At 55.0% G+C, this 70,650-nt stretch overlaps 6 protein-coding genes; 5 read left to right on the forward strand and 1 right to left on the reverse strand.

Moving 5' to 3' along the window:
* Positions 1-15,720: 15,720 nt before the first annotated feature.
* On the forward strand, positions 15,721-15,921 carry CHC_T00002951001 (hypothetical protein). XM_005714015.1 is given in 2 exon segments: positions 15,721-15,873; positions 15,874-15,921. 1 exon segment carries the CDS (start codon positions 15,721-15,723, stop codon positions 15,871-15,873), a length of 153 nt encoding a protein of 50 aa, XP_005714072.1. The 3' UTR covers positions 15,874-15,921.
* Positions 15,922-17,723: 1,802 nt separating this feature from the next.
* On the forward strand, positions 17,724-17,918 carry CHC_T00002952001 (hypothetical protein). The gene has a single exon (XM_005714016.1). It carries the CDS (start codon positions 17,724-17,726, stop codon positions 17,916-17,918), a length of 195 nt encoding a protein of 64 aa, XP_005714073.1.
* A 1,704-nt stretch (positions 17,919-19,622) lies between these two features.
* CHC_T00002953001 (hypothetical protein) lies at positions 19,623-20,371 on the forward strand. XM_005714017.1 is given in 2 exon segments: positions 19,623-20,108; positions 20,109-20,371. The coding sequence occupies 1 exon segment, from the start codon at positions 19,623-19,625 to the stop codon at positions 20,106-20,108; it is 486 nt and encodes a 161-aa protein (XP_005714074.1). The 3' UTR covers positions 20,109-20,371.
* Positions 20,372-26,740: 6,369 nt separating this feature from the next.
* Positions 26,741-26,896, forward strand: CHC_T00002954001 (hypothetical protein). The gene has a single exon (XM_005714018.1). It carries the CDS (start codon positions 26,741-26,743, stop codon positions 26,894-26,896), a length of 156 nt encoding a protein of 51 aa, XP_005714075.1.
* Positions 26,897-27,130, reverse strand: CHC_T00002955001 (hypothetical protein). The gene has a single exon (XM_005714019.1). The coding sequence runs from the start codon at positions 27,128-27,130 to the stop codon at positions 26,897-26,899; it is 234 nt and encodes a 77-aa protein (XP_005714076.1).
* Positions 27,131-35,753: 8,623 nt separating this feature from the next.
* On the forward strand, positions 35,754-36,074 carry CHC_T00002956001 (hypothetical protein). Its single transcript, XM_005714020.1, has one exon. The coding sequence runs from the start codon at positions 35,754-35,756 to the stop codon at positions 36,072-36,074; it is 321 nt and encodes a 106-aa protein (XP_005714077.1).
* The last annotated feature ends 34,576 nt before the right edge of the window (positions 36,075-70,650 follow it).

The following is a 70,650-nucleotide window of genomic DNA, read 5'->3' on the forward strand; positions in this document are numbered from 1 at the left end:
GACAGGGCTATATTTTTGTAGTGCAGTGACCCTGTACTGTACGCCTGGTCACCGCCGTCGTGGGGCCGCGCTCCACGCCTTTGACACGTGTGTCACACGTGTGCTCATCCAAAGTGTACGCGTACACTTTGGATGATACCACACGTGTGTTGTGCGCGCACACTTGGGAAGGTACCCCACGTGTACCACACGTGGCCACACGTGTATGAAAATCGTATGAGACGTGTAGGATACGTGTAGGACACGTGTACGACACGTATACATACGTGGTGCCCACAAGTTTCTACGCTAGTTAGCGTCTAATGCCAAGTGGCAATTCTAATGACAATAATTAATTCTTAATGACCCATTTAGTAACCGACGACGGCGCTCGGCCTATATAGGTCGGGTGTGGGAAGGCGCTTCAGTAAAGAAGCATGAGGTGATCGGACCCCATCTCTGGTAGGATCCTCTACGGCTCCTATCTAGTTGGCTAAGTCTGGTACCTGCACCCTTCGTTGTCATCCTTTTCTTGTTTTTCATTTACTTTTTGCGGTATATCGCCAAGTGTCCACTAGTGTACATACTGTATTCGAACACCCGATCGTGTATGACAAGGAACGCATTGGTTACTCCCCAATTCGAAAGGTAATTTTCCTTATTGCCCGGTAAGTTGGGCAGCGCAATTCGCGTTCGTGTACGTACTGTACTCGAATCATACCGTCTAATGTATGATGCCGGCATACCTCGCTGGCGCCCAAGTGCAGGACCGTTACTGCCCGATGGGTAGTCGTACCGTTACAGTCTGGCACTGTAAGGACAGGGACTACAGTAGTAGATATAATAAAGTAGGGAAGGAGAAGGACTCGAGGGGATCATCGATCAACGTGGGGGCATCATCTCGAGGGCCGACCCCTTTATCCCTTGGTTTTGTGCCTAAGTCTTTCGCCTGACTACGATTTGCCTTCCCTTCAATACATCGAGTACAACGAGAAGTACCCACCGCAGGGGTAACGCACGACGAGCGATCCGCATAGCGCCCGGATTCGTCTTCCGTGACGACGTCGCCTCCGCACGGCGTCGAGTTACCACGTCGAGGACGTCGATCTGCCTTTCGTGGCATCGTTGTGTCGAACCCACACCGCCCTACCAAAACCTGTACCAACCAGCTACCGACCTTCCCTCTGTCTTGTTTTGTGGTTCTTACTACACGTGTGCACGGCACTCGTGGCGTCTCCCACGCTTCGAACTACAGTACGACGTGTCGCAGCTCCCGCTACCCGAAGCCGGTCGAGCGCGACACGTTCTATTACACTTTTCCCCTATTTTCTACATTTCTACACTATCTTTCTTCTTCGTTCTTCTTCTAGTCGTTTACTCCTTCTAGCGCACTCTCGCTGGAGTGCACCCCTACGCGCACACCGCGATCTACCCGCGGTACCGCGTCGACTCCCCTGAGTTACCCGGACAGAGGGACTCGAACACCCTGGTGGTGACTGTGCCTTGCGCCGCGCTTTCTACAGCGATATTTACGTCCTCGTTGGCGATGTGGAGGTGCACTGCAATACATTTTGGTCTCCCGATCTACAAGGAGTGGACACACGATGATCAATTCACGAAAAACCCGCCTTCCTGGGGCCAAGACTCGAGCCGCGAGCAGTACGCAGAGCGATCGAGCGCCGCGTCAAGATGGGCGAGATACCTCAAGAACTACCGATCCGCTCCCAGCGGTGGCTCTAGATGCACAGCCAGATCAGGACCAGCCAACTCCGATAATGGAGAAGCCCAGCGCGAGCAGCGAGGCGCGTACCCCAGACGTTCGGAAGATAGCCATCGTCGAGACTACAGTGGTGGCCCTCGTTCGCGAACGTATACTTTATATTGAAAATACTCTCCCGGTTCTGCGTGCTAAAAGCTCCACGATGGAGGCGCGTCATGGCCGCGCAAGCGCTGAGTTACGCCTTCTACGTGGCGACGTTAACTCCGTTCTGGAAAATCTCCAGATTCCGGACGCTATCGACGGGTCAGTCACAATAACTACCCGCGATGTACTGGCTCGGATGGTCAGAAGACTCGAATCAGTCGAGGAGCACTCTCCGGGGGAGGTGACGAGGCCGACCTCGAGAAACAAGATGAACCCCGAGTTGCCAGGAAAAATACTCCGGGAAGAGGAGCTCAAGATTTCGAACGCCACATTGGCGAGCAATCGAGGAGATCTCGAGAGTCGCGAAAATCGCGCAAGAGCAAGAAGGATCGCTATGATCCTGATTCGAATCCATACCCTCCGTTCTCTGACGATTTTGACGACTGTGAGTCGGACCCGTCGGATGACGAGGAAGCCTCAAGTGAGGATGCTGGTGAGCGCCGCAGACGAACGCCGCAAGGCGGGAGACACGGTCGCCAGCTTGGGCAGAAGCACCCCGGACTGAAGGTGCTTCGACCCACAAATCGCCTCTTCGATGGCGCTCTGGACTATCGCCGTTACAGGCTGACAAGGCGTCACAAACGCCGAAGTGGGCGAGAAACCCGTGAAGTCAAGGATCACATTAGATCAATCCAAACGGGCGCTCCCGAACTCCGTTTCGACGGGAGTTATCCCATTAAGGTTTTGGGTTTTCTATCTCGTTTCGTCGAGGAATGTGAGACCAACTCCATGAAGGAGTCCCAAGCACTGGTAGCAGTGAAGTACTTCTTGCTGGGCCAGGCAAGAACGCAGTTTGATGCGACAAAGCAGATAGACTCCATCGATGGAGGCATTTCGTACTGGCCTGAAGCGGTACAGTACCTGCTACGCACTTACGCGACAAACGACGCCATCAGCGTCGCAGTACTCGAATTTCGAGACGTGCGCCAAAAGGCGGAAGAATCAGAAACACGTTACAGCGCTCGTCTGCTGGACGCGGAGTTTCGTTGCGGTAACGTACACGACGCAAATGCACGAATTACAATGTTCATTGACGGGCTCAATCCGGGAATCCGGTCTCTCGTATCGCGCTATCGCGAGACAGAACGTCGAATGGGACGAAGTCGTCGTGACGGAATCACGTTCCTGGATATCGTCCAGTACGCCCAGAATGAAGGCGATGCTCTCCGAGCCCGCTTCAGTAGCGGAAGAAACGCCGAACATGGCGGAAAAAGGCAGGTCGGCATTTTGAAGCCGCCGACTCCGGGTCGGCGTCGGGCCGACCGGCGCTATCGCGCGCCGGACAACATCGAATGATTATGACAGAGTCTTCTGCAGACTCTCGGCCGGCGATGGCCGAAAACTACGCCGTAGGTGGCGAGTAAATGCACCTTACGCAATAAGATTGGTCGTTTGTACCGACGGCGGAGCTACCCTCGACCACCGAGACGCAAACGGACGACCCGGAGTCGATGATGCTCATCAGGGGCCCATTCGGTCGCGTTCCTGCCACGGGCATCCGAGGACAGGAGCAATCACGCCATGTCCGCGCCGGCCGTCCTGGCTGGCAAGTTAACGTGCGAGAAACTCCGAACTTGGAGAGGCCACGTGGTAACTTAATTTGCCACAAGTGCTACGGGCGGAACCACATCGCACCAGACTGCGTAGTTCAACTCTCGATTGCCGAGTCAACTCGTATCATACGAAACTACGACAACCTTTCTGCAGAAGAAAAGCAACGCGTACCAGCGGACAGTTATTGGATGTTACGAGCACTTGACGAGATCGTCAACACCCGGGGCTCGCGACCTCCAGAACGCGAAAGCCGTGAAAACTGACGCCAACCAAGGCGGTACAGTGTCCAAAGACAACCAGGGAAACTAACTTCAGGAATCCGCGTCGAAGCGGAGGCGAGAGAGCCTCCCCTGGCTACCTGGAGCGTGACGCCGGGCAGCAAAGGTCGCCCCTCCCCAGTGAAGATCCTGTCAAGGAAGGATCTGTTGAACCCCAAACATAGGAGCAAGCTCAGCGAGCTACGCGAACCATGGCGAAAATACGTGCCCCCACGTTTACAAGGCACCATTATGGTGATGGCGAAGCGCAATTACAAGTGCTATGCCGACTACGGGCTAGTCCCGGAAATTTTGGCAAGGAAGCTCACAGTGCTAGACACTGGGGCCGGGCCAAACTTTATTCGAAAAGATGACCACCTCCGCAGTATATGGAGAAAATGAAAACCAGGATCAACCCTGTAAATTCGGGATGCAAACCGTAACCCAATTTTAATAACTGGGACAATTGATCTGGTTGTCAGAATTGGTTCGCGAATTACTCGCGTAACATTCCTCGTATGCGAGCGCCTGGCGGCTGGAGTGGTCTTGGGATGTGACTTCATGGACCGTTTCGCGGAAGCCGTCTACCCACGTCCCGAGACGATCGAGCTAGACGACGGGTCCTCGGTCCCTATTACGAGAAGGGCACTCAGGCGACCGCCGAACGCACCGCTATTGCCGGCGTCCCAAGAATTCGCCAAGGCAGGCGGTCGGACATCACCTCGAGTCAGCGTTACCAAGCCAGTCGGGCTTGAGCCTGGAACGCAAACATTCGCCTCCGTGACGTCAAAACGTCACGTCCTCATGGTCCTACAGCCGCATGAGAAACTCTACGCAAAGAGTCAAGTCGTCGCCTCCAATGGCGTTGTGCAAGTCGAGCCAAATCGCGAGTTCCGCGTGCTCGTTGCTAAATTTGGCATCGCGCCTTATCGGCCCATCAAGGGCCAAACGATCGGCACTTTGCTGCCACATCCGACCGCTGTTATAGCGAACAAAGTCAGCGTGGCTGCAATGCTAGGCCTCACCGATGAGGATGCGAACGAAGTCCAACAAGACTTCGACAAGGACGCCAGCCGGGCGGTAGAAAACGCCTCTATGGAGAGCAATCCGGATGACGTGGATCTCTCACACGTCCCGGCCCGCCATCTTGATCAGATCAAGGCTATGCTACTCAAGTACAGCTTCATGTGGAGTGGGGAGCTGGGCGAGATCAAAGTCACGAAGCATCACAACGACACGATGACTGGAACGCGACCGATCGCGTAAAACCCCTACCGAGCAGGACCACACGCCCGGGAGGTGGAGATGAAATAAGTAGACTGTATGCTCCGAGCCAGAGTAATGGAGCCGTAGAAATCAGCATGGCCTCGCCAGTTGTACTGGTGCCTAAGAAGGACGAGCAATTGCGCTTTTGCGTGGACTACAGGGGGCAAAATGCCGTGACGATACAGGATTCATACCCGTTGCTTCGAACGGACGAGTATATGGACTCCCTAGAAGAAGCAACCGTCTTTTCCATGCTCGTTTGCAATAACAGGTATTGGCAAGTACCCGTGGCAGAAGAATATCGCGTGAAAACCGCGTTTGTGTGTCACGCTGGACTGTAGCAGTATCTGCGTATACCCTTTGGGCTAACAAACGCTCCCGCTACTTTCCAGCGAACTTTGGATATTATCCTATCCTCCATCAAATGGAGATGCTGTCTCGTCTACCTTGATGACGTAATTCTGTTCTCGAAGGATACCGAGAGTCATATACGTCACGTTGACGAAGTTCTCGACGCCTTGCAGTCGGCAGGAGTGTCCCTGAAGTTGGAAAAGTGCTCTTTCTTTACAAAAGAAGTACATTAGCTTGGCCATGTTATACGGCCAGGGACGCTCTCGATTGACGAGGTGTCGACTAGGGCTTTACGCGGAATCACGATATCAGCCACCCAGACTGAGCTCCGCACGTTTTTGGATTTGTGCAACGTTTATCGACGATTTGTACTGAACTACGCCCATAAGGCGGTGCCGTTGAACCAGCTTCTCAAGAAGGGGCAACTTGTTAAGCTGGAACCCTTCGGCGAGACCGACGTCAAGGCCTGTGATACGCTGAGAGAAGCGGTGGTATCCCCGCCAATTCTGGCGTTGTCCAAGGCTGAGTTGCCATATTCAATGGACACGGACGCCGGCGACTACCAAGTCGATGCAGCGCTCTTCCAATCATACGAAGATGGACAAAAGAAGCCTATCGAGGTTTGGTCTAGATCACTACACGCTGCAGAGCGAAATTACTCCACTTCGGAGAAAGAATGTCTCGCTGTTGTGTGGGGTGTAGTGACGCTGCGCCCCTATCTCCAAGTAACCCTGTTCACGGTACATACCGACCATTCTTCCCTCCGCTGGTCAATGGAGATCACGGACCCATCAGGCCGACTGAAGAGGTGGCAACTCGGTCTTGGACAGTTTAACTTCGACGTGAAGTACAAGAAGGGCAAGCTCAATACCCAAGCCGACGCGTTATTGCGACTGTTCACATCCGGGGAGACGACAGTCCCCGTAGATGAAGAAATCCCATGTTTTCTGGGAAGATTCTCCGAACTGGAGCCCTCCGATACGTTTTCTGACGACTTCGAAGATCTCGAGTCAGCAACGTTTGACGCGATATTGAACACGGAACGCTACTCGACTGACGAGAATTTATTAGATCCTATCACAAGGGAAGAGATGCTACGTCATCAGCTGGCAGATGCATGTTGCGGCGGAATTAGAAGGCGAATCAATCGTGGGGATGACATCCCGTTCGCCACTGAAGAGGACGGGGTTCTCGTCAGGAACGTAAATGTGACACCACAAGTGGTGGTACCACAAGGCCTCCAAGCGAGGATTCTTTACATGGGACATCATGCACTGCTTGCCGGTCACTCCGGTGGCAGGAAGATGTTCTACAATCTAACTAGAGATTGCTACTGGCCATCGCTGGCCGTAGATTGCTACGCAACTGCAAGAAATTGCATACATTGCGCTAAATAGCGAGTGAAAATTCGGAGGAAGACTAAATGCCTCAAGCTGTTCCCAGCTACGGCGCCTCTCGAGTCGCTCTCGATCGATTTCCTTGGGGAGTTAATCCGTACCCCTCGCGGAAATCGGTGGCTCCTGGTGATCTCGGATCGCTTCTCTAAGCTGGTCCGCACCGTGCCTCTCAAGAGAATTACTGCCGCGGAATGTCCAAAGGCTTTCGTCCACCATTGGGTGTTTGTCTATGGACCACTAGGCACGGTGCTGGCGGATAACGGAAAGCAATTCGTGTCCCAACTCTTCCAAGAGACTTGCCGCATCCTGGGCATCAAGAACGTCTTTACGACGACCTACCACCCCCAAACAAATGGGGAGGTGGAGCGCTTCAACAAGACAATACTGTCAGCGCTTCGAAATTATGTCGCTGAACACCCAAAGGACTGGGACCTCTTCACTGATACGCTTACGTATGCGTACAATACGCAAACGCATACTACAACCAAGCTCGCCCCCTTCGAGCTCGACTTATCGCGACCACCGCGTGCCCTATCGTTACAGGCAAAACCTCAGCTGGAGGAAGTTGGCCATGCCAGATGCCACGCCAAGTGGCGAGCCTGGCTTCGTGGACTTATTAGCACGGCTGAAGCCGAAATAAAGAAGTCTCAAGAACGCTATCGAGCGAACTACGATAAGCACATACGCCATCCAAAGGCGGCGTATCGTCCCGGGACACACGTGTTCGTCCGACGGGACTACGCAAATCCCCGTACAGAAGCTCGCCACAAGCTGGCGCCAGTGGCAAATGGACCATACCGCGTCGTTTCTGCGGATCAGGACACCGTGGTTATCCAGGATGGAGAAGAACAAGAACGCGTTACACGCGATCGGGTAGTACCTGCACCAGTGCAGCCCATTCAACCGTAACGTCATCCACGACGAATATCCACGATCAAAATCGTGTTCACCGTCCCGATAGACCGGGTATCCCGAGCTGTACAGTATCCACCTCTCCTATAGAGCAGTCTCAGGTTCCCCCAACAGGGTTGGCGGACTTGCCAGACACATCGCCTATGAATGGCGCAGCCCAAACCGGAATTTGGAACAGAGCTCGGATTGGGCCGCCGCCGCCTTCGAAACGCTCTGATGGGACGAACAAAAGCCGTCCCCAACAATCGAGGCATGGGGCTCGTCGCTACGCGCGGTTGGCGAATGATACTCCGGTCGGACAGGAGAAAAACTCTACACCACCCGCTGAGAGTCTCCGTGACGAGCCGACTCCCGTCTCCAACAAAGGAGAAGGAGACGCACGCCGCCAATTGGCGCCCGACGCAGCCGCCCAGAACGTCCCTGCAGTGACGGAACAACGCGAAAGTAACCCGCGAAGAGCCGCGTCTAACACTACAACAAGAAAATTGGACAGGAATCAGTCGCTGTCTCCACACGCCATCGATGGCGAAGAATACGTGGTCGACCAAGTCGTCGCACATCGCTATGATGACGACTGTAAACTCGTCTTCCGATTAAGACGGTAAGACTACACGCCGGAGGAGGACACTGAAGAAACAATTAGTCACCTCCGACGGAGCCATGTAATTTTATATTGCAAAAGAAAGGGATTGAATGTCCTGGACTCGATCATCCGAGCAAGACAAGGATAGATTCAAGACAAAGGTGGTTCCTCTGTACCTGAAAAGAATGACTACACGCCCTATGGCGCTACTGTACGCAAGCTACCGTTTCGAACTTACCGCCAGATGGCGTTGCGAACTCCTCATGGAGAAAAAATATATATAGCAAGGTGATCCCGGTCCGCCATCACGCAAAAACTTGCGTACGACGGCCATTTCGTCGTCCACAATCTCACGAGCCGGAGGAGCCCGGGCAAGAAGTATACCGGACCGTACGGTGTCGCTCGCCACGCTGGCGTTACTCATCTTGAATACAGGACCTCCTGCCGAAAAGGGAGTCTCCACGGAGGCCATTTGGCGAAGTTCAAAATCCTTTTCGTCATCTTCGACGTCCTCTTTTCGAGAGTCCTCCGGTTGGAGTCCACTGACGTCCAGAGAGAGTCATTACATCCATTCCCCGGCGAGGACCGTCAGAAATAACACGCTTCTCATCAGCGAACTTCTTCGCCCTTTCTGGCGTCCATTCTTCCTGCTCCCCCGGACAGCCTCCGCTGTGCGCCCCTTGGATGGAGAACCCGCTCGCAAATATTGCGTAATTAACGCGTCATCGCGATAGATCACGGGGTCGTGACACGGCGCCTCTGTGAGGAGCCAGGCCTGCTCCAGCGACCCTTTCCCGAAGAAATCGCCAACCAGGCGGAATACGCAATGACGCGCGGAAGCCCGGATGAACCCGGTTTGGAAGCCCTGCAGCTGTAACATAGTGCGAAGGACTGCGGTGCGAAGCTGTGAGAGTGAGACGAACACGGAAGAAAAGAAATGAACGCAGAAGAAGAAACGCACGCGGAGAAAAATCGCAAACAGAAACGACTGCGAAAAAAACGCGAAGATCTCAATCAGAAACGCCACCGTCGGCGCAAATACGCGCGTGGCCGCGAGAGTCGTTGGACTGAAGCGCCAAGACAGGCAGAGGAATGGAAGCACGGGCAGGGTTGCGAGTGCAGGGAAAGGTGCAAGGGTAATGGACCGCGTTTTAAAGGCGGATCGGCACGACCCTTGAAGGGGGGGTGATGTAGTGCCGTGACCCTATACTATACGCCTGGTCACCGTCGTCGTGGGGCCGCGCTCCACGCCTTTGACACGTGTGTCACACGTGTGCTCATCCAAAGTGTACGCGTACACTTTGGATGATACCACACGTGTGTTGTGCGCGCACACTTGGGAAGGTACCCCACGTGTACCACACGTGGCCACACGTGTATGAAAATCGTATGAGACGTGTAGGATACGTGTAGGACACGTGTACGACACGTATACATACGTGGTGCCCACAAGTTTCTACGCTAGTTAGCGTCTAATGCCAAGTGGCAATTCTAATGACGATAATTAATTATTAATGACCCATTTAGTAACCGACTGTAGTGCAATACGCCTGTCAGGCAGAGACGGCGGTCCGATGGTCCAGTAAAAGCAACAACAGCAACAAAAAGAACAACTGCCAACGGCACAGCGCTACGGAGTGTCCGACTCTCCCTTCTCCGTTTAAACGAGCTTGCGACTCGTAGTAGCTCAGATCCCTGATAGGGGGGGCACAGAGAAATAGCGCGGCCCGGGATCGATGTGATAGAGACTTGCGAAGAGAACTGCTCGACGAGTGTGGGGTGGGGCGTGTACTTAGGTACCCCGGTTCTACTGGGTTGTAAGGCCAATGCTCGTTGAACTTCTTCGACATCTTGTGACCCGACAAGGCCTTCCACGGGGGCGTCGCAACGCATCCCGACGGGATGAAATGAAAGTAGCAGGGCTACAACAACTGTGCCGCCCGATGGCTCGAAACACCTTCGCCAGTTCGGTCGCAACCGAGGCCGATGGCACCAACACTGGCTTGTACACACGACAAATCCCTTCGAGGGAAACTTCGTTGAAACAGTCTCCTTCGGAGAATAGGTCACAGAAGCAGCGCTACGTCAACTGTGTCGCCCGATGGCCAAGACACCTACACCGGTTCGGTCGCAACCGAGGCCGATGGCACCAACACAAGATAAGGGAAAATAGGTAGAATTAGAGATAGAAAAGGATAGGGAAATAAAGGAAAAGGAAAGGGAACCTCCGAGCGCAAAGGATAAAGTAATCTGTAGTAAAAGAGAATGTCTTGTGAAAGACAGACTTCGACCAAGGCGATATCAGACTCTGGCAACTCGGGTTACCTTTACTAACTTGGTGGTCAGCGGGCTAAGGTATATATCACCCAGCCGGAGCTACTACAGTAGCTCGCGGGGCTAGATCCTAGATCTAATCTAATGTCAGCAAAAATAATACTGACTAATTAACTAAATAAAATTAATACTGAAAATAAAAACTGCGCAAATATTCACACGTGTGTCCCCCAATCCCGGACTACAGTATTCACATTCCAACTTAGTTTCTTTTCCCTTCACCCCCTTGTGCAACCCCTTATTGCACTACACCGACGCCGACGACGGCGCTCGGCCTATATAGGTCGGGTGTCGGAAGGCGCTACAGTAAAGTGGCATCAGGTGTTCGGAGCCCATCTCTGGTAGGATCCTCTACGGCTCCAATCTGGTTGCATAAGTATGGTACCTGCACCCTTCGTTGTCATCTTTTGTCCTGTTTTTTCTTTACTCTTTCCCCTATTTTGTACAATTATACTCTATATTTCTTCTTCGTTCTTTTCTCTTCTTCTTCTTGTTTACTCTTTCTATCGCATTCCCGCTGGATTGCACCCCTCCGCGGACACCGCGATCTACCCGCGGTACTGCGTCGACTCCCCTGAGTTACCGCGACAATGGGACTCGAACACCCTGGTGGTGATTGTGCCTCTCGTTGCGCTTTCTTCAGCGAGATTTACGCCGTCTTTGGCGGTGTGGAGGTGCACTGCACTACAATTTTCGAAGCGTCAACCAGGTGTTCAGTCTGTCATGTTTCGGGGGGCGTTTGCAGGCACGAAAAGGTGTGAACTGGTAGCTCTGGAGAAAAACCAGAACTAGAACCAAGACTAGTACATAAACTCATTGGAGAGCTACTTAATTTCTTTGTGGAGCAATAATTAGGGCCGTCCTGTGTTTTTATGCGAGACGGTACAGAGGTGCACAGGGCTCAGAGCGTATACCAATTGTTTGACGAAGAGGAGATTGTGGTCATGGACTAGCCAGCGAAGTCCCCCGATCTCAATCCTATTGAAAACCTTTGGGGGATCCTCGTTCGCCAGGTTTGCGCTAACCAACGTCAATTTTCAAATGTCCACAACCTCGTGTCTTGTGTGCTGAAAGCATTGGATGCAATTCCAGAACAGACGCTGCAAAACCTTCTATCGTCAATGCAGAACCGCTGTTTTCAGTGCGCAATGGCCAAAGGCGGCCCTACAAAGCACTGAGCGATAGTTATTAGCATAAACATGTGTTGTTGTTTATACTTAATGGCACCCATATTTAGTGATACTAATGATTGCCGCGCAGCCAATCGAGTTCGTTTAAAACGGTCTTTTGCATTGTTTTCGGCGAGCCAAATACAGTAAAGCAACGTGTCCTGTTTTATGTAAGCTTTCACAATGGCCCAGCAATGAAGTTTTCTGGGGTGTCTTTATACTTAATGGCAGCACTGTATATCGAATAGCAACCTCTGAACAAGAATTAGAAAGATCATGTACGGTACAGTAATCTCTCTTTGTAAGAATGAGGACGGGAAAGGACATTATTATTCGTGTAAAGAGAATATTCCTATGGCGGCAGTTATGATGCTTGTCCAGCAAGGTTACTGACCCCTGAAAGGAAGGAATCAATTCTCGTTTGCTTCTGCGTTTGCACTTTGGGAGCTGAGAGATCTCTTTTGATGCACCGAAGGTAGCGTAGGACAGCCAAATTCGGAACATCCGTCTGACCATTATACCAAGCAGATCTCGGAAATCTGTTTGGCCGTTTTAGAGGACCAAAATACGTTCCCTTCTACATACTGTGCTCCATGGGATAAAGCAACATTCGAAATACTATATTCTTATGTCGCATATGAATAAATGTCATGAAAATAGGGTTGTTTTGGCCATTCCCAGGACGGGAAACAGTGTATGTATTCTACTAAAAAGTATACTCCTTTGCGGGTCATTCTTTTAAAGAGAGACTACTGTACTACTCACAAAGAGCGTTCCATGACAGGGCAGGAAGGCAAGAGGGGACGGCGGCAGACGTTGGGAACGGGGTTGTGTACAGTTCAGTAGTAAGGCTCATTTAAGTTAGGCTGCCCGCAGTACAAGCAGCCCCATTTATGGTGTGCTATCGACATCTCTCCCGGACACGTGTCCCTAAAGTGTATTTTCCTTGACGCCATATGCCAAAGCTGCTACGGAAAGTGGCTAAAGATCACATAGAGGTAATTGCAGAACATTGCATGTTATAGAAGCGTTTCAAGTCTATGGAGTATCCGAAGGTATTTGTCGAGCCATTACCCTTCGAAGGGTACTCGGCAGCTTTTTAAGATATTAATTAAAATATCTGAAATGCACAAAGGAACGTGGGAGCAGGGTAAAACGGAGCAAGGCCTCTCTCGATACAGGGCACCGTTATCGCATTTGGTAAGGATGCGCCTTACTCAGTACCCTGCCTCCTCTTTCTACACGGCAACTTCTTATCGGAATGAGGAAGGTACACTATGGCCCGCGATGGTCGCACGACAACCGTCAGGGCACCAGTGAAAGCATTCAAAAACAGCACTGCTGTGGCATGAGAGGAATTGCTTGTGCAACTGAGCTCAGTTACTACCCTTCGAAGGATACTGTACCGTTGGTACTGTATTCTGTTTCAGAATATCTGCTCCAATTATCATACGCCCTTCATTCGAATGAGGTGCCTGCTGGTCAGAGCACGTCTATCGGTGGCTGTTAAATATGAGAGTGCGGTCCCTGTAATTGAAACTGGCAACCGCGGCAGCAATGACACCTCCCTTCATTTCCCACTTTTTCGAATAAAATAATGGTGGTTTCTTGCTGTGCCCAACTTGAAACATGCTACCGTGGCAAAGCCCTGCCGTACAGGATCGTAGTGGTCCTCTTTGGTTGGAGTGCCCTATACGTACTGGGAGACGTTATCTCCTACAGTAAACCGTTTCGCGATGACAGCCTCCGATCGGCAACGGCGATGGGCATGCTGTACAGTCTCACGGTTGATTACCCCCGCTTTTACAACAATCCACCCAAGAAAACGTTTATGGCAGCGTGCTTGCGTGCTGTGTAGTACGCCTCGCTGCCGTTGCCGAGGGCGCGGAACCCCCTTGCACAAACCCCCCTTCCTTTTTATGTATGAAACACTTCTTCAAAGTAATGAAAACTGTCTTCCCCTTCTTCTGCCCTACAGTATAAGAAACATTCCACGCGCCCGTTTCATTCTTCCTTGTGCAACCTTCCGCATCCTGTCCCCTATCCTGTACAGTAACCCACAAGTCTAAGCAGTTGAGATCTAGTGAGCTCACCGTGCGTGTGCTCCCGACTTCAGCTCACGGCCGAAAGGGACACAACTTTTTCAACTGCATGCACTTCTCGTCCGGCCTTGCCAAACCCAGCTTTTCCTTTCACTCCGCATGATTACCAACGGCCTTGTCCTTGGCGCCCTTGCCACCTTTGCCTTACTTGGCTCCATTTCCGTTCTTGAATTGGTAGTATGGCTCTGCTACCGCCTTTTGGCTATCAGGAAACCGATGCTTGCTTCGAGACTCGCCATCGGCGCTGATGCGGGCTTCAACTTTCAGCTTGCCACTTCCGTTTGGTTTTCCTGGTTCAGGATCACCAGATCTGCAAGGCGCAATTACCTTCCCGGTACGAAACCCAACGGCCATTATGGCAGCCTCATTGGCATGACTCTCGTATCGGCCTCATTTGTAGTCCTCGTTCTTCTGCTGGAAGTCGCCATCATCGAAGCAGGCCAACCTACCGTCCGACGTGACTTCCTTTCGTCTTCCAAACTCAACACTTTTGCGGTGGGGGGCTCCGAGGAAAGCAGAGGAAATTTTTCCATTCGTGATGATGCGCTCATGATCAATCAATCCGAGTTCAGCGGTACCGTCAGCATCAGATATGTTTCTACAGCTCGTATTCAAATGGTTACCCTGTCCCCTGAGTTGGCAACCATGTTCGAGAAAGCAACGAAGCGAAATTATCCAGTCTCGATCTGGGCTTGTTGGACAATAGACGGAAAAAACGAGGACGGAACCGACTTTGACAGGGTCAGTGGTCATCGGAAAACAGCCAATCTTTTCACGGTCCATATCGGCCAATACGACGCTGAATTCTTTAGCGTTTACGCTGAACGATCCATAGAGACCCTAAACCGGCCCAGGATGAGTCTTTTCACAGACTTCAGTGAAATTCAGTCGAAAGTTTTTCAGCAAGAGATGTTTAAGGCACTGGGCCTGAAGTGCAAGAAAAAGAACATGAAACTTAGGGCGAACGGCTCTTATCGGGCAATAGAATATGACTGCAAGCTCACAAAGCGCCTAGGTATTCCAGGGAGAGGAGGGTTGGCCACTAAAAATGCGATAGATAAGGCCAGACTTAAGATAGCGAAGCGAATATTCACGGTGCGTCAGTATAGTCAGGAATGGCTATCCCATTTCGACGAGAATGAAGGCCGTGCGACGCGAGGAGAAGATGCTGAGGGTTTGATAGGAATGGAGGTAGGCGTCCGTCCCTCATGCGTCAAGTTCATATTGCTGTGTGTTGCGGCAGCTCTCGGCGTGGCTCGAATAGTATCTGGCACGCTTGTTGACTACAGACGAATATCAGAAGACTTCCTGCTGAGGGCATCGCCTAGCGGAGGCTGCTTGGACGGCCCTGGCAACTGGAACGGAGATCATCGACGTGGATGGCGAGTGTACAAATTGAGAGACAGAGGTGGTTTCGGTTACTCAAATCAAGAAGTGTCAGATGACGTCGAAATTCCTCACTACGCCCGCCCTCCAGCGGCAACAGACGGGACATAACGGATAGAAAGGGGGGCAAGGACATCTCATTGAGACGTGGATATTGCCAACTGTGTCAAGCATCAAATCTGGTGTCTCGATAACGTCTTGCATGTCCGGTACAAGTTGCAAAAAGAGGTTTTCGAGTAAATTCTTCTTGCTCTACCTGCATAGAATGCTTAATATGGCTTCATGCTTGTATCGGGAAGCAACCCACGAGAGAAAGTACCCGTTTTCCTCTCGGAGCCGTGTGAGAATCACCACAAGAGGAAGTACTAAGGGTATGTCTTCGAAAATCATGCAGTCATCAATCAGAATATCAGACCATCTGAAGTACAGGGGGGGGTCGCGATATAGTGCTACCCTATGTCAGTGGGCCGAAAACGGCACTATATCGAACCAGGCACTGTTAGATAATGAGATTTACGGCTTTTTTGCAGCCACTTCCTTGCATCACTGCTCAGAAAGTCCGCTCGCAGGACGCCATCACTCATGCTTTGTATCTTCACTACAGACTCAAGTCTAATCAAGCATTTCTGTTATTAGTAGCTGCCGAGCCGTTGCATTGACTTCCTCCTTTTTCGCAGCCATAAATGCCAGCCTACACTTTTGCAGATGTCCAATTGCATCATCGACCCTGCCTTTTTCCGCCATAGTCTCTATTCGAGTTGGCAACTGCATAATATCTTTCCGCGGCGGCAGCGGCTCTCGGGCAGTACACACATGTCCATCCAATTGCCTCCCTGGAGACCCTTCGTTTTTGGCTCAAAATTCGTGCCACCCGCAGAAGGATAGCACTATATCGGAGCTGGCACTAACAAATATGGCACTATATCGCGACCCCCCCTGTATTCTGATTTCAGAAATCATGAAACCTCGTAATCCAGTATGAGAATATCTGTTTCTATCATAGGAAATCTCTATGCCTGACATTGGTGTCGGGACAGATGCAGTGTGGGATCACAATTTGATTTTCTGTGAAAACCAAACTGTGATCCCATACTATAGGTGTTGTAGCATCAATATTGGGAGAAGAGAATGATCTCTTCAGTGTGTGTAACAATGAATAGTTAAGATTCTGCAGAGGTTTAGTGGGCGTGCGGGCAGTTTTGAGGGCGTTACGACGCCGGGAGTTGAGGGCAGGCTCCTGCCGGACGAGAGTCTTCTCGCGTAAGTTGGTCGAGTTTATTCGCTGAGGGCCAGTCCTAACAAAGGACTTTTTTCTCGTTTTTCCTTTCCCTCGCCCCGTTTTTATTGAGTTCTTCACTAAAATCGGAAGCACATTGCTGTAGTTTTTACTGTAATGCCATCCCAAAGTTCCACTCCTCAGAAATGGAACAGATTCTGGACGGTCTGCAGATCCATGCAGCATGGAAGGTACAGCAACGCCTCCTCGCGCATGCACATGGCCCAGTCTGACTCCCTGTAGCTCGACAAAAGCAAAGCTGGACGACGTGTTGCTATAATGAGGTCCCTCGATGTGCATGACCAAAACTGGGCTGGATTGAGATATGAAACGAAAGATATGGAAGGGATGGAGGGTGCGGGGAGAGACTGTGTCGGTGTCGATGTGAGGAGGATGACGCGGTAGCGGGGACAATAGCATGTCGGAGGATGTGTGTTGGTCACGGTACTGAGGAGGTGAGGAAGATGGTGATGGGGCGTGGTGGTCGGGCGCGAGGTAGGGGTGGCGGGGAGGAGGGGACGTGGGGATTTTGGGGGGGAAGGGGGGGTGGCGGGGAGGGGACGTGGGGATATTGAGGGGAAGGGGGGTGGCGGGGAGGAGGGGACGTGGTCATATTTGGGGGGGAAGGGGGGTTGGTGGCGGGGGGGAGGGAGCGAGGGCGGGGTGGTTCACAGGAAAGGGATTTCGGCGAAGCCACTTCATCATCGATCATGAACTAGAGAGCAGCCTCCCCGGCTTCTTTCCATTTCATGATCGATGCCAAGGAGGCATTTGATTTCAAAAAGCTGAACTCTGGGTACCCTTCTGCCGTCCGGTGGTGCTCCGTTTCCTAAACAGAGTGTAACGTTGAGAGAACCAATGTTTTGATCTGCATGTGCTCGTATTTGGATTTAATTCCACCCTTTCATTGTACTGCAAGTGCCACTGCACCGCATCGAGTCCATGGAATTTTAGTAGTGTGCATATGGACTGAGTGTGGACTGGTACTTCCTTTAGCCAATGGATTTCGACCAGTTTGCAGAATTACCAAGCATTACAGTGGTTCTGTGTAGCATTCGTTGTGGCGTGCGATTAATTTAATGAAATGACCCGGCCAATAGCGTGACCGCAACTGGTTGAAGAAAAAAAAAAAAAAAAGAAAAGCGCCTGTTAGGACTGGCCCTGAGTCGTTCGTGTCTGTGTGTTCTCTCCTCTTCGATGCTAGTGTCTAGACGACAAGCAATTTGACCTCATATGAGGTCAGTCATGGCCTCATATGAGGCCAGCTTTTTTTTTGCAAAAATATATAAATTAAATCGAAACTTTAAAACATTCAGTTTGGACACCATTTCTTTAACGTATACGCGCTCGGCAATAACATCTTGCAAAACATTGGGATGGCGGTTGTCAATGCACAGAGAGACTGCGAATCTAATGAAGTATCAATGATGAGTTGGCTTTTTAAACAGGCGTTTTGGTTTCGAAGATATCAACATAAAACGTTTTGAGGTTGGTCAAAAAAGGCTCCTTTTTGGGCATTTTAAAAATGGCTGGAGAAGACGTGCAGATCTCACCAAACTCCACCCTTCCACAACGCAGAAGTCAACTGCCGTGTCGAGAGTATCTTTTTTCCATCTTGTTCAGCTAGCACAAGTCGAGAAAAATAAGTTGAAAAGTGGCCTCATATGAGGTCATTTGTCACCTAGACACTAGAGGAGGTTGTGATACTAAAAAGCTAAATCGAAAGGCAGAGACAGTTTCTCTGTTCGGGATCTGGCGGAGGCACTGTCCTGTTGATCGGGATCCTGGCAGAAGCGATCAGGACCAGGCTGACTCTCCGAGGGGTGTTACTGTAATCTTCTTGTCGCCGACTGATGTCAGATCATGTCAACATGATCGGCGGCGGCCGAGATGCCTGTTTCATCAATAGGATACTGTATCCTTTACTTCTATTTCATTTGCACATAAAGATTCGTCTCCTGACTTGAGGGTGTGTCTTAACATGCCCCGTTTTGCTGCGGTTTGCTTTGCCTTGCCCAAAGAAGTGACTTGGCGTGCTATGAGTGGCTCCTACGTTTTAATTTATGTGTTTAAGAAAAGCAACGGCTTAAGAAGCATACGGTATTTGTTAAGAATTTAAAAGTATTCCTGGCAAAACCGGGCAAGGCAAAGCAAAAACCAGCCTGTTAAGACACGCCCTGAGGGCCATTGCTGTCCAAAGTGAAATGTAGAGATTGTAAACCGTTTGCACTGTACCCTTCCAGTCTTTCTGTAGCGGGAACTCTCGAACGGAACTGAACTTCAAGCTGATGGAACTGATGTTCTTTCTTTCTGCTAACATTATAACTCTCCTCTACTTATACTATTTGCTGCAGTGTAAGGCTCTCCAATAATTCTCCGATAACTCTCCGATAACTCTCCTGGTGTGCGACATGAAATAATATTTCTTGTCTACGCAATATTCGTGCACTCTCCCTGGCTCATTATAGTGCAATATTCGTGCACTCTCCCTGAATCATTTAGAATAATAATTTGAGAGTCACATATGACACGTTGCACTTTCCGAGTTCATCAGCACGCGAGAGTGCCACGGTCGAGGACGTGCTCTCACGCCTTCGGAGCAAAGGTTACTCAAAGGTACTCTACGTATACGGCAGACATCTGGATGTCTCCCAGTACTGTAAGAGCGTGTCGCGACGTGACTGTTTACACGTCTTCAAATATCGCAGATTTGTTGAATCTCGTCCGTAGAATCAATCGCCAGTCAGCCTCTCATTCAGTTGAGTTGAAAATCGCCACGCCTTTAATCTCGCCCCATCGGTCATCCAGCGGATACACCCATGCGAAAGGCAAAGCTGTCAAAGGGTTCAAAGCCCTCACTTCTCCTCGTTCGTTGAGCTGCCAAATCAAGGGCGGCACTACACCCAATGGAAATGTACTTTTTTTCCATCAATGCGTAAAAGTCTGGTAACACTCTTCATCGCTTCCAATGCCCTGGCGAATGCTGTACTCAGAAAAGAGGTCACGAGAGTGAGGACGAAAATTCTAGCTAGAGCTGCAGAAACTTGTTCCGTAGCAACGTGTGTCTCTTGTTGGAACAGAACAAAGCAGGCGTCACATTTTGTTCCTTTACTCTTATAGTAATCGAAATGCATGTTCATTGGCGGCAATACAGTCTGGCGACCCCAACAATCTTACAGAAAAAAGATCGCGTATTTTATTATTAGACACCCCAAACCCAGGCCTGCACCGGGCTGCCACAGCGCAACTCACTCGTCTTTCTCAACTGAAGGGGCCAAGTTATTTGTCGTAATGATTGGGAAGTTCGTTCTCTTCGCTAGCCTTGTGGCCTTGGTCATGGTCGCTCAAGCAGCTAGAGTATCACATGGCATGGCGGGCAAGTCACGCACGACTGATTCTAATGTGCCAACCGATGCTATTGGGTTCACCGACCGGAATTTCGGAGGCAGGAAATGTCCTTGTAAATGCCATGCCAAGAAGGCGAGGGCAAAAGACAGCTGCCACGGACGGAGTGCCTGCAAGGTGGGGAGATGTACCTTTGGTCTGCTCCGAAAAGGCCACAATTGCTGTGATAAATCCAAACGCGGAATCATTTGCTATGGTCCGTATTGCGGTTAGGAAGAGTCTGGATTGTCGGAGCCGCATTAATTCTGTGTCGATAGTTTAGAACGGACTATCAAATTCGCGATTGGGGTTGAGTTTGAATGGGAAGGGACATGATACGGCACTTCGCTGAAAAGGTCACACCTTGCGCGCCGATTCGACAGCCGTGGAGGCTTGCAGTACCAAGCCAGAAGCAAGTAGCGTTATCTCATGAAGAAGTTAGCATGTTTGAATAAAGGGAACAAAGAGTCAAGTTGCATCGAACTTCCTTCAACCAATGAGAGGATCTGTCGCAGAAGGTAGAGATGGCGGTGACCCCAGCTAAGCAAAGCGGAAGGTGCACCGTGAAAGTACTTTTCGACTGTAGCGTGAATATGTTTGATGAACTTGCAATGAGCGCAATTTTGACATGCTGCAGGTCCCTCAGTTTGTCTAATCCAGGAGCAATCTTGCTGCGTTTTCTCTCGGTCATGTTACACAACGTATGTGACCTCCACATAGCACAAGACGGATAAGGTCGGCCGTTTGGGGTCTACTAGGGCCAGTCCGCATACTGGCTTCTTTGAGACCGGCTCGCTTCACCCAATAGACCGAGCCATCACTACAGTGCTGCTCACGTCAATAGTGGGTTTACGCATAACGAATTCTGCAATAGAGAGTTTACGAATACAAAATTCCGTTCTGCATGACAACGAAATATGACTCACAGACACTGTCGTTTTTTGGACGGAAAACCTACAAGCCTGCTGTTACGATGATTCACTACCGATCAATAAATGAGTATTACCTTCCAAGCTTTTTACCCCATGAATGTTGTCTGGTTAACACAGTTAGAAACATGCGTCAGAAAGACTATGCAGTTGGTAAAGCAAAGCAGCGGATGCGACCTCGCCGCAAGAACGTCCTATTTGCCCTCGCGAGCGATGCCGATGAACTCTTGCTCGTTGATCTCATCTATGTTGTTATGGAGAACATGGATCACGAAGGTGGGCGAGGGTCTGGGATGGCAAGCACGAAGTATTTGGCGGCAGCCGAACCCCTCCATATGCCCCATATGCACCATATGCACTGTGATGACCACTGAGCAAAAGGGGAGGTGCCGTTGGCCAACGACGTGAGAGAGGAATGACTGGGAGTCATATGAAGGAATCACCACATGCACCATATGAGGGCTCTTCACGGCTGTTTTTCTTGTTTCGTTAAGTCAGGGCCATTCCATTCATCGTGATTGGCAATCACGCAATCACGCAATCACGCAATCACGCAATCACGTCAATAAATGGTGCCTGCTCCCTTGTGGTTGGTTGTTTATATTACGTTTCCTAAAAAATGGTCATGCTCATTAAAGAAATAAACAATCGACTTAAAATTAATCTTGTTCTCCAACTTTCTGTAATGCTCCTTGCAATTCTAAAAGATTTAAACCCCATTCAAATAAGCAAGAAGTGCGTTAACACATGCACATGCAAAGCCGTGGAAATGTGCTTACAGCTACAAGTAGCACACGTTGGAGAAAGGAACGATGCAGAACGACGTTAAATTAATGTCGTGATCGCGTGATTGCGTGATTGCATGATTGCTAATCACGATGAATGGAATGGCCCTCAAGCTCCAGGTGAAAAATGAAAAGGCCGTTCTCCCATTTTGCATCTTACACAGGACAGTTGTGACACGATTCACAGAAAATTGTACAAATGCGAAAATCATTTTTTCGTAAACCCTCCAATTTTCTCCAAAAACGGTTCGCTTGGTGTGTTTATTCAATGAACATACCAAGCGAACGGTCATTGCAAATGCAATGAACTTCATTGCATTTTTACCGAATTTCGTGATCTCGATCAGAGTTTTTCAAGAAATGTTTCACCTTTTCTGTAACTTAGGGTGACCCCACCGCGCCTTGCCCAAAATCGCAAAAAGCAGACAGTTGTCCTCCGGTAATTGGATCTACTATCTTTTAATCAAGCCGCGCTTTGGGGGAGGTGGTGATTCAGAGATGAACCCCACCGCGCCTGTAACACGATACTTCTATCATATTCAGGGTCACCCCAATTAGGCTACAAGTCTGTCGTAGAAATACATTTGGCGCAAAGAAGCAAGCTACTGCACGCGTCTGTTGCACAATTGGCGCAAAGTCATTTGGAAGAGCTTTGGTAGAGCTGTAAGCACATGAAATTCAGATGTTTTTTGTACCGTTACTATAGAACGAAGATCGCCCAAACGGCGCTTTGGACAAAAATCTCGACCAAATAATTTTGGTTTGGAAAAGAATCCTGCCCAAATTCTAAACTTTAGGACGAATGCTGGCGCAGTGGGGTTAGAAATCTCTTCCATCGGTCCAAACTTTAGTAGTTGGATTTTAGGACTGAAATTTTGTTGGCGGTGGGGTCACCCTTATCACAGACCTCCTTGACTATCGCCGAGCAGTACCATTCTCACCGGCTCAATTTGGGTCGGTCTAGAATTTTCAAAAAATCGGTCATTTTACCCCAGTACTGGCCAGTTTCCCGGTACCAAAAATCTTTGGTTGGCGCCTCTCCAGGCCATCCGGCTCAATTTGGGCCACCTCCCCGCGGCACTTTCATTTCAGTTGCGACAGCCCGAGCCACGTTCGCGCCGCGGAGTCGTGCCGATCTCCACGAGAACTCCCTTTGTTCCCCTGCAACCCAACCGCCGATCGCCGTGGCCACTTTTTTAGGGGAACATCATCAAGAGAAGCCCAAAACTACACTCTAAGTTACGCCCAATGCCATGGCCCTTGACAGGCGACCTGTTTTCTTTTTCACAATTCAAATTGCTCGAAGAAGCACGACAGCGACATTCGAAAGCCTTTGAGCTTACGTCTTTCACACGCGATACACATTTAAAGTTGTAGTTGGCGTGAGAGACTTTCGAAGTCAACACTGCCGCTGCTTGCATTTTGCGACCTTTTTTGCGTCTTCATCGATTCATAACCGCTATTTTGGAGCTCGTATCTCGCTCATCAGAATGTTTTAAACTCGATAGTCGGACCGACGGACACAAGATACCTTTTCAAGCGCTTGTGACGCTTGTATCCTACCGTCTGTTAAGGCATGAATTTTAGATTGTAATATCATGTTGGTGACCCGTGCGGCCATATTTGTTCTTTGCCCCATCAAAACACGTTCTTCACTGCGAGGAGCATCGTCATGCTCCTTTGTGGACCGATTTGCGGACCCTTAAAATGTCGCAAAATGGACAAAACGATAGTTCATAGGCCACAAGCCACATTTTATGAATGAGGCGCTGGCATCCTCCGGTGAAATGGACTGGTATCCGGCCTTGGCCAGTTTGATCTTGTACGCAGTATTTTCCCACGACAAATGCCTCATAGACAGAAGATGGTCTTGTTTTTCCCTAACTGTGCGCTGGAATGATCGATTGACGAATTGATCACAGGGTTGGAGAATATGCGTTGTGTTTGCCGGAGCTATTTTGGCGTGCACTGTGCTCATAACAGCATTATCAACAGCAAATCCACGCCGCGTGGCATGAAGCGTTATGTTGACTAAAAGGCGTTCGTCGTCTGCCGACAACACAGTCGTGCGGCCAGCATGATTGCCTTCTGGATCTAGAAATTTTTTTAGCTCGTCCGTCTCTGAGCTTTCGTACGCCTTTATTATTTGCGTGGCTGTTGTGCGGGACACGCCTGTGTCTCGGGATGCTTCGCGTGCGCTTTCACCTCTTTGGATTAACGAAAGAAGCTTGGCGCGGCGAGCACCCTCCTCTCTTCTTTTCGTGATTCTTTTCTTGTGTGTGAGAGTTTGCGCTCTCATTGACGGTGGCATACTGCCACTGCCGAGCCGAACGTCGCTTACAGAGGAGGAGGGAGGGATTCGCTGTCGGAATGCGCGGTATGAGTTGGTGAGATGGACTGTGGGGATTTTGGGAAGGCGGGGAGGGCTAGTGTCTAGTTGACAAATGACCTCAGATGAGGTCACTTTTCAACTTATTTTTCTCGACTTGTGCTAGCTCAACAAGATGGAAAAAAGATACTCTCGACACGGCAATTGACTTCTGCGTTGTGGAAGGGTGGAGTTTGGTGAGATCTGCACGTCTTCTCCAGCCATTTTTAAAATGCCCAAAAAGGAGCCTTTTTGGACCAACCTCAAAACGTTTTATGTTGATATCTTCGAAACCAAAACGCCTGTTTAAAAAGTCAACTCATCATTGATACTTCATTAGATTCTTAGTCTCTCTGTGCATTGACAACCGCCATCCCAATGTTTTGCAAGATGTTATTGCCGAGCGCGTATACGTTAAAGAAATGGTGTCCAAACTGAATGTTTTAAAGTTTCGATTTAATTTATATATTTTTGCAAAAAAAAGCTGGCCTCATATGAGGTCAAATTTCTTGTCGTCTAGACACTAGAGGCTCGTGATTTGGAAGTGGCCCAAATTGAGCCGTGGCCCAAATTAAGCCGGTGAGAAGGGTACAGTACTCGACGTTTTACCCACACAACCCTTTGTGCTCTTCTGTAGCAGAGCCGTGGGGATTTTCAGACACAGAAGGAACACTTCGGCATTTTGAAGAGGTTTTGAATATGTCTCCCTTTTGACAGCTGTCTTGATAAGTCGAGATGCTTTTCATGTCATCAGCCTGATTGCGCGTAAAACATGAACTATTTAGACAAAGGACACTCTAAATTGGGAATGTATAATTTCTTTCGGCATGCTACCCCATCAGGAAAGCTACAGAATGCTAGGGACACAAAATCTCTATGGCAGAACTTTCGAAGAAGTTAAGAAGGGGACATAAATCAGCTGATACACTCTAAGATGCTGAAGTAAATAATAGACACGTGCGGAATGTCCCTAACTATCCCGCCCTCCCCCGATTAGCTCTAGCCATTTCCGTGCTTTAGATAAAACGACAGGGAGAGCTTGGTTTTTAATGCTTCAACGAACAAAACTTGGAGCAATGAATTCCGGACATCGTGCCTACGATACGTGGACTCCACTACAGCTTCTTGGAAAGTAGCAAGGGAAGTGAACGCAGCGTTATGGCATAGTGAAGTGTCCGCGAAATGTTGAACGTAGAAATATGTGGGCATGGATGGGGTTTTGTCATGGCCGTCGGCCTCGCTACTTTCGGTGGCCCGTTAACGATGCGAGGCATGCTTCAAACCCAGTTCCAAAATAGGAATATGTTATAGATGCGGCATCAGCGACTCAGAAAGGTCCCTGCGAAAATGCTTTTGGGGCAGACTAAACATCTTGAGGTTTTCATATCAAAGCTGGTAGTGAAAACACCACAAGCGCGTCTATATACGTCACATCTGGGCACAACTGTCTTCTCAGAAGTCAGAAGTATAGTTGATTTTAAAGGGAAAGCGAACATTGCCAGACAAGGTAGATATGCTCGTGCACTGTAGAAACATGTAACAAAGTGACTCTGGGAACGTTTAGAATGATGAAGAGCTGTCTTCTTATCCGGACAAATAGATAGAAGCTAAATTAGGCTAGAGTCGTTGAAAGAGTGCACTGCAGACCTAAGCGATTGGTGCAGAAGAGAGCCTTCGGGAACGTGAAAGCACATTCGTTATGATATATTTGTATGGTGAGGCGTGTGAGGGATTGAAAACATTTATACCCTTTTACCGTCAACGTTTTTCCTGGCTAAATCGGATTGCAAATGTTGAGTCTTGTTCATAAAGTCAATGAAATACTTTTGGCAAGATTAGGAAGGCATCTTTGAGTGTAGAATGCTTAATGAGTAAGATGGCATTGTTGTTACCATCGCTGGTGTCGCGGGATGGATATCAACAATAGCAACATGTGAAAAGCCAAAAACATACAGGGTTCATCCATAGGCATCGTAGACAGACAGTCGCATTTGATAATTCAGATAACTATAGCTCTACTGTTTACGTTTCCATTGAGACCGTGGATTTCGGCATGGCATGACACTCTCAATTTTGGAGAGCCCCTCGTTTTTGCTTTGAGACAAGCCTTGGGTGTGATTGCCTCCTTCCGGGAAGAGAGATTCCTAGATGATGCACACAGAGTTCGTCTATGAAGAAAAGCAAGACAGATAGAGAGAGTAGCACGGTAACGAAAGAATTGAGCAAGTGAGCTTGAACATCTTTATCGCAGCGCAAGAGATCAACTGCAGTTGTAACATGTGTTTACGCAAGGTTTGGCAAAAGCGCATTCCTGATGCCACTGTTGATTGTTGGGATGATGTCAACAGCGGTTTCTGTGTGAAATTCTGATGATGTTAACTCACACACTTATAACGGGCGAGCATTCGATCGCGCTCCCCATGCCATTGGGTGAAGCACATGCACTCGTATGCATCCAGCAATGACTGATTTCCGTCGAAAAATTCTTCTGCACTTGGCTGAATGTTCAGAAAGCTCTCTTTTAACGTGAGCTCAAATCGCACTAAGGTCAAGGCCAACACTCCCCTTTCCTGCTCTACTAGTTTCATTACAAGGTTTCTCGGCACTAGAAGGACATTTTCGATGACGGACCACTACTTCGACCTGGAGGCGATTATTTCGCAGAACGCTCGGCAACTGCCGGTAGCAGACGAGTAGTCAGCTTTACAGCTGTGATACTAATTCTTCTTCACATCTTTTCGCTTGAATTTAATGCATCCCTGCTTCGACGAACCTGGTATAGCAATGAAACGTTTTATTCGCGGTAAGCCAACTTCCATCAATTCGGCCAGCCTGTCTGTCACCCACTTCCTACTAGGAATTTCGTCCACAACAGTTGAAACAAGCATCATATGCATCAGTTTACTAGCACCTCAGAATAAAGGAAATTGGAAAACCTAACTACCAACCCTCCCTAATCGTCAAACCTGTCATCATCGTCATCATCATCATCCCCACGTCCACGCCTGTGACGGCGCCTGCACCTGCAGCACCTCTTCTTGTTCCACCTGCAACGGCAACGGCACCTACGTCTGCGCCGCTTGCGTTTCCTTCTCGGCCTTCTGTCGTCATCATCATCATCATCGTCGTCATCATCATGGTCATCATCATCATCATCGCGCACGGCCGTTTCATCTAGCAGCGTGAGCTGGTCCCCCTTACGGACGGAGAGACCCTTGCCAGCCCGAATGAGCTCATCAGCAGCGACGGGGACCGGCTTGCCGAAGGAGGTGGCAAAGAGAAGGACCAGGGCGATGAGAAGAAGAACGGAGAATCTCATCTTCTTGAGCGGGTTGTTCTTAACGGAAGGTCGGTTTTCTGTGTGATAAGATGAGCGGTTGTGTTGTCGGTTTGAAATTGATGAGTGCAAGTGGGTTTCAGCCCGACGAGACCGAGTATATATAGCGGGAAGGTGAACAGAGAAGTGAGCGACTCCCTTTCCGCTGAGGACCCTGTCTAGTAAAAGACGAGAAGCTTCTAATGGTGTAAAGCATTTTGGGCTGATTTGTGGCAAGTATGGGGGAGATTTGGGATACAACTCCTGTACGAAAAATAGACCCGTTTAAAAAAACTGTTGTAAAATCGTTGCTTGTCATACCAACAGAGAGCGTATGTTGGTATGGCTGACTCCCTTCTGTCTACAGTAAGGCTGGTCGTGTCTGTGGTCGTTGCGATATATTCAGCACTTGGCTGGCGTGTTTCGGTCTGCTCTACCCACTGCCCGGACCCCTTTTTTTTAGACTATCGTACTCTAGCTTCCCTATTAAGTTCCGATCATTCTTCCCTCGTCTCGTCCTGCGACTCCCGTTCCTCTGCGCTCTTTCTTTTTGCGTTTGCTGCCTTTTGCACTTTCTTAGAGTGCCTCCAATCCCTGAGTTCTGCCTATGCGACCCCTCACTGAACGGCCACGGCGCATTGCGGCGTGCGTCAATTGTGACACGTGCACTTCCAGTATGACCCCGTTTCATATTCGTAATGTGTAAAATGTGTTCAACCTGTATGTACCAGTTCACAAACACTATGCGCTAACACGCAGGTTGGTTCACACACCCCTCAGTCGATGAAGACTCCGCCTTCTTCGACTTAAACCCACGTTTCGATATCGACTTCAAAAGACCTTGGTGCTGGCAGTTGTAGTATTCCCGTTGACATTATCCTGTTCAGCATTCTATAGCTGATAGGCGTCCTTTTCGTCAACGCATCAACAACATTTGCCTTACCTTGTACACACCGGATGACATTGACCTCCCCTGATTCGAATGAGTGTCTTATGCGCTGTACCGTCTGCCTGAGACGGTAATCTCTCCCCTCGTGTAGGGTAGTTACAGTGTCGTACAGATCCTTCGAGTCTACGTTCAGTATATGCTTGAAGCTGTCCAACGGAAACAGCCATGACATTGCCATTTTTACATTATATCCCCTGTCGTCAGCATCGGCGCAGGCCAGTATCGCAGCCCCGTAAGACGAGTGACACACCCTTCTTTGCTTCCTGCTGGCCCAATCGATCACGTGGTAAAAGGTTTCCGACTCCCCTTTCACTTGCAAGCTTATTCCTACAATCATTCCTGTTTGTCCATACTGCTTCGCACGCGATATTTTGAATGCAGCATCAGAGAAGGATTCCACTTTTGCCATCGTTATATCACCCTTTAAACTTTTGTACACGATCTCGGCTTTAAGGTCCTTCAGCTCCTTGAGCATTCCGTTTGCTTTTATGATGTGTTCGATCTTTAAGTAGGGTACACACTGTTGCATATATGATCCGACGTATGCTGCTTGTGGCAGTGCTCCTCCCCCCAGCCACACTAGCTCGCCTGCTACTGCTCTGAACATGGCAATTTCTTTCGGTGTCGCTCTTGCTTGTGACATCTTCAGCCTTGGTTTGTCCAGTTGTATTTGGCTTATCGCGTGCATGTACCCGTCTATGGACATCTTTATGGACCCATGCTTGTCCTGTTCTATATCAGCCCCGTTGAATTTTATCTGCCCTCCCAATATCACTTTGCTGATTGGGAATCTTTCAGCTATTAGCTCATTGCACACTTCGATCTGTTTCGTTTCTCCTGCTATGATTAGGTCATCGGTCACTTTTGCCAGTATGAGTTGTATCTCTCCTTTGCCATCTCTGTTCAAGAACATCTGAGGTACTCCATTTACTCTAGTGAAGTTGGCTTTTTCCATTAGCTATTGCTCGAACACCCTTGCCCACTGACGCCCAGCTTCAGGGATTCCGTAAGGCAGTTTGGTCAGTTTCCATAAAACACCCCTCTTTTCTCTCAACTCCGGAGGCGATTTTACGTAGATGTCCCTCTGTATTGGACCACTTTGTAGATAGGCTCCCTTGATGTCCAAACACCCTATCCTGAATCTCAATATCGTTGCCACACTGCACAGCATTCTTATCACGTCAAACTGTGCCGTTGCCGAGTCTTTACGTACATTATTCTTTTCATCATCGTGGTTGCCATGGGGGCATAGCCTGGCCTTCAATCGTTTTTGATTGTTTACTTCAACTTTCACTTTATACATCACGTGTGAGCCAATGACATTTGCGTCTTTGGGCACATCTGCGTCCTGTACCTCCACATAGGAGTCAGGCCAATTTGAGTCATATTCCTCTTGGACCGCTTTTTGCACTATCCACGGCGGCGCGCATTCCATCTTGCGTCTATTGACCTGTTGGGATCCAAGGATTCCATGTATGTCATCCAACACACGTTGTTCGTGAGATTCCAGTTCTATAGGCACGTCAGTTTCCTTTTTCTTTCCGGCTGGTGTTTCCCCTATGTCTTCTATGGGATTTCCCGTAACATTGTTGTTGAAGAACGATCCCTGCATTTTGGTAAGCGATTTTTCTATCTCACCCCTCTCTTCATCAATCGTGTTACTTTTTTAGGTCATCATTTTCCATTGGCATGTCATCATTGACCTTCATGTTTCCTTTTTCATCATCTTCCTTCTGTTCCGTGTCGTCATCTCTGCCCATTTCTGTTATTGACATCAGCTCGTCTTCCAAACTACTCTGCAAAAGCTCCTTGGTGAGCTCTCCCTGCGGAGCTATGCGGACGTGTTCATATGCCACACCCATTGGTAACCCTTTCTTCCTTCTGCGACATTTGAGGACATGTTCTTGTGCTTCTACTACCCTTGCTTCAACCCATCTTGGCCTGTCGTTCTGCTTAGAGGTTTTGTAAAATACCCACACTTTCATACCCGCTTTAAATGAAGTGTGTGGCTGTACGCATGACACCTTAGATCGCATGACCTTTTGAACCGTTCTAATTGCCACTGTCTCCACATGTGCATTTAGTAATTCCTGAGAGACCTCCTGACTTGGCATCCCTAATATTGATGGCGAGTATCCTCTCGCTAGCTGGAATGAGCTCAGCATGGCGTTTCCGTGGAATATGTTTGTTAAAAAAGATGCCCTTGCAACCAGTGTCTGCAGAGACGACGTGCTGTTTTCTTTCGATAGTCTTGATAGTATCAATTTGAATGTGCCATTATTTCTCTCAATCTTTCCGGTTTTAGCAGATGACCGTGATGGTCTAGGTCTCAGCTCAATATTGTGGGCAGTTAGGAAGCGCTGCATGAACGGCCTGCAGAATTCCGGGTCAGCACTTAATTTTTCCGGGGCACCGTGGTGATATATCCACTCGCTTTCCAGCATTTCCGTCATGTTTTCTGACGAGCGCGTCTTTGCTATCGTCTTTTCTCCGTACCTCGTCCCGAGGTCTATCATGTTCATCACTTCGAAATTTTCCTCCCTGATATATACTATAACATAGTCCGCTTGTATCTCAACATTAAAAGCTTCATTGACATGTGTCAGCGAGACCTTATTCTTGTCTTTTGGTCGACCCGTGGACGCACATATATCACATGCGCTATGTACCTTATCACATGCTTTACCTATGTGGTACAACTACCCACGTCCCGACCACTCGGAAACGTGGGGGGGTTAGTGTGATGGAGCGCGCGACGCGGGGTACCCACGCGAGCGCAGACCGATCGGAAGAACTCGTAAAGAGGGAAGGCACACGTGGCCGGTGACGCGCAGCTGAGTGGAGGTGCTATAACCACACAGCCGGTCACGGGTTAGAAGCCTGAGGCTTAGAGGTAAAACCGGACGGAATTAGCAAAAAGCCGTAAAGGGAAGGGAGGCGAGTCTGCCCTCGTTTACTGGAACGGGAGAGGTGCCCCCGGTCTTAACCCCTAAGTGGGGCGCCAGGAGACCTGTCCCGCTACAGTAGCTGTTACATACGGTATACCAGCTACTGTACTAAATTGGCTAATTAGTACCATTAACCACTAATTGCTAATTACTTACCGAACGGGTCGCACACGTGTGCCCGTGGCCAGGACCGGCGCCAACGGTTATGCCACGTGTACGCCGTGGAGGTACTACTGTGCTTTCAGAGGGCGCGTGCACGATTACTACAGTAGTAACCGCCCGTCCAGGCGGTTCTCATCTCCCACCGGGGGTCGTGGTGTGGAATTGTACCACAGACCCCCTTCCTTACTCCGTGACACGTCCCCGTCGCGACTGGAGGTTGACATGACCGGCTTGCAGGGTGTCCCATCCGTACGGGGAAGCCCGCGCCGACCACAGGGACGCGAGCGGACTACGGCCAACTCCATAGGGGAGCCTATGGAGTTTTTGGTATTTAACCGCGTCGGATCCCCTGGCGCGGCAATGGGTCCCCTCACGCTTTCCTTTTCCTCCACATCACCCCACACCATGCACCCCACTATCTCCACTTCTTCATCTCGTCTCATTCCCCTGTCCTCCTCCCGTATGGACAACCGATCATCCGAGCGGGGTCGCCCCCCTCGGGCTCAGCTCCCTACGGCGCCAGCCGCGCCGGTCCCGACCTTTCACCCGGCGCTGGCGGCGGGCCCCGTGGGCCAACCCGCGGCGAGCATCGCAGCCCCGCGGGTGCGAGCTTCGGGCGCGGGGGTTCTTCCTTCGCGCGGCCCTCCCGCCGTCCAGTGTCCCCTGCCGCGCCCTCTGCGCTCAGCCCCGGCTCCCCAAGTCGGCGAGACGACCGTACTGAGACGGTCCCCCGACTGGGTTGTAGCCACGGGGCAGGCGGCGGCCGGAGCGGGTAACCGCCCGGTACCGCCGGACCGGTACGCGACCAGGCCCCCGGCGACAGAGGCTCCGCCATCCGGCTGGCTCCGGACGGGTGTTCGTGCCGTTTGGAGTTTATTGCTCGGAGCCGACTTGGACCACCGGATTCCCCGGGGTGGTCGCAACCCCTCACAGGCGCAGCCGCCGATGTCCGTCTAGGCTTACATCGGAACGGCCTTCCCCGATGCCGCTCGGTTTGGGGGCCATCCCCAGGCGGCGGGGTATCCGCACGCCCTCCCCTCGCGGACGAGTCCGCCAAGATAACCGCCTGGCCGCTTGGAGGACCCGTTGGGTCCACGTGCCCCATCGCGTAATGGCGGATTCCCGCTCGGATCTTCTGTACATCCGCTGTGCGGGTGAGGACCAGTACCATTCGCGGTTGTTCAGCCTCTTCGAGAGGTTCGGCGGGGACGTGGATCCTAAGCCCCACGTGCAGTTGGTGGCATTCCCCCGCCTGTTCGACCGGTGGTACAGTGTGGCCAACCGTGTGCGGTGGGGCGACAATTCCGCCAAGGAGAGCCGGCTGCGGTGTCGCCGCGCCGATGCCTACTTCCACATGTGGCACACGACGGAATTCTTCGCCGTGCCCACGGGCGCTAGGGGGCAGCTATACCCAGCCTTACCGGACGGTTGGAGCAATCTGGAAGCTCCACAGTACCTCTGCGTCCCCACCCCCAGCGTGCTGGCGTATGCCGCAGCGCAGTGGATGCCAGACGGTTCCTTCGGGCGAGAGGCGACGCCCGGGATGCGTCGACTGATCGACGCCATCCCGCTCTCGGAGTGGACCGTCCTGGCGTTTCCGTGTTTCCTACACGCCGCACGGGACGTCCTCCCGTTCTTCACAAGGTGTCCGGACCCTCGCCTGGCGAGTCGGAACGAGAACGAACCCGGCGAGCGAGGCTCTCTCTTCCGGCTATCGGCGGGGCTTTTGCAGCTCATCCGATCGGTCGAGGTGGCCGCCATCCTCGAGGGGACGTCATTCGACCCGGTTGGCGCGGAGGCCATCCTCAATTTTTCCGAACGGTTGGACTGGTCCCTTCGAGAGCGCGGCGATTTCGTGTGGTACAGTTGGGCCCGCGGCTGCTCCTTGCGGATGCCGCATTGGGATGGTACGTCGGCGGAGGCTGACACCTGGTACGACCCCCTGCCCGACGACGGTTCGCCGTCGTACGGTGCGGTCATCGCCTCCGGTGACGGGTGGGGCGCCGCGGTTGCCTCCGCCGGAACTCCCGCCGAACCGTCCGTTGAGTCTCTGCCCGTGTCGACCGCGCCGGTTCTACCGATGCCGGGGGACACCGCCCTCGGAGAGGGCCTTCCAGTCGGTCCCTCGACGCCTCCTACGGTGGGCGATGCGATCACTGCAGATTCACCGCCTGCGACCACGGAAGCGCCGGCCACGGAAACGCCGGTCATGGAAGTGCCGGTCACGGACCCCGCTCCGGTGGGGGCCCCTCGCGAGGTTCCTACTGTCAAGCCCGCGGGGGACAACCTCTCTGCGGTAGCTACCGGATCGGTGCCGGGTCCAGCCGTCTTCCCCGTCAGCGAAATGACCGGGACGGGGACACAGACCCCCTCCGTGGCGGCCGATGGAGCCCCGAGTGTGACGCTAGCAGACGAAGCCCCCGTCTTGGTCCCAGACGCGCAGGCCGCCCTGCGCGCTCTGCAGACGGAGTGCGGCTACGCGGGTGTCCCTGCACCGACCACCCTCGCGGCGGCTTTGGAGTCCGCGCGCGCCTGGCTGGTCGAGGCGACTCAGCTCAGGGCGTGGGTGGCCGGCTTGCAGTTCGCCATCCGCCAACGCGACACTGGCGAGGATCTCCTGCGCAGTGAGACGATGGCGCGGATCCGTGCGGCACAGGACCACCTCGCCGTCTTGAGCGAGCAGGTTTCCGCGAAGAGACTGTACGGTGCAGCCGATGCTGATTCCGCCCGCGCGGCGGTGCGGGGAGCGGAGCCCTCTGCCAAGCGTCAACGCCGTGAGTAATGCCAGTGGGGGAGGCGGGGAGAGTAGCGAACCGCCTCCGGGGACCAGGTCCCGTCCATTCCAGTAAATTGCCCCCTGTTCTCCTTCTTCTTCCTCTTCTTCACTGCCCTTCCCGCTCGGTACTGTAGTCCCTCCGCGCCGGTCGGGTCCGGCGCGTGACAGGGGTCGTGTGAAGCATTGCTCGCGCGTCCGCGGCGGGGGCTTGCCGCCCGGCAGGGGGCTCCGGCGCATCCTTGCTCATGATACCCCCAGCCGCGGCTCCGCCGCCCCGGTAGGCGAGGGCTCGGGCGCCACTACAGCGCCACTTTCCCCACCTGCCCGCCGGTCGTCATCGTGGCGGCCGGGTTACCCTCTGCCTCATGCCGGCGAGACTCCGCGCGGTGAGTGTACCAAGTGTTCGCGGGGCGGGTCCCCCAGCTACCCCCGCGACACTGGAGGGCATCCGTCCGGTAGGTAATTTTAGCCGGATTTTACCGCCCCGCGACGGGTGGCCTTTTCAGCGCGTTGACGAACTCCGATTGGGTACTCCCCGAGGATCGGAGGCGTATTGAACTGCCGCCGTGGTCCAGCGGCCACACGTGCCGGGCGGTGTATGCCACTGAGTGGCGCGAGTCTCGCGCAACTCGTGGTCCACAGTGCCCTGGAGCCCCGGCGAGGTCGTCCCCATATGGTATTTACGCGCTGGGTTCCATCTCTCGGCAGCGGGTAGGCACCGGGGCGCCGAGCCGTTTGACCACCGCCGCGTCGGGTCGTCCTGTCGGCGGGTCAGCTTCCTCCGCGCCGGTCCATCCGGTACGGCTCGAGCGGCGGCACGCGGGGGATCCGCCTGCGGCATAAACGGGTGGTGGCCGCCTGGAGGAGACCCTCCGCGGAGTCGCCCCCATCCGCGCCGGGTATTCCAGTGCAGGGTTTGAGGTGGCGCACGTGGGGTTCCGCGTGCGTCTGTAGCGACCTTGCCCCCTCCTGCGCCGGGTCTTCCGGCGCAGGGTTTGCGGTGACGCGCGCGGGGTTCCGCGTGCGTCTATGGCGGCCTTGCCCCCTCCTGCGCCGGGTCTTCCGGCGCGGGGTTTGCAATGACGCGCGCGGGGTTCCGCATGCGTCTGTGGCGATTGATCGCGGCCCGGGGGAGGTCCTCCGCGGGATCGTCCCGCCCCGCGCTGGGTCGCCCAGTGCGGTGTTAGCGGTGGCGTGCGGCCGCCCGCGTGCGCCAGAAGCAGTCTATGAAGGCCTGGGGGAGTCCCTCCGCGGGTTCCCAGGTATCGTCCGCTGCGGCGTAGCCATACCAGCGGACCTTGTACTGGGTTCCTGTGCGGTTCTCCCGGTGACCGACCAAATGGTCGACCACATACTCCGCGGCGGGTTCGGGCTCTCCGTCCGCCGCGGGCTGGGTCGGGGCGGCCGCAGTAACGTCGCAGGGTCCCCGCGGCATCCGGGTTATCCGGTCGATGCTCACGCGGTTTGAGACCCCGTCTTGATTGACGACCACTGTGGTCTCCGTAGCGGATCGGACCCGAAACGGGCCTTCCGTTTTCGGTAAAAGCTTGACGGAGAGTCCCCCGTCAATACTCGGCAGGTCTCCCCGTTCGGTACTCGTCAATGGCCGAGGTGGGCGGTCGACATAGACCAGGTCTCCCACCTCGATGACCGGACGGAAACGCTGCGCGCGCTCGGCGCCGACCTCAAGCCACGCGGCGTCGCCATGCTCGGCATGTCCGGCAACGACGCCGCCGAAGTCGGCCTTGTATCGCCTTTGCGACGCGGTTAGTTTCACCCGCGTGCCCTCAAGGACGTCGGGGAGTTTACGCAGCGTCGCACGCTTGTACTGTATCGGGGTCCTCGGATCTTCCGTGTTGGAGACGGCATCCTGCGGTACAGTTCCAGGCAGTGCCAAACCGGACGGTGGTCGCGTCAGCACCAGGTCGAACGGGGTTGTCTCCGTCGACCGGTGGACCTGCGTGTAATACGCGAAGGTCAGGGGCTGGATGTATTCGTCCCAGTCCCTCTGATGCTCCGCGACATAATGTCGGAAGCGCTGTACCAGAGTACGGTTGAACCGCTCGGTTTGCCCATTCGTCTGGGGGTGATAGGCGGTAGTCAGGTAATGCCTCACCCCCAGGAGGGCACACACGGCGTCGAAGAACTTGGCGGCAAACTGCGGTCCGTTATCGGTTAGCACGTAACGTGGTGCGCCGTATACGTATACCCAGTTTTCCAAGAAGGCGTTAGCCACAACCGACGCGGTGGTGGTCCGTAACAGGATACTGCGCGTCAGCTTGGTGAACCGGGCGGTCATGAAGAGCACGTGGCGATTCCCGTGCGCCGTCTTCGGTAAGGGGCCGAGCACGTCCATTGCGACGAAATCCAGCGGTCCTGCCGCTGGGAAGACCTTGAGATCCTTCTGGCGCCTCACCAGGGTTCCCCGGGTGGCAGCGCATGACGCGCAATTCCGTACGGTACTGAAGGCGTCGTTGGCCATATGCGGCCAATGATATTCCCGCCGGAGGGTATAGTACATCCTCGTACCGCCCGGGTGTCCTGCCAGGCGGGTATGATGGGCGAGGTACAATATCTTCGCCCTGAGCCGTTTCGGTACAACCCGCCGCAGGGTCCTATCGGAGGGGGGAGTTACGGACGACGAACCCGTATCGGTCAACGTCGTACCGCGAGTCCGGGTTTCCCACGGTCTCGGCGGCCGCCCTACAGAAGGGGTCCTCGGCCTGTTCCCGAAGGAACTCTTCCACCGTTACGGATGAGACGTCGCGTTCTTCGGGTATAACCACGAACGCGTGCTCAGCTCTCCCCGGGTCGAAGGGGGCCTCCCAGTGTACGGTACCTTGGCGGGGGTTATGGTCCTCCTCTCGCCATTGTACCGCGAAACACGGGACCTCGTCGTCAACCGGTTTGGAGGTCGCGCCGTCCACTCGGAGGCGTGACACACCATCCGCGAGTTTGTGCTTAATACCCGGTCGGTACTGTACGTCGTAGTCGTACTCGGCTAGGCGGAGACGCCAGCGCGCTAGCTGGCCGGAGCTATCCGCCAAGTTGAGGACCCATCCGAGGGCCTCATGATCCGTACAGAGGTCAAACTTGTTCCCATATAGACATGGTCGAAGCGTGAGGATGCTCCACACGACAGAAAGGCATTCCTTCTCGGTAGTGGTGTAGTTCTTCTCCGCGTCCGTGAGGGCGCAGCTCCAATAACCGATCGGTAGGCGGTCGCCGTCCGGCTGCTCCTGTAGCAGGGCGCAGCCAACATGGTACGCGCACGCGTCTGCATCCAGGGTGTACTTCTTTCCGTACCGGGGTAGGGCCAATATCGGTGGGGACACGAGGCGCTTCTTCAGTTCCACGAACGCCTCGTATTCCTTATCGGTCAGGACTTCGAACTCGAAGGGTTGGTTCTTGCCCGTTTTCCCGTTTAACGGAGCGGCTATCTTCGCGAAGCCCTTCACGAACCGGCGGTAAACATTGCACATTCCTAAGAATGACCGCAATTCCGTTTGGTTCTGTGGAGGTCGAGCGCGCTCGATGGCGACCACGTTGCGGCGCTCGCCCTCCAACCTGCCTGGTGGGATCACGTGTTCCAGGTAGGTGACCGAGGTGTCGAAGAAGGCGCACTTTGACAGCTTCAGCGACACGCCCGCGTCCCGCAGTAGGCGTAGAACCTTGCGGACGTGCGCGACGTGTTCCGTTACGGTCTTGGAGTAGATGATAACATCATCCAGGTAGACCAGTGCGGTTTCCCATTTTACCCGCGATAGTGTGATGTCGACGGCCCGCTGAAAGGTTGCGGGGGCGTTCTTCAAACCGAACGGCATGCGGAGGAATCGGTACAACCCGCAGTGCGACGCGAACGTCGTCTTGTCGCGGTTCTCCTCGGCGATTTCTACTTGCCAATACCCGCTGTTGCAATCCAGCGTGGTAAAGACAGTAGCGTCGCCGAGGGAATCGATGCACTCGTCCATTCTCGGCAACGGATAGGAATCCCGAACGGTGACTGCGTTGAGCTTTCTGTAGTCGACACAGAACCGCATGGTACCATCCTTTTTAGGGACGAATACAACGGGGCTTGCCCACTCGGCCGTGGCGGGTTCGATTACCCCTGCCCGGAGCATGCGGTCGATCTCCGTTTTCTCTTTTTCTCGTGCGGTTGGTCCAGCGCGGTAAGGCGCCTGGTAAATCGGGCGAGCGCCGGGCTTGAGCTCAATCCGGTGCTTCGTGGCCCCGATTTTTCCCAGCCGGCCGGTCCACATCCCCTTGAATTCGGACAGTACCACGAGGACCTCCGAGCGCACTTCCTCGTCCTCGGCACCGATGTGGACGTCCTCCTGCCAGGCGTTGGGGTCCTCCTCAGGGGCGGCGGTGTCTTCGGGTTTATCCGTTCCAACTGCCCCGAGGTGCGCCTTGGGCAGCGTGGCTTTTTCAGCCCCGCCCTTGTCTGTACGGTTATCGGCGGCTTCTTCCGCGCCATCCTTTGCGGTTGAGAGGTTGGCATGAAATATCCCTCCCCCTTCCTTAGCTTCGGCCGCTTCCGCGGCCGAATCGCCAAGGGTCAGGATGTGAGTGGGCGACGGAAGAGCCAGTCCGATTACGGTATGCTTCGGGATGTGAACCGAGCGGTGCCCAAAATTGCTGAGCATTACCGAGAACGGTTTTTCGGGGACAACATCCATGACCCCCTGTGCCATGAGAGTCAAATTCTTGTGCGCGGTTTTTGGGGAGTTCTGCAAAAAACATGACGCCCCCACTGGCGTGCCGACCCTCACCATGGCCTGCGTCATCGGGGGAATTGTCACCCCACTGACGAGGCGGATCTTCCGTGACGGTGTGTTGGCGGGGAACGCCACCTGCTTCCGTTTGGGTTTATCCGACGGCGGTAGTTTTTGTGCGGTGCTCCTCGAGGCCATCTTGCGGTCGTGCCTCGAGGGGATTGTTCCGACCAACGCCACGGGTGGCGCGTCGTGGAACACGACCTTCCGTTGCGGTGGGAGGATCGCCTTGACGTGGCGATCCAGGAAGGTCGTACCGAGGATACAGTCCACGGCGAGGCTCGTGACTACCAGGAACGGGACGCCTGCAACAAACTCACCAATTCGGACGAGCAGGGGGACTTCCCCTAGTGCCCTCATCGCGCGGTTTGACGCGTCGATGAGCGCTGGGTTCCGAACCGGTTTTATCGATGGTCGCCACGACTCGGCGACACACCGTAAATGGATGAGGTTGGGGCCGGCTCCTGATTCAAGTACTGGCGTGATGGCGACCATCAACGCCTGCTTCTGACCAACCGTCGCGGAGATCTTGTAATTCTGCTTCTTGAAGAAGCAGATGGCCTGGACTTCCGTTCGGTTATCCGGCTGCGCTTCCACTGGCGCAGCCGGATCGGGGGTGCCTAAGCTTCTGAGGCTGGGCACGGGGAGAGACGTCGTCGCCTCTACGCGTCCTCCCCGGCTTCCCCCGTCAGCAGCAAGTCCTCGCGGATTTCATCAGCGGCTCGCGCCACGTGGTCTTCGGTATGGTCGAGGTGCGGTTCCTCGACCACGTTGACGCCCGCGGGGGCTGTTTGACGCTGGTTCCGCCAAGCGGACGGCCCCTGGCGGCTGAACGGGGATCCCGGGCGGAGGCCTTGCCGGATGCGTAGCTTCTGGTAGTTGGCCTCTCGTGCCTCCAGAAGCTTGGCCCGCAGGCCCGCATCGGCAACGACGGGGCACCCCTCTTGTCGGTGCGTGGTGTCCAGGCAGAACCGGCACGGTGGCGGTCCGGGAATCTCCCGCCGGAGAACCGGACGCGGGGATCCTGCCCTTGCCTCCCGTACGGTCCTGTGCGCACGTCGACAGGGTTGGCGGGTGGATCTGGGGCGCTGGCCGTCGAGGCTGCCGGCGACGGATAATAACTCGTCGGTGGCGAGCTCATCGAGGTCGGCGTGGCGGTTTGGTCCGTCACAGCCAGCATTGCTTCTTCAGCCAATCCCCCGGCCGTCGGGATGTCGGATGCCGACTCAACCGACAGCACGGGCCTCGTCTTTGCAGTGCGGTCGAGTCTTCTAACCGCTCCGGACTGCTCTCGGTGAGCCATGGCTGACATCCCTTGTCGGCGGGAGGCCCGATTGGTTTCCCCGATCGCTTGCGCATAGCGAGCGACGGATTGGTAGTCCACATCCGGGTGCGTGGCGAGGTGATTACGAACCTGCACGCACGTGGCGGGCAGTAACCCCTCTACGAACAGGGACTTCAACCGCCTGTCGGAGAATACCGTACGGCAGCGGAGTGCCTTGTCACAGAGGTGGTTACTGTAAACCTCCTCCGTCATATTTGAACTTTGACGGAAGGAGGTCACATCCCCAACCGCTTCGAAAATTACCTCGTCGGTAGCATAGGTGCGCAACAGAAAGTTGACAACCTGTGGGTATGTCCGGAGCAGCTCGCGCCGCTCCACATCAACCGCCATGGTATTTCCATTGAGGCGGGACTGGAGTAGAGCGTGAGCCTGACCGGTGAGGTAGAACTGGAAGCACCACACGGCGGCTCCCTCGGTGATCCCGTTGTGGTCGCACGCCAGATTGAGGCGTGCGAGAAATCCCAATACCGCAATCGGATCTTGACCGCTGAATGTGTGGGACCTCATCTGCACGTCCAGTTTTTTCCGGTAACGGTTAATGTGCCGCGCTACGGTAGAGTCGTAGCGCGAGCTACGCCGTTCCAGGCGGTAGCTCTTGTAGTTGACGGCCTTCGTAAACAGGTCATTGAGGGGCCTGATTACCGTGGGCCGTCGCTCGTCGCTCTTCGGGGCAGCCCGGCGGTGTCTGCTCGAGCGACGACGCTCCTCATCCGACTCGGTGTGGTAGTCTTCCGAGTCGGACGGGTCGTGCCGGTGCCGATCTCGGCTCCTGTCGCGGCGTGCCCTGTGGCCCCGCCTGCAAGAGTCTTCCGAACCGGATGGGTCATTGTCGGAGGGGTATTCTCCCTCTCCTGCATCGCGGTATCGCCCGTGGCGTGCCTTGCGGTTATCGAGGTATCGCCAGCGGCGTCCCTCGCGGTCTTCATCCGTCCTGTGACCGGGGTCTTCTGCGTCGGAATACCGGCTGTATTCCGCTTCGGTCCTGTGCGTGCCGGGTGCACGTCTTCTGCTCAACCGGTACGGGTTCCGATTCCCTGTCTCGCGGAGCCCCAGGCGGTTGTCTGTCCCGCGGGGGTCGCCCGTACCGGCGAGTATGGGGAGGACATTTTCTGTGCTCCTCCCTGTAGAACCGTAAATGGTTGGGAGATAGATGGCTCTGCCCTTCGGGTGAGGGTCCATCCTATCAGTCCCGGGTACGGCGCCGATTGGATCAGCAATATTAAAGCTTGAGCCCGGAACGGTTTCACGGCGCGGCGCCGGCGGCGGTACCGCGCCTCCCGTTTCGGTAAATTTCGTGGCCAGACGGATGGCCATGGCGGAGCTGATAGCTCCCTTCAGAGCCAATGCGGTCGGAGATTCGTCCTCCTCCGCGGCGAGCGCTGCCACCACCTCGTCGCGTACGAGGGGGTCGATCTTCTCGTCCAGCAGGGCGCGGAGCGCGGTGTCTGCATGCTCCGCCACCAGTCTTGGTGCCGTTCGGTCGAGGCAAACCTGGACGACCTGAGGTAGTTCCTCAGCGAGGAAATCCTCCATCCAGGTTTGTAGTTGCGGGAGTAACGTGTCGTATAGTACTTGTACGTGGTTCCCCCACCAGCCGGTAGCCTGGCAGTGGTGTCCGAAACGGAAGGGGTCTTCTGACCCCTGGTAGACGGCGGGCGTAGCAGGGCTTCCGGATTGTCGCTCCCGGGGCGCTGTGCGCCTCTGCCACTGCGGGTACTTGCTCGCCCGGAGGCGGTATCTTCTCCGGCGGAATCCGCATGGTTCATCGTCGATGATCACTGGCGATCGACGCGGTGATTTTCGACCTCTTTCAATCCGATCGATAATTGCTCGCGCTAGCCATCCAGTGCGGGCTCAACCTCTGTAGTTATGCCCTCCACAAGAGTACCAAAATGTGGTATAACTACCCACGTCCCGACCACTCGGAAACGCGGGGGGGTTAGTGTGAGGGAGCGCGCGACGCGGGGTACCCACGCGAGCGCAGACCGATCGGAAGAACTCGTAAAGAGGGAAGGCACACGTGGCCGGTGACGCGCAGCTGAGTGGAGGTGCTATAACCACACAGCCGGTCACGGGTTAGAAGCCTGAGACTTAGAGGTAAAACCGGACGGAGTTAGCAAAAAGCCGTAAAGGGAAGGGAGGCGAGTCTGCCCCCGTTTACTGGAACGGGAGAGGTGCCCCCGGTCTTAACCCCTAAGTGGGACACCAGGACACCTGTCCCGCTACAGTAGCTGTTACATACGGTATACCAGCTACTGTACTAAATTGGCTAATTGGTACCATTAACCACTAATTGCTAATTACTTACCGGACGGGTCGCACGCGTGTGCCCGTGGCCAGGACCGGCGCCAACGGTTATGCCACGTGCACGCCGTGGAGGTACTACTGTGCTTTCAGAGGGCGCGTGCACGATTACTACAGTAGTAACCGCCCGTCCAGGCGGTTCTCATCTCCCACCGGGGGTCGTGGTGTGGAATTGTACCACAACTTACACCACCGTTGAGCAAGCTCGCGTCCCTAAACAGCTTTTTCATTTCCGTCGCTGTGCCATGTGAAAAACGGTGCACCCGTTTAACCATATTCAGTTGTGTTCTTGCCGTTGGCGAGCCCATCACGCTACTCTTTGTTTCCATGGAATGCGGTATGATTTCAAAACGGATTCTTTCATTTCCGTCTTCATCCTGTGCGATGTAGGTACTGAACACTCTCTCTATCGTATCCCCAGGCCTTTTAAACACGATTCTCATTGGATAGGTTATGTTTATAGTATCTGCACACCTTTTTTTATCCAACTCTATCAACAGCGGTGAGTGTCCGTTGACTAGATCGAATGATATTAACGTTGGCTTTCCATTTTTGTCGTTAATTGTAAGGTCCCAAGTGTAGTGCAATGTGCCTGTCAGGCCGGAACCAGGGTCCAACGGTCCAGCGACAACACAACCAACAAACAACAACCAACAAGAGTTGCCGACGGCACAGCTCTACGGAGTGTCCGATTCTCCCTTTCCCTTTAAGTGGGTTTGCGGCCCACAGTGGCTCAAGTCCCTGATAGGGGGGGCAAAAGGAAGAGGCCCGCCCCGGGACGAATGGTGGTAGAGTCTTGTACAGGCAGTTGCTCGGCGAGTTCGAGGCGGTGATTAGGAAGCCGTGCCTGATGGGTCGTAAAGCCAATGCTCGCGGAGCGCCTGTTACACCTTATACCCTTGATAAGGTCTTCGACGGGGGCGTCGCAACGCAGCCCGACGGGAATTAGCACCACACGTAGCAGCGCTACACCTCCGTACTGCCCGATGGCAAAGCACCGACACCGGAACGGTCGCAACCTGTATCCCATGGAACCAACACTGTCCTGTATACACAACAGGACCTTCGAGGGAGACGTCGTCGCAACAGCCTCCTGTGGTATAACCCCCCCTGGGGCCTTATTTTAGATTAGATCAACTCAGAATCGGATCAGTTACTGGAGGGCTCGATGCTCTACAGTACCACCACGTGTACCCCCAAGCACAGGGGGCGCACGTGTACACGTGTACGCGCGGAACGGAAGAGCGCGCACACACGTGGACTGTCAGCCCCGATGGCTGACAGTATTACAGTGTCGACCGACCGCTACAGTACATCGGTACTGTACTATTATGATAGGTTATTATGTACATTAAATATGGAGCGGACCGGCGGCGGGGAGAGGGCGACAAGGAAGGACTTGTCGACGACCGAACGCCGAGGGCCGACTCCCCGCTTATTCTAACCGCGCGCTTTCGCCTTCGCGCGCGTTAGACGACACTGAGCGCGGGTAGAGGACACGTGACGCACGCCCACGAGCCAGATCCACCTCCGCCCGTCGGTACTGGATCATTACCCAGTACCGCGCCGGGGCGTCGAGGCGTCGATCCGCTCGCGCGTGCGCGCGTCCTCCCCGATCCCGCTCTGCCACGCTACTCGGGCCCGTGCTCCGGTTCCGTAGTGGGTGTCCGTCTTCCCTTGTCTTCTCCCTCTCGAGGGTCTCCGCAAGAACTGAGTATACACCCCGCTCCGTTGGGGGTGTTTATACTACAGTGGTCTCCCGACCTAGGAGGCCCTGGAGTTCGATCTCCGAGAAGACTTCCGCTTCCCTCCGCGAACCGATCGCGTCGAGATGAGCCAAGAGCTCGAGCCGTTGATCCGCTCAGAAGCGGCGGATCTGAGTCCGGCCGCTGTGCAGTCCCCATCCGCCCCGTCGAGCGACGGCGACGCAGGTCGTCGTGACAGCGAACCGTCGCTCGGTTCCTCCGAGGAAAGAACGGCGGCGATGTTCAAACGCATAGCCGAATACATCGAGGAAGTCCGTACTTCCCTTCGGATCGATGTATCGGACCATGTATACACTCGATGTATGGCCGAACTCCGCTCCCTGCGTGAAGGGAGGTTCGATAGAGTGACGCAGTCCTGAGAGAATCTCCGAGCACTGATCGACGAGTTACACTCGCGGATAGTGCTCGTCGAAGACTCCCGTCTCGCCTCGCCCGGACCTTCCGGGCAAGGTCGCCCTGAGAGGCTGACCTCGGTGAGACGACCCGAGGACCGAACCTCTCCGTCCGCAGAGCAATTGGGTGCGTTCGCGCACCTCTCCGCCGAGCTCAACGCCACCCGTCGGCGTACTCGTGACATAGAACGTACCATGGCCCAAGGGCTACCCGGTGCCCCCTCAAGAGGGCCCGTTGGTACCGTACCTCCGAGCGCCGCCGCCCCCGAAGGTTGGCGTCCGACTGATGCCGCTACCAGTCGGACTGCAGAAGGAAGCCGTCCTCTATAGACGCAAACTTCGCGTCTGAGACCCAAGCCTTGCCGCGTATCGCCGGAAGTAGGCGGCAAGTGGACCGTGTATCGTACGCGGACGAACAGGACCGTGGAGGAGCCGCCCGCGGATCCGGAGAACCGACGTTCTCCGTCGATCCCCGCTGGGGCGGCTACCCGCCGGCGAGTTACGCCGAGCATCCAGGTCCGGTAGGCGTCCGTACGCTACTGGTTACCTCCTTCGGCACGCTGGGTCCCGCTGAATCCGGGCTCGAGCCGGTACATACGATGATTCAAGAGTTCAGCGCCGTTGCTGACTATCGTATGTACCGCTTGGATAACACCTCGAGGCTCGTTACTTCGGGTGACGCGGGACGGATCGCGAAGTACGTCCAACGCTGTCGTGGGATCCGTCCCACGATGCACAGCTTCGATGGTACCGACCCGATCCAGCTGCTGCCGTTTTTGAAGGATATCCGAATCACCTTCAACTTGCAACACCTGACCGAAGGTGTTGCGGTACGAGTCCTCGCTCACTTCCTCGAGCGCGACGCGGAGCGCCTGTACACGGGTTATACGATGCGTGGCCTCCGCGCCGGCCAGCTCCACGACGACGTGAGCTGGCCGGGGCTCGTGAATCAATTCTTGAAACGGTACCTCACGGACGACGTGTTAGGTGAAGCGTATGACGCTGTCGCTACGGCGCGACAGCAATCGCATGAGATGGAAAGCACGTTTGCTGACCGACTCGAGACTGCCGCGTTCCGATGCACGGCAGTCTTCTCCTAACAGTCCCTCGCGCACTACTTCGTGCGGGGACTTGCACCAGCAACCTGTCCCGCAGTATCCGAAACTGTGCAAAGGCTGCCAGACAGTCAGAAGACCGATCTTCCGACCATCTGCCGTATCGCCACGGCGGAAGGTACAATGTACCGCGCCCGGCGCGGTTTACCCCTGCCGGATTCGAAACCGGCAGGGAGGGCTGGCAGGACTACGAAGTCCGCCGCGACAAGTTCGCCCGCCTCGACCCTCCATATCGGGGGAGATGAGTGGCAGGCCGACCCTGTCCTCATTACGCAAGGAGTAGGGTCCGTGGGGGCACGAACCCCCTCACCGATGTCGACCGGAACGACATCGAGTTACGCGACCGCGTTCGCGGCCACTCCAAGGGTGGCAAGGGGTACGGACCCCCGGGTCGCAGAGCTCGACATATCGAACCGAGATGCAGGAGGCGAAGCGCCTCGCGTGTCCCTCCTCACTGATGAGGAGGCGTGGCACACGGCGACCTTCGCCTCAACGGACGGCAGCGCGTACGTGTGCTGGCTATGCCGTACGTACGGGCATGCCATGTACGCGTGCCCGTTCCTGTCGCCGGAACAACGAATGTTCACGGCGTACAGGAACTACCGCTACCAGATGGAGACGCGCCCCGATGCGCGTAATCTCCTCCGGCAAGCGGCGAGCGAGGGCTGTCCCCCGCGTCAAGGTTTCCCGAACCGGTCGGGTGGGGGCGCACGCTTCGCCCCGCGTGGAGGCGGGTACCGTCGTAACGAAGTCGATCGTCGGGATCGACCGGCCTACCGGCAGGCGGACACAAGGTACCCCCGACAAGGAGAAAGAGGGGACCGAGACCGTTCTCGGTTACCCCAACAGGTACAAAATGCGATAATGTACCTACAAGACTGGGCCGAAGATCCGTACCCTCTACCCACGGAGGGTCCCGAAGGAGAGCCGACACGCTTCGTCCCCCATATCCTGCGACGACCGGACGCCGCAGGTCAAGGCCCGGAAGTACCCGAGTACTTCTCCAAGGCCGCCGAGCCGCAGTGGGGGAATCGTCCCGACCCACGCGGCCGGCTACCAGAGGAAGACCTGGCCGTCGATAGCCAGGAGGTTAGCTCCGGTAGCACGGGTAGTTCGAAAAAAGGGTAAAGACGGTTACGTACACGCGGTCGCGTGAGCCGTCTTTTCCCCACGAAATAGACCCGACCCCGCGTGCTCGCCAAGGACACGGGGGGTATTGTCCGATAATACATCCCCCGCTACCGGAGGCGAGCACGGGAGCTCCTGTAATGCCGATACAGGAGGGAGCGCACGTCGAGGCCTCCGAAGGCCCGACGTTAGGAGGACAAGACACCTGGACAGCCGACGTCCCGGTGAGGCGTAACAATTGCGACGGGGGCAACGACGACCGAAAAGATTCGGTCGACCCCCTGACTCCCGCGAGCCCAAGGTCGCGGGAGAAGGGTCCGTGTCGTACGGACTCGAATAATCCGAAGGGCGTCATTAATCCGCGGACGCCCCAAGAAAGGGGGAGAAGGAAACGGAAGCGGGGCCAGCACCGAAATGGAAGGCCCCGGCGGAACGACCTCACCGATAAGGCCGCCCCGAAGGTTGTCGACGGCGTCATTTGTCTCATGACGTCGAAGATTTACAACGTCCTCGGCTCGATAGCCACAGAGGGAAATGCATTTAAACCCCGCACGATCGCCGTTGATACGTGCTCGGGGTATAATCTGGTGAGGAAGGCCGACCTTCCCCCCGATTGGGCGCGTTACGTCGTGCACGACGCACCTCTGCCACGATTGGCAGGCGCGAATAGCAACCCTCTCAAGCTTTCCGCCGTAGTCCGCCTGGCTGTGCGGTTGAGGAACACGGTGTTCTGAATTCCGTTCGTAGTCGCGGATCAGCTCGCCGTGCCGGTCCTTCTCGGCACGGCCTTCATCGATACGCATGTGTGATGTATCGACATCGAAGCTCAACGAATGGAGCTACGCCAAGGCGGTTCCGTCGCCATCGTCGACGGAAAGGGGGAGTCGACTCCCCCTACCAGGCGGCACGGGCGACACACGGGTCGGCCAGACGTACGCGAGGAGGCCCCGCAAGCGATCCGGATAGCCCGCTAGGTTACCATCCCCGCGATGTCAAAAGCCCGCGTGCGTGTGACAACCGCGGGGAGGGGCCTCGTGTTCCTGGAACCCAAGCCCTCACTCCAACACCGACATGGAGTGAGGCTGACGAATGGCGTCGCGGAGGTGCTACCGAATCAGACCTTCGACGTCATCGTCGCGAATTTCTCACGACGAGAAAGGAGGCTTCCGAAGCACACCGTCGTGGGATACGCGAAGCGCAACCCCCTCGCGATCCTCGCTCCCGAACGTAAGGTCGCTGAGGGGATGGCGCACGCGCTACATCTGACCGACTTGACCGATCAAGTCGGTGGGGTAGGAGTTGGCCGATCCAACTCCGACGATAAGACCACCGCCGGGGGCAGGGGGGTCGACCCGGACGAACGGTCACCTTTATGCTAACCGACGGCGAGGAGTACTGTACTCCCCCAGCAAAAGGATCTCGAAAATCCACCGATGGATTGGGAAAAAGAGATTGACCTGTCATACATCGACGATGACAAGCTCCGTGACCACGTACTCGAGATGCTCCGTAAGCACTCGAGTCTGTGGAGCAGTGCGCTTGGAACGATCCGAGCCACGGAGCACAGCATTTCCCTCGAACCGGGAACGAGACCGATTCGTTCTATGCCCTATCGGAAGGGCCCGGCCATGCGCGAAATGGTCGCGAAGGAGGTCGAAAAGATGTTGAACGCAGGGATTATAGAACCCGCGAGCACCGAGTGGGCGTCCCCCGTGGTGCTCGTACCAAAGAAAGACGGCTCTCTTCGGTTCTGCGTGGACTACCGGCGTCTCAATGCGAAGAACGCAGCGGATTCGTATCCGCTACCGCGTATGGACGACTGCATCGACTCGTTAGGAGATGCAGCCGTCTTCACCACGTTGGACTGCAATTCCGGTTATTGGCAGATCCCGGTCGCTCCGGAAGACCGGGATAAGACCACGTTTACGACGCACTTGGGCACGTTTCGCCACTTGTGCATACCGTTTGGACTCAAAGGGGCACCGGCCACCTTCCAACGTGCGCTCGACATAATACTCTCCGGAGTCCGCTGGCAAATATGCCTCGTCTATCTCGACGACGTGATTGTGTTCTCCCGTACGCACGGAGAACACGCGAGGCATCTCGATATCGTCTTGAGCTTACTGCGGAGTTCCGGTATCTCCCTTAAGCTCAAAAAGTGAAGCTTCTTCCGACCGAAGGTGCACTACCTGCGGCACGACATCTCCCCAGGCAAGTTGAGCGTGGCTGATACGGCGGCCGACGCTTTCAAGACGTTCACGTTCCCGAGGACGTTGATGCAAGTGCGCTCGTTCCTCGGGGCGTGTAACGTATACCGCCGATTCGTTAAGGGGTTCGCTAAGATAGCGCGTCCTCTGACCGACATGACGCGCAAGGATTCGGATCCTGACTTCTACAACCCCACGGAGCTGCAACTTCAAGCGTTCGAGAACCTTAAGAAGTGCATGATCGCTCCGCCGATCCTCGCGTTGCCCCGGCATGGTCGTCCGTACATGATAGACACCGACGCGAGTGCCTAACAACTCGGCTGCACCTTACTTCAGGAGCACGAAGAGCCGAACGACTGGCGCCCCGTGGGGTATTGGTCGTACTCACTGTCCGATAGTGAGCGCAACTACAGCGCCACCGAACGCGAATGCTTCGCCGTAGTGTGGGCCGTCCTCACACTACGGCCGTATGTAGAAGGCACGAAGTTCACCGTACGTACGGACCATGACGCCCTCCGATGGCTCATGTCCCTCACCGAGAGTTCCGGAAGACTCACCCGGTGGCGGCTACGTCTGGCTGAATACGATTTCACCATTCAGTACCGCCCCGGACGCGTGCATCAAGTGCCTGATGCCCTGTCACGACTCGTGTCGCCAAAGGTTGCCGATGACCCTCGCCCCACCGTCGAGGTGGATGACGACATCCCCACTTCCGACGGAAGCACGACAGTTCGAGACGTATCGAACGAGCTCAAGGACCACGCTTGTACTGCGAGCTGCGATCATCAGGCCGTCCATGTCTTCGTAACGAAACGGAACCAAGCCGAAGCCCGAACAAGATCGCGCGTAGGGAGGCGCGACGAACCGAGAGGCGACGACGAAGCCCCCACTCTCCAAGGACCCAATTCGGTTTGGGAGGAGAACGACGAGTTCGACGCCGCTGACATCCAGCGCGCCGAAGACCCCGAGGCAGGCGCGCTCTACTCCTCGGTCGCCCCACCGCAGGACGACCTTCCGGCCCCTCTTACGATAGAGGAGATAGCCCAGGAGCAACGCGTGGATGACTTCTGCCAAACCGTTTTGGCACGACAGTCAGAGTCCCGGGACTCCGCGTTCTTCGAGGACCACCAAGGGGTGCTCAAACGGAGACACCCCTTCGACCCTGATATCGTTCAGGTGGTCGTACCTCGGACGCTCCGCGCCAGGCTCCTTCGCCTGTGCCACAACCGGGCCATCGCGGGGCACCCGGGCCAGAACCGTATGTACTACGCACTTCGACGCGAGTACTACTGGCCCCACCTGGCCGCAGACGTCGCAGCCACGGTGCGAGGGCGTCGAACCTGAGCGATGAACCGGGTCAAGCTGGGGAAACATCTCAACCGATTGAGGTTGTTTCCAGCTACGAGGCCCCTCGAGAGCCTCGCAATCGACATCTTGGGGCCGCTCCCCAAGACGAAGACAGGAAAACGGTTCCTGCTCGTGACTACGGACCGCTTCAGTAAGCTGACGCAAGTCGTGGCGCTCCGCACGATAACCGCATACACCGTCGCAGTTGCGTTCTGCGAGTCGTGGGTGTTTAAATACGGCGTCCCGCGCACGTTGCTGTCGGATAACGGACCGCAGTTCAACGCCAAGTTCTTCCACAGCATGTGCCGTGTTCTGGGGATAACTAATATGTACACATGGGCATACCATCCCCAGACGAACGGGCAAGTTGAGCGATACAACCGAACGATCGCTGCGATGCTACGCAACTACGTAGGCGAGCATCAAGACGACTGGGACGTGTACGTGGGGCCGCTTACGTACGCGTATAACTCCCACGTACACCGCACCACCGGCACGACGCCGTTCGAGCTCGTGCTCAGCAGACCACCGCCGGAGTTCTCGCTTCGACGACCCGACGGTGACGCCCCCCTGCCGACAGAGGGGACCGAGGAACCGTGTTCGTCAAGACCTTAGATTCGACAATCCAGAAGGCCTACGGGAGCCTGCGTCGGACGCAGGCTCGCTACAAGCGCGACTTCGATAAGCGCATACGACGGATCAACTCGCGACTCCGTCCGGGAGAGTACGTATACCTCAACCCCACCGACGGGGGAAGACTTCGAACAAGCTCGCGTCCCCCGCGGTCGAACCCTACCGCGTCCTCGCGAACGACCGCCGAACCATCACGATCGATCGTGATGGGGTCACTGAGCGGGTCTCCGCAGACCGCTGCGTATACGCACCACCGCCGACGGACGCGCCACGGGGGAGCACAACAACGCTAGCTGACCTTGCCGACAAGGTCAGAGAAGGAACACAGTACGCTGTCGAGCGACTACTGAAGCACCGAGATATGCAAGACGGAACTATCGAGTTCCTCATCAAGTGGGCGGATTACGACACGCCCACCTGGACTGCGCGGACTCACGTCCCGGAGGAGTTGGTGTCTCGTTACGCCCAACGCCTCCGGAGACGCACCGGCATGGACCTCAACTCAAACGTGAACGCGGACGTTCACGCTTGAGGAGGGGGCCCTCAACCGCTCCTTGGCGGATTAAAACGTCAGGCTGCATGAGCAGACCGGAAAGAGAGGGGTGGAAGGACAGCTGCTCTCATCGGAGGGTCACGCGATCGAATGACGCCCGACGTCAAGACGTATTGACGGACAGAGCCAGTGCCAGAGGGCGCGACGACGCCGGCACGCAAGCACAAGCGCTCGCGCTCTGTCATGATTAATCTCGACTCGCCCGCGGTTAGAGACAGGGGGTAGCATACGAAAGCAGAAGTGTCCCGAGGAGATCCCAGCTCTTACGAGAACCCACGAAGACGTCGAGACGTATCGGCACCCGAAATACAGGACAGGGATCGCCACCGCCGCCGGCAAGAGGCAGAGAAGAGACGGCAGTACGTTGGGCCTTACGCAAGTCGACCCTCGAACCGACGAGGAGAACGAAAAGGGAAACGGCCCTCTGAGCCGTAAGGAAGGCGACCCCCTCATATCGATAAGGGGCACACGGCTCGCCGCACAGACGCAAACAGACAGATCTTCAAGGAGGAGCGATCTCGCCCGAAGCCCCTAGAAGGCACGACAGCCAGGGGAGATGGCAAAGAGGAAAGACAAGGGTGTATTCACAACCTCGGTGCCGATTGAATACGGGGACGAACCCCGATGAGCGAGTATTACGTCGTCACAACCCCTCTACAGGTAGGAGACGCGCGCGGATGGCGAAGTCTGCATCTACGCACAAGGACACTCCCGTCAGGAAGAGCGCAACACCCTCCCTTTTCAACTTCGAGTCATTATCGACAACTGCCTCGCTTCCCTGTGGTGACGGGGGCCCCTTCCCCTACAGCGAAGACTTCCGCCTTCCGCCTCCGATCTCGAACGAGAGCACGGCGGCGGACGGGATCGACGCATAAAAAAGGGAAGTCGGTGTAGGAAGGGGTGAGTAAGGAAGACGGAGCGCGAGGAGCGCCGGAAAAGTCCTCCGGGAGCGCCGCGGGCCGAGCTTGCGAGGCCCAGGCGCTTCCACGTGGACTTCATTTGCGAAAATTTTGGAATCTAAAATTTTTGTCAAATTTTACAGCAAGGACGATGTCGTACGACACCCCTCGCCGGTCTGTGATCAGTGCCCACTGATCACGGACCCACTGATCACAGGGCCAAAAAATTTGGAATCTAAAATTTTGTCAAAATTTACAGCAAGGACGATGTCGTACGACACCCCTCGCCGGTCTGTGATCAGTTACCACTGATCACAGACCCATTGATCACAGTGGGGCTGCGGGCGCGCCGGATACTTCACGGGACGACGAGAATGACAGGCAACCGCGCTGCCCACGACCCACGAGCGCTCTTACTTCGCTCCCGCCTCCAAGAAGACCAGACCCTTCGGGGCAGGACGTGTAGCGCTTTCGTTAACGACGGGGAGGGGCAGGTACACATACGTCAGGGCGGCGAGGGGCAGTACCGACCGCCCCGCGCTAACGCTCCCTTCCCCTGACGTCATGCCCGCAAGGGCGAGGCAGTGGTGGTCTCCCGTGATCCCTGACCCGGACTACTCCATGGATGCGGAACGCTTAGTCGTCGCGCACGCAGCCACGCGCGGGCAGCGAGCACCACCAGCTCTGGTTTGCATGCTGTGTTGGGAGGCCGCGAGTCGGTACGAGGAAAGAAAAAAAATTTGAAGGAGGAGTAGGACAGTACCCGCCGCACCGAGCGGACGGGGACGAAGGCAACAAAGGCAAACATCTTTACGAATGGCACACGACGTCCCTGGTGATGACCCGGACCGCCTCAACGGCCGATATCGTGGCTACGGTCCGTACAGCCATGGTCGAACGACCCCGGGGGACAATACCCGGGGTGACGCGGAACGTCGGCGTTCCGTGGCGGGCCCTCCGCGAGCTCCTCGACAGTGGGCATGGAGACCCTCTGATACGAGGCGCCTCCGCGAGCGGGGACCGCAGCTGCCCTCGAACCATACGGCACGAGGGGACTGGCCCCCGGAACGGCATACGGATCGGGCCATTTGCGTAGCTGGCGGACAGCCTCGTGCGCAGTAGAGGCCCGAGCAGCCCGCAAGCCGTCTCTTTCTTGACGGTACAGATCGTCAAGAGAGAGAAAAATGGGTCAGCGGATGTACGCGCGGGCAGCCGAGATGGTGCACACCGGGCGAAGACGCTACCCTCGATCCCCAGGTCGACGGGGTCGTTCCCACCACCTCCGTACCGCCCCACCGTCTGTGAACACGCACAAAACGCGACGGCGGGGGACGAGAGAAAAAGGGAGCTCGTTCCACACATACCCCGTACCGAAGAGTAGCCGATACAGACGCTGACGAGACGGCGGGGAAAACGCGGTTCCCCCTATTCGCTGTCCCACTCGGGGAAGGCACCGAAGGGGCGCATCGTGATGGAAGGAGAAGAGAATGAAAGTCGCCCGCTCGCGCGACAATAGAGGGACTCGACACGCAACGAAGCACCCTGCGGGAAAGAGAAGAGAGCGGGCGAAAAAGGACTTTACGACATAGGAGAGAAGGGGCGGCGCTAGACGCTGCTCAAGACGGTTACGGAACGTCCTCCTGGTCTCGCCTCGCCGAGGCGGGAGCCATGGACCCCGGCGGACAGTAACCAGGGTATCGACGAATGGCGGTATCGAGGTCTGCCAAAGTCGGCATGGCTGCCCCGGACGGCGCACCAGCGGCACTCGGGTCGGCCCCAGCGCCGTCTGAGCCGTATGGGTCGCGGATGACACCCCCTGAGGGGGCATAAGGATCGCACAGTACCGGCGCGCTCGCGTTGGTCCCGCGCACCCCCTCCGGAAGGGCAGCTCGCAGCTGTTCGCGCTCTTGGCGGTACCGATCGCGATCGGCCGCCGCGCGCTCGTAGGCGCTGGCCTGTACCCGAGCCTCCTCCCGCAAGGAGTGGGCCTCGCGCTGTGACTGCTGCCACCCCAAGGAAAGCGCGTCACGTTCTCCGGTGATACGACGCGTCTCCGCGCTTCGGGCAAGGAACCACTCCACCAGTGTGGAGAGGAGAGCCCCCACGGTCCACGACCGCTCGCCGGACGCACTCAGCACCCCGACGAGCGCGGGAATACCCTCGATGTCCCTCCTGGAGAGGCGGAGGTCTCGAACTGCCACCCCCAGGGAACCGGGAACCCCCGGAGGATGAAGAGGCGGCATCGGAGCCGTCGTTTGGGTCCCCGTCGCGACGTGCGACCCGGCACGAGTGCCAAGAGGAACGGAAGGCGAGAAACAAGGAGGTTGAGGACTCGAAAGAACCGGAGCTGCAGTTACAGCGTCCAAATCGCGGTATCGCTTGCGTCGAGTTCACCGCGATTCAGACCCCACTCCGCTGCGCTTGCCCGACAGCTCGACCGAAGTCGAGCCGGCCGTCGGGCGCGCGACGAAGGAGTCAGAGGTCAAATCGTAAGAGAGATATGCGCTCTGGCCTCCGGTCGTGTAGTCGGTCCAGTACCGGTGGTTGCGCTCGCTCACCTCCGCTGCTCTCGTCATGAGGACGACCACAGCGCGGAATGACCAACGTACGTGAACGGACACGCGCTTGAGAGGGTGTATAGGAGCGTCCGGAAGGCCCGGCGTCACTCGCTCAAGAAACGCGATCGTGTCGGGCGACTGGAGAAACACGCGTTCGTGCGCACCAACCTCGGCCATAAAGGCACTGCACAGAGACAAGGCCCACTCCCGCTCGAAACTATAGACCAGCTGGGAGTAGGAAGGGTGCTGCGGATCGAGACCGGCAAAACCAAAGTGCTTGAGGGCCGGCGGAAGATGGGGATGGACCCCTAGCGACGCAAAAGACGCCCGGACCGAGAAGGGCAACGCGGGGAAATCCTCGATGGACAAGCCGCGTTCGAAAGCCGCCGAGGAGTAGACGCGCCCGTCCTCCTCGGCGGAGTGACAGTAGACGGACCAGTCGTACTGGGCGATCCCGATGGCATACAAGCGCATTAATGAGCAAGCTGATTTTTGCAGCGCGACCCGAGGCTTCGTGTAGCCGTAGGGGCGCGGAGTCACGTACAGACCGGGGATCTCGGGAAGGATGAAACGATGAGCGCCGACTGCGCTCCGACTATACAGAAAAAACGCCATCTTGTCGATGTAGAGCACCTCGTCGACACTGTCGGCGAATGTGCGATCCCCGGGGATCTCCTCGGAGATCTGATACACAATGCCGTTGCCGCCCGACACCAACCGCCCGAGGGCGACCGAGGCCGCCTCCGAAAGGCCTACGTCGTGTATCTGCCAGATACGCCGCAAATCAGGGCGAAGCTGAGGGCGTGTGAGTAATTCGGCGAGGGTGATACCGGTACGGCTGTAACGAAGCCAGCCGTACTGTAGCTGCTCGAGAGGGAGAGGAGCAGAGCGTTGAGGTGAGCCGAACCATCGAGTGGTTGACGACACGAGACCCGCCTCGCGTGATCCGTCGACAAGGACCCCCTCGCCGACCGTATCGGGGCCGCGGTCGCCGACGGGTGCGACGTGCGAACCCGGGGATCCCGGGAACGAGATGCCGGGTCCCTGCGATAAAGGACCCGCACTGCGAGGACGGAGGGCCTCAGAGAGGCCAACGGGAGGAGTGACCGGCGCCGCGACGCCGGGGTCCGACTCTGGCCGACGCGGCTCGTCGGCCTCCGACGCTGGCGACGGCGCCGCCCCTGCCGGCGCGAACACCAACGGCGTACGAGCGGGCCGCGACTTCTGGAACGCGACGACAGGCGCCCCCGTAGGAGCCACGGGACCCACGGAAGGGGGAGTAGAGACATCCGCAGCGTTGGCCGCCGCGGTGGACGGACCGGTAGCGTCCCCCGACGAGGCGGGGAGCGGAGGTGTCATAACGCGAGGAGCAGCCGGCGCACGTGACGAGCAAGCGGGCGTGCGCGAGTGGAAGCAGAGGAGTCACGAAGTGGAAAGGAGGGATTATCGGGGAGACGGCACGCGACACCCCTCGCCAAGGGGGATTGCTGCAACGAAAGCTACCACGACACGCGAACGCCGACGGTCACCCTTAAGGGGGGGGCCGTGTGGTATAACCCCCCCTGGGGCCTTATTTTAGATTAGATCAACTCAGAATCGGATCAGTTACTGTAGGGCTCGATGCTCTACAGTACCACCACGTGTACCCCCAAGCAAAGGGGGCGCACGTGTACACGTGTACGCGCGGAATGGAAGAGCGCGCACACACGTGGACTGTCAGCCCCGATGGCTGACAGTATTACAGTGTCGACCGACCGCTACAGTACATCGGTACTGTACTATTATGATAGGTTATTATGTACATTAAATATGGAGCGGACCGGCGGCGGGGAAAGGGCGACAAGGAAGGACTTGTCGACGACCGACCGCCGAGGGCCGACTCCCCGCTTATTCTAACCGCGCGCTTTCGCCTTCGCGCGCGTTAGACGACACCGAGCGCGGGTAGAGGACGCGCGACGCACGCCCACGAGCCGGATCCACCTCCGCCCGTCGGTACTGGATCGTTACCCAGTACCGCGCCGGGGCGTCGAGGCGTCGATCCGCTCGCGCGTGCGCGCGTCCTCCCCGATCCCGCTCTACCACGCTACCCGGGCCCGTGCTCCGGTTCCGTAGTGGGTGTCCGTCTTCCCTTGTCTTCTCCTTCTGGAGGGTCTCCGCAAGAACTGAGTATACACCCCGCTCCGTTGGGGGTGTTTATACTACACCTCCGTCGGTGGACGTAAACAAGTAGCAGCGCTACACCCACGTGTCGCCCGATGGCCAAGACACCTACACCGGTCCCGTCGCAACCAAAGCCGATGGCACCAACAACAAACAAAAGAACCAACACAAGAGCCCGATGACTCCAGTCGTCACAATGCGGATCGCAATCAGGCACTGTGGAACCAACACAAGATAAGGGAATAGAAATAGAGATAGAAATAGAAAAGGATAGGTGAAATAAAGGAAAAGAAAAGGGAACCCCCAAGCGCAAAGGATAACGTAATCTGTGGTAAAAGGGAGCGTCTTGGGAAAGACGGACTTCGACCCAGGCGATATTCAACTCTGGCAACTCGGGTTACCATTACTGACTTGGTGGTCAGAGGGCTAAGGTATATATCGCCCCGCTGGAGCCACTACAGTAGCTCGCGGCGCTAGATCCTAGATCTAATCTAGTGTCAGCAAAATTCATGCCAACTAAATAAAATAAAATAATTAAAAATTAAAACTGTGCAGTTATTCACACGTGGGTCCCCCAACCCGGACTACTTTTCATATCTAAATATTTTCCTTTCTTTTCACCCCCCTTTTCAGGAGCGTATTGCACTACATATCCCCCTTCCGAGCGCTCTTGTACGCCGCTCCGTCATCGTATAATCTTCTCGCCGTTTCTCTCATAATCCTACACCGCCGCATCCGGTAATCGGTGAAAGTGCAAGAGCAAGACGGGCCCCATGTTTTCTTCATCCCCGAGCCACTCGAGTGGTGGTACCAAACGCAAGCGCTACGGCGTGGGCTTTTCTTCCACTTCCCACGACCCTCTAAGTCTCCCTTCCATCCTGCGACTACTCCCTGATTCCCAACATGCCGGCCCTGTTGGCCACATCGATTCCGATCCTAACGCTCCGTCCTCGCGTCGATACCCTGCTGCGTCGGAGCTCCACGATAAGGCCATGCGCCTTAATCCTGTGCTTTTCGCTTCCGCTAAATGGTTCTCAGTGATCGGTGTATGCGCCTTCGATGACATTGCTCACTCGTTCGCCGATGGCGCCGGTATGCTTCCAGGACAAATCCCCCTTCAAGCTATTCAGTCTTACGATTGGTTGGCTCGCATCGCCATTCCTCCCTCCATCCTGTGTCACACTCCGCCTCTTGGTCGTGCAGTGTTATCGAACCGCTTCATGACCGCTGTGTGCGACAGGCTTGAGCTACCATTGACGCAGGATCTCATCTTTGAGGAATTCGGTTGTGACACGTGGCAGTTTCGCACCGAGGGCGAGCGGTCTTACCTCGATAACATGCTGGCCTGGACCTCCGATAACCCCCCTCGTGAAGCGAACCGCCTTTGGTTCAACCAACGGATCGTCTCGGGCGACGCTATGATGTGGACCAACGCCATAATTCCGGCTAATTTCCGACTTATCAAGCGGGGTACCATCCCCTTCTTCCAGCACACAGTTCGCTTCGAACGCCGTATTCGGTCTGACACGGGTTATTTTGTGGCCTACCAGATGTTGGAGGTGCGCGAAATCTCGACGTCTGATTACGCGAATCGTTATCAACGTATTCCGTCGTGGTGGAGCCAATTTGAGGTCTGCCAAGGCTTTGGGGCTGAGCTCGGCCCTGTGTACACGTATTACGGAAGGTATTTACGTGATCCTCGACACGGCCTTTGGGTAGTCTTCCTCAAAGAGTGGTGTACTAAAGTGGCAGTGACTCTCCTGTGGGAGACCTACGACTGCTGGAGGTCGTGGTACTTGCCTCCCCAGCTCATCAGCCTTATGCGACGTCTCGATTATTCGATTCCCCTGAGCGGTGCTGATGCAGACACCGAACTGCATTCTCTCCTCGATAAAATAGAGGAGGTCGATTGGGATTTGATACCGCGACAAAATTCCTCTCGTTCCTTCGTCCAGCAACGCCCCTTCTTCTCTCCTGGCCGTGCTCATCGTGAATGTAGTCGCCAACTCGGTGGCGTTCGGGGTCGTCCCTTTCCGATCTTGCCCTTTTGATGGGGTGCCACTTTGGCCACGTAGGCTTGTTAAGCCTATCAACTACCCCAGCTCGTTCGCGGCGGAGATGTCGTTGGCATGTCTCCCACGTCCTATCTCGCAAACTCTGCTCGTCAAAGAGCGCTTCAGCTCCTGTCAATAAAAAGGGTCATTCTGCTTCACCCCCTTTTTGTGCCTCATCTTCCTGCTTAGTAAGGAAGTCCACCCGTCTCCATCAACCTCCTTCTCCCTATAAACAGGACTTGATGTTTGTGAAGATGGGAATTTAATTTTCCCTCACCTCGCGTCATCCTCCAGCGCACCGTCTCTTCGCCTACTCTCCTTTCCTCTTTGTCCTGCCTTTTTTTCTATCTCTGCAAGTGACTCGATCCGTTGAGCTTGAGCTTGGCAGTCCTGCTTGCATCCGTGTTTCTGCACGGATCGAAGTGCGTGTGAAGTTCCCGGTCCTCAGGGCTTCGCGCCACTATCAATTTGTCCAAACGAGAGGTACTCTCAGTAATTGCACATAGTCTCTCAGACGTCATCGCCGACGTTCGTCGCGTTTTCGGATCCAGAGGATCAACTCTCATCATCATGCATCCCTTTTGTCCGTTGCGATCGTTCCTCTCGTACGTCTACACTCGGCCTGGAGACTCCAGGCTCCACGCCATGCTGCGTTACATTCTCCTCCTTGGACGACGATCAGACCCTGTTCACCTCGTGAGAGATTATTTCTCACAACGAGCTCCGGTTGACGTCATGTGGGTGCTCCCATTGGACGCTTTCGTCATGTGATGACCGTGAGCCGATCCTAATCGAAACGTATGCCTCTCAAAACCACTAGCTCTTGGTACACGTGGACACGATAACCGCATCTGTAACCGGGGCGCGAACCGTTAACTGTCTACCAAGGACTTCTCCGAATCTCTCAAGTCCTCCTCACGCATCTCGTCGTCTTACGGCTGGCACCAGCCATGCTCTTCAATTTCGTCGCCGATTGGCGCTTTGGGACGAGCCGGTTCCTTCACCAAAGTTATTCTCAATACCCTTTTGTGTCCAGCTGTCCGGCTGATTTCGTACCGTCTGACAAGAAATCTCTTTCACGCATTCCACGGCGGTTTCCTGATGCTATGCAGCCTTCCTCACCAACACTTCGACTACCCCTCGGGTGTTAAAAAGTGAATTACCCAGCTCAATCACCCGTTCCCCGTTGGACAACGCACGGGAAACATTCTCGGGAAAGTACCAATTCGTTGCGTCGTCGACGTCAGCGCTTGGATCTTCCACCCTTGACTCCTCCTCTTCCTCACAGTGCACGCGTCCCGAAATCCTCCTCTTCATGTAGCGTACACCCTGAAATTCTCCTCCTGAAGTAACACTGTCTTTTCATCCTCTTCTTTGTTGCTCTCATTTTCGCCCTCACCCATGCAGCATATGTCTCATTTTTCCTTCTCTTATTCTCCCCTGCTCTTCTCCCTCTTGTTATTCGATCCACGCACCGACCTCTGCCATTTCCTTCAAAACTTTTCCTCCCCATGTCACAACGCTTCCCGTTTGTTCAGGGATACGGATAAAATTTCGAATCTCCAATTTTTTTGTGGCTTGTTGGCGTACGGAACAGCGCGTGCGATGATATCGTCATAATCGTAAGATCGTGACTCTTGTTGGCCTGCGCCGCTTCATGCCTCTTCATCGTGAGTTACCGGCTAGTAAGAGTCTGTGCGGCGGCGCGCGTTCTCTAGGTCACAAGACAAAAAGACAAACAGAAAGAAAGAAAGGTAAACAAGCAGTAGTTGATCGTCGGTGATCAGTGGTTGTGTGTGGCGCGCGCGTTAGGAAAACTACACGAGGGTCAGAGCTCATCGGAACCGAGAGGCTTATCGATATCTTCAGTTAAGCTGTGCTTCTTCGATTCGCCGTATCATTGCAGACAGTAAGGTCCCTCTGCCCTCGCTTGTGAATACAGCCGACGACTGACGTCGCTCCCTTTTTCGACATCCCGCACAGGACGAGCACGCTCCACTTTTTCCTGCTGGTATCCTCGCGTGGCGGGGGGGAGGGTACGGACTTGTGCGGGCTGTTTGCACCCCTCTTTTTTGTCTAAGTACCCGGCGCCTCGTGCGCTCCATCCGACATGCCTTCCTAAATTTTGCTTCAAAATTCCCGATGTGGTTCTGTGTTCCACTTGGGCATCGCCACACTTGTCGATCTGCACGGGGGAGTGTTGCGGTGTACTCCGGGGTGTCTGGAAGTAACACCCCCTCGAATTAATCTCCGGGATGTCCTGCGGCTTACGTGATGGGCCATCCAACGACAACTGCCTGCCCTTCGAACTCTCCCCTCGCATCGTGGTGCATCTCTTCATCCTCAAGAGGTACGCCTCCCACGCCTCCGACACTCGTTCCTGCCAATACTTCAGCCTCGTCGCACATCTCATCATCCACTTCCTCCTGCTTCGCCTTGCCCGCATGCGCATGCACATCAGCTACATCCTTTGAACACCTTCTCCCTCAACTCGAAAGTAACCCACTCGTCCGTCTGACGCACCCCCGTGTCCCCCGTGGAGGACAGTAGTCTGCTCCTCCTTTCCCTGTTTCCCCCGACAGTATCAGCGAGATTAGCCAACTTGCGCGGGATATTCGGGTGTATAGCATTCGTGACCGACACAACCTAATCGGTAGGCCTACACACGCGACTGCAGAACCACGCTTGTTCCTTCACTTACCCCCTTTCAAATGCGTTCCGCTCTCCCATTTATGCCGCCGTCTGTTTGCCACCAGACACTTCCTCAATCACACACAGTCTTTCAACCAGCCGTCGGCCATTTCAGCCCTTCCCCAACGACACGAAGTACGCCCCTCCGGGAAGCTCTGCCTTAATCCCATCGTCGTGCGCGGTCACGCGTAGAGCACGCATCTTCCGGACTCCGTCCCGTCTCACGGCGTTCGCTAAGTATATATATATATTTTCTAATCTAACTAATGTCACCTGGTTTGCCATCAACGTCATGCATACATTTTTCTTTTCTCTTCCTGTAAGTGGACGACTTGGTTCACCTCCCTCATTCTCTTAGGTGCCCCGGAGGTTGCCCAGGGCTGTGTATTCGAAATCAAAAAACAACAAAACAACAAAACCGAAGCGAAGAAAAGGAAAAGAAAAGAAAGGAGAGGTCTTCGTTATGACCCTGTGAGTATCCCGCGACGCGGGCGTTGGCCGTAACCTTGTCAAAGGCGGAATTGATCTCGAAGATTATCGCCTCTTCATTGTCCTCCTTGGACTCGTCATAGACTTGCTGACCGACCTCCGCGGTGCGCGGTCGTGTCCCCAACGTCTCAAAAATAAATAAAACAACACAAAAGCAATCACAAATAAAACCAAAACGAGACCGAACAGTTATGAAGGTAAGAGTGAAAAAGGTGGATTATCCAGTCCATTTCCCCGTTCTTCCAGCGTTCTTTCTTCGCTTGGCACCCCGTTACGCGACTTCCGACCTGAGTATCTCATCACGACGCTCATCCTACTCGTGCGCGCGCTGCTTCTACTTGCGGGTGGCTGTCTGAAGGCGCCTCACATGGTTTGTTCCATCTCATCGTTCCCCTTTTCTTGACCCTCAGGTCGGCTAGCTCTGCCCAGTGCGGATTACCGCACTGACACTGACATGTGAAATTCTTGGTTACCATTATCCTGATTGCGCTTGCACGACCTGTGCGGGCAAGGATAATCTTTTCCGTCGGAAATACGTGACGGCTGCGCTGCGGGGCAATTGCTCAATGGGTTCCCACGTTGCGTCCTTGAGGGTATACCCACACCGTCTTACTTTGAGAATTAATTTCTCCCCGTCGTAGCCGTGGTCCACGATCTTGTCGATCACATACTCCTGACTCCCGGCTCCTTCTTCCTGCGTGTGCAACTGTCCTTCCCCCTTTCGAAAAGCCAGCGACTCATCCTCATCCTGCTCTTCCGAACCTCCCATCTCTTGTAGATCGGGCGGGGTGCCCGTAGCTTCCTGATTTATCAACGGTCCGTCATCCATCATATCCTTCGCTTGCCCGGCGTAGCCACTTGTGCCAACTTATATTTCGGCTCGGTAGCCGTGCCTTGCTCTTTCCGAAGGAATACGTATGATCCTGAAGGGATGTCATACTTCGACTTGCGGAGCCTTGCGTCGAAATTTCCCTTGTAGCGCGCTTGTTCTTTCCGCAAGCTCTTACCAGCGCCTTTCATCAGGCTTTCCAACCACGACTGCCATTTCAGGTAGTAAGCCGATTCGAGCTAAATCCTTCCAAACTTGGCTGTGCTTGCAACGCAATGTTTCTCGGCGCCCGGGCAAACACCAGCTCGAAGGGCGCGATGTTCGTAGTTCGATGAACTTGCGTGTTGTATACGAACATCACGGCGTCGCTGAATAGGTCCCAGTCCTTGGGATGTTCTCCAACATATTTTTGCAACGCGGAAGTCAGCGTGCGGTTAAACCTTTTAACTTGGCCGTTGCCTTGCGGGTGGTACGTAGTCGTGAACACATTGCGTATGCCGAGAATTCGACAGACGTTCTGAAAGAACCGGGCCGTGAACTGTGTTCCATTGTCGGACAACAGCTTGACCGGCGGTCCGTACACGAATACCCAATGGTGAACGAAGGCTTGTGCGATGTGCGCAGCTGATATCTTCTTCTACGATACGGTTCGTACCAGTTTCGAGTATCGATCGCTGATCACGAGAATATACCGATTTCTTCGTTCAGTTGTAATTAGCTCGCCGAGGATGTCGATGGCGACAAACTCCAGCGGAGCTTTGGGCGTGAACAGCTTCATTTCCTTCGTGTTTCTTCTTAAATTCACCCTTTCCCGCGCACATGCGGCGCAATTCTTCGCGACTGCGTAGCAGTCTAGGGCCAGCGTAGGCCAGTAGAAATATCTTCTCAATGTCTTGTAAAGTTTCCTGCCTCCAGGGTGTCCTGCCAATTTTGCGTAGTGCCTCAACCCTAGGACGCGGTCTCTTAACGATTGAGGTATCACCACTTGTACAAACTCCGCCGCGGTACGGTATAGAGTTCCTTCGAGTTCCTCGGTCTCCATGCTGAACGTTCTCACCTTTCCGGCGTCCATTTCTTCTTGATGCGATTGCAGAAGGGGTCGACGGCTTGCTCGCGAATGAGATCCTCCGGAGTGACAGATTGGAATTGATCGAGGCGATCGGAGGCGCCTCCCCCCTCAAGAGCAAGGATGTCGTCTAACGCGTCAAAACTGTCCTCGTCCTCCACTGTTCCCTCGGCTGGTTCGGCCATCAAACATGGAATTTCGTCGTCGATTTCGTCGACGGTTTCTCCAGCGGTCCGTAATCTTGACAGAGCATCAGCTTGGCTGTTAGCCTTTCCCTTTTTGTACTTGATTTCAAAATCAAATTCCGAGAGGCGTAGCCTCCATCGGATTAATCTCCCACTGGGGTCGGTTACGTTCATCAACCACCTCCATGAGGCATGGTCAGTATGCACAATGAAGTGCTCGCCATATAGATATGGTCTTAGAGTCTGTACGGCCCAAATAACCGCAAGACATTCTTTTTCTGATACACAACAGTTTTTCTCGGGTGCGGCTAACGTTCTTGAAAAGAACCCGATGGGTTTACGTTGCGCATCCGGATGCGTTTGAAATAATGCAGCGCCGATTTGATAGTCGCTTGCATCGGTGTCTACCGAGTATAGTAGGTCCTTCTTTGGCAGCGCCAACACCGATGGTGCCAAGATAGCGTCTTTGAGCTTGTTAAAAGCTTTTTCGCATGGTTCGTCGAATCCTTCCAACTGGACCGGTGGTCCTTTCTTCAGTAGTTGGTTTAGAGGATGCGCAATTTTCGCATAATGCGGAACCTATTTGCGGTAGACATTACAAATTCCCGAGAAGCTCCTGAGCTGGGTCTGCGTTTGAGGGTACCTCACTTGTTCCAATGCGGCGGTTCGCGCGGTGTCAACTTCCAATGTACCTGGCCGAACGACATGGCCCAGGTACTTGATCTTTTCGACGAAAAATTCGCACTTGCGAAGCTTGAGCTTCACACCTGCCTTTTACAATACAGACAGTATTTCGTTAACGTGGACGACGTGCTCCTCCCAGGATTTGCTGAAGATGATGATATCATCTAGATATACCAGACAGCATTTCCAGCGTAACGGAGAGAGCAGGATGTCCATGGCTCTCTGAAACGTCGCTGGCGCGTTGGTAAGCCCGAAGGGCATTCTTGAAAAACGGTAGAGACCTGAGTGACACGAAAAAGCTGTCTTGTCGCGGTCCGCTTCCGGAATAGGCATCTGCCAATACCCTGAAATCGCGTCCAACGCGGAAAAGACCTTGGTGTCTCTCAACGAGTCCAGACACTCATCCATGAGCGGCAAAGGGTACGTGTCCTTCACCGTTACCGCGTTTAGCTGCGATAGTCTACGCAAAAGCGCATCGATCCATCTGGCTTGGGCATTAATAAAACGGGCGACGCCCATTCTGACTGCGCCGGCTCGATGAATCCTGCTTCTAACATCTTCTGTACTTCTGCGGCCTCGACCTCCCCAGCCTTTGGATCGGCTCGGTAGGGAGCTTGTGCAATTGGCCTTGTATCCGGGGCCAGTTCAATCCGTTGATCTCACCAAGGGTGCCACCCCACATGCGAGAATATTTTCTTAACATCCGACGGAATCTTTCGCGCAGCCGGTCTAGCACGTGGCTCAGGTCGAGCTCCTCCACGTCCGGCGGGGGAAGCTCAATCCGCCGCTCCGGCTTCGTAGTTGCCGTCGCGGAGAGCCCTTCCTCCCGTTCTTCTTGCTGGTCCTCGCGATCTTGTCCCGACGGTTCGCATCTTCTCTCGCCCGTAGGCGGCGGGGTAGAATTAGTAAATTTTTCCTCATCCCTTTCTTGAATTCCAAGTACCTCACGAATGGTGGTATTGCTCTTGAATACGGCCCTCGGGTGCGGTAGTAGTTTCGCCACCACTTGGCCTTTTTGAAGCCTGACAGGGTAATTTCTAAAATTCGCAACAAGCAATCTAAAAGGTTTGTCAGGCTCAACTTGAACTACACCGTTGGTCCTTACCAGTCCGTGCTTGTCGTATAGGGGTGCGTAGGGTTGAACGACGACCAACCCAGTCCTCTTCGAGGTGCAATCGACTACGTGTTGCGTCCCTGGCTCAATGGTCGTGGCTCTTGCCACCTTCACCCTGGGGGAAACTCGCTCCCCTTTTGCATCAGTCTCGCCCTCTTCGGGGACCAAATGCTTCTTCGATTTTCTCGCCGAGAATCGCCGTACGATCGGAACCTCCGAGAAATCCGCTAACCCAACTGCCCTCTTTCGTGGGTAGATAGCCTCTACGAACCTATCGCAATAGTCCGCTCCTAGAATTAGGGGGACTGCGAGTTTTTCACAAACAATGAATTCGACAGAAGCCACGAAATGTCCAAGTCTCACAGGCATTTTGAGTGTACCTACAGTTCGGAGTGGCCTGTTATTTGCATCGCCGATGTCTTGGGTCGGTCCGAAGGACACAAGAGTTTCCATTCCTGCAGGAAGCTCGGATCTCCGGATGAGATTAGGTCCCGCGCCGGTGTCCGACACGGACAGCACACGGCTAATCAATCCGACCGTCGGTCCAATGTCCGCGAAGACTTTGTAGTTTTTCCTCGCAAGGACCAAAATCTTCTCAGGACATTCCCCGCGCTTGACCCGGTACCAGGGGCGTCGGACTTGCTCCAGCGGATCGTCCTTGCCTCTTTGCAGAATCTTCTTGACCCCAATGGGTCCTTTCGGGTTATGGATGATTCCAAATGTCTCCTCGTCGTTGAATGCCTCCTTCGCTTAAAGCGGGGAACGGAACTGGGTCCCGGACATGGTTCGCCGGACGCATGTCTCTCCTTTCGAATTTTTTGAGATTCCCCCCCTTAGTTTTCCTGTCGCTGCGGATTTCTTCTCCAGTCCGACGACGGCCCCGCGGTCGGCCTTCCTGATGTTCGGTTCGAACCTTCGGCAGAGGCACTCGGTGTGCTCGCCGCCTGCAATTCGAACCATCGTTGTACCTTCGGGTAACTCGTCGACGGAATTCCGAACCTCTCCCTCGGGGAGAGCATCTCATAGTTCTTCAGAACTCGGTGCATATCTCGGAACGAGAGCAAACACGTAGGCGCTCCGTGCCACTTCTCGTAGCAATGGTAGCATACGAGGCCATGCTTTTTCGGAGGGTACGGCGACCTTGGCGGTCCTCGGGCCGTCGGCCGGCCCGTCCAGCCCGGTCTTCTGAAGGCCGTACCTTTGTCTTCCATCGGAATTCTTGGCGCTGGCGTGTGTCCGCGCCCTGGAATCGCTAACACGGGATCCGCGGCCTCTGTATACGAGTCCGTCGTATACGTGGGCGTCTGTAGCGTAGACATCCCACTAGCCTCGTGCTCCTCGTCTCCACATTTTTCAGACGGGTCATAAAAATCGCCCTCAGCGACCAGTGCTCCTCCGTATCCATTTTCTTCCTGATCAACAGTACTAGGTTCTCTGGACGCAGACAGTGAGTCGGCCAAGTGGACAGCGCCGCGGGTTTTTCGCGTGGGGTGCGAAGGCTTCTGCTTCCCCCCCGTCCTTAGCGTCGCTGGCGCTTGGATGGTGACTCTCCTAGTCTTCCTCTCCTTGGCACGGCTTGCCGAGCCATGCGCTTTCGCATAATTAACTAGTCTCAAAAATGAAACGTCCCGATTGTCCTGTCGGTATTGAGATATCATCGGCTTGATACTCGAATCGAGTGCTTCAATAAACATCGTCATTTGTTCTTCCATCGAATATACGTTTCCAAATCGATTGCTCGCGTCCGTCAGACGGATATAAAATTCCATCTCGTCTTCAGACGGTAGCTGCTGTACTTCCCGTAAAGCGAGTACCGCTTGGCGGATTGCCTCATCGGTGGCGAAGCTTCGCAATAGCGACTGTACGGCTTCCGGCCAGACGGATATTTTCCCATGGTGGGACCCCGCCGTTTGTGAGACCGAAGTGTACTGTCTCAGGGCGATTCCGCTGAGGAATTCCGGTAGCAAGCGGATCGCTTGGCCTTCGTTCATCTCCTGGGTGTCGAATTTTTGGACTATCTTAGCTAAAAAGTCTAGAACTAATACACCATCGTCTCCTGTGAACGTATTGTCTCTCTTCACCTTTGGTGGTATGTCTCTTCTGATCTTTCCCACGGCGGTCCGCCGCTTGCCCGACAAACGTGTCTGCGGGTTCCGCAGGCGGTACGTCCTGTACGAGAGCAACTTCTTGAAGAGGTGCTTGATCGGATTAATCCCTCCAACTCCTTCCATCGCGGTCTGCGCCGCGTCGCGATGCCTTCTGGCTCCGCTTCCTTGTCTCTCCGCGAGGCAGACGAAGTGACTCCGCCTCTTTTGGAGCTATTCTTATTTGACGAAATTCCATTCCCTTCTGTCGATCTTCGGTCGGAATTTCTTGAATGGTTCGACGAGCCGTCTGTAGTATAACACCCCCCAACGGAGAGGGGTGTATACTTAGCTCGACGTAGACCCCGTACGAGGGGTGAGAAGACAGGGAGAACACACAGCTAACGGGACAGGGAAGCGGGCCCTGGTAGCGTGGTAGAGCGGGACGGTCGGGGACGAGCGTACGCACGGGCCGATCTACGCCTCGACGCCCCGGAGCAGCGCTGGGTAACGTACCAGCGCTGACGGGCGGAGGCGGATCGAGGCTCGCTTGCGTACGCGGCTGTCCCCTACCCGCTTTGTCCCGGTTAACGCGCGCGAAGGCGGATTGCGCCCGTTAGTTAAGCTGGAAGACGGACCTAGGCGGTAGGTCGTGGACAAGTCCGTGCTTGTCCACCTACCCCGCCGCCGGTCGCTGTCGTATTTAATGTATACAATGCGTCTATCATAATAATACAGTACCGGTATGCTGTAGTAACTTACTGTAGCGCGGGTCGTCCCGCGCTGTAATGCTGTCAGCCGTCGGGGCTGACAGCACACGTGTGGGACGCGTACTGTGCGCGCGGTGGTACGCGCCTCCTACACGTGTACGCGTGTGGTCCCACGTCCTCCGTACACGTGGGGGTACACGTGTGCGCTCGTGTGGTTCGTATTGATCTGATCTAAATCTAATCGCGAACCGCCGTTATGCCACACGGCCCCCTCCTCAAGAGTGAACGTCCGCGTTCACTCTTGAGGAGTGAGAGAACCATGTCCGACCCGGTCGCTTCCCGAGCCTTGGTCCTGTTCCCCCGCTATACGGCGTATTCCCCCGCGTTGATCCCCGATCGCCTCTCCCCTGTCTGCGTCTCGGTCCTCATCCGCGCACCCCTTTCCTTCGCCTACATCGGCTTCTTCCCGCACATCGGTGCGGACGTCGTTCACCTTCCTCGCCCGTACGCGGGCTTCCACGTGTTCCTCATGTCTCCTCCTCCCGCGGGTCATCCCGCTGTCGACTCCCCGCTGTCCCCTTCATGTGGGGGTTCCTCCGTGGCACCCCTCGCACTTCCGCCGCTCCCTGGGGCGTCCGGGCCCCCGTGTACAGTACCCGTCCCGGTCTCTACCGGGGTCTCTGTTACGCTTCCCCTTCGCGTAGAGGGGTTCTTTCCGTCCGCGGCGCTCGCGTTGCCGCCTTTCCAAAAGTCGCGCGGACCTTCCGGGTCCGCGTCATCGGTTGAATTCCGTCCGGCCTCTTCGATGGGCGCGGTACAGAAGGGAGGAGAAGACGCCCGAGCGGTCCCCGACGGGCCCGCTTTCGTGGGGTCACCCGATGCAGAGCGCGCTAATGCGGCTTACAAGCCGCGCAGTGGGTCTTATGGGGCTTGGGGGAGCTGCCGACAGCCCGGCGCCTTGCCCCAGAAGTGTCGGAGCATGCTCGACGCCAGCGCGGAGTTGGCCGACGACACCACGCAGTGGTTTGGTGCTCCTCTGGAGCGCTCGATGTCGTTACCGGTTGAGCGACTGCGGTTCCCGTGGCGTCGACACGCCCGATCGGGGATCACGCTTGCTGAACTACTGTCTCGCGACTCCTTGCGTCCCGACCTCATGCGTGTCCGACGCATCTACGAGGCGGGTCCTGTGGACGAGGCCGGCCTCGTCCTCGAGAGGTTGACGAGTGAAGGCGGGGGAGTCCCGTATCAACTCCCCGACGCGATCCCCGGGGACAGGTCCTTCGCGTACAGCCTCGGTGAAGTTTCGTATGTAGACCGTATGGCTGAACACTTGTTCGGTCTTCTCCCTGACGGCCCGCAGCGTTTCGTGTTCTCGGAAGTGAAGGAGCTATTCGTTAGCCTTCGACCGTACGCGTATTCAAAGACCCGCGTGGCCTTGCAAAAGTCCGCCAGCTC

Source organism: Chondrus crispus, genomic scaffold, assembly GCF_000350225.1.
Source record: "Chondrus crispus Stackhouse genomic scaffold, scaffold_163, whole genome shotgun sequence".
NCBI classification, from domain to species: Eukaryota; Rhodophyta; class Florideophyceae; order Gigartinales; family Gigartinaceae; genus Chondrus; species Chondrus crispus.

Excerpts from the sequence above, each read along its gene's own strand:
- CHC_T00002951001 (XM_005714015.1), top strand. The coding sequence starts at position 15,721 with ATGAGATTTACGGCTTTTTTGCAGCCACTTCCTTGCATCACTGCTCAG.
- CHC_T00002952001 (XM_005714016.1), top strand. The coding sequence starts at position 17,724 with ATGAGGTCAGTCATGGCCTCATATGAGGCCAGCTTTTTTTTTGCAAAA.
- CHC_T00002953001 (XM_005714017.1), top strand. The coding sequence starts at position 19,623 with ATGTTCATTGGCGGCAATACAGTCTGGCGACCCCAACAATCTTACAGA.
- CHC_T00002954001 (XM_005714018.1), top strand. The coding sequence starts at position 26,741 with ATGAAACGTTTTATTCGCGGTAAGCCAACTTCCATCAATTCGGCCAGC.
- CHC_T00002955001 (XM_005714019.1), bottom strand. The coding sequence starts at position 27,130 with ATGAAACGGCCGTGCGCGATGATGATGATGATGACCATGATGATGACG.
- CHC_T00002956001 (XM_005714020.1), top strand. The coding sequence starts at position 35,754 with ATGACCGGACGGAAACGCTGCGCGCGCTCGGCGCCGACCTCAAGCCAC.